This window comes from Tiliqua scincoides, chromosome 5, assembly GCF_035046505.1.
Source record: "Tiliqua scincoides isolate rTilSci1 chromosome 5, rTilSci1.hap2, whole genome shotgun sequence".
NCBI lineage: Eukaryota > Metazoa > Chordata > Lepidosauria > Squamata > Scincidae > Tiliqua > Tiliqua scincoides.
Genome location: NC_089825.1, coordinates 64173513 through 64228274, shown reverse-complemented (window position 1 = coordinate 64228274; position 54762 = coordinate 64173513). Strand labels below are relative to the sequence as shown.

Genomic DNA, 54762 nt, shown 5'->3' with positions numbered 1-54762 from the left:
TGAGCATTCTGTGAATTCAAACCCTGCACTTGCCGTAACAGAAGGACAGCAACAATTTTCAAATGCCATTTTGTTGCTATATGCAAACAATTTTAACAAACCAATAGTCATTTTTATATAGAAGATGGTCTTAGTACTTAAATCTAAAAAAAGATCCTTCATTATCTTTCCATATATACTTTCTAGCCCTAATTCTACCGTGTTTAGCCTGAGATCTGTATAAACCTAAGGAGAAAGCCTGCTGTAAAAGGACGTTGACTGGAGGTTCCAGAAAGCTAGTCAAACTTGAAACTTTATCTCAGAGAGTACTCAGAGCTGTAAGAACTGAGAGGGGTTCTGCAACCCTTTCTAGAGGCCACCCAGGTTATGCAGTCCAAGATGCAGGTGACCATTTCTGTGGTGGTGCCCTTGGTGGTGGGACTATGAATCACATCAAGGGCAGGGTGTTGTTTCTGGAAACTGAAGGCATGTCTGAGCCGCTCTACTGCGACACTGGCTCTCCCCTACCTCCAGTCCACACTATAGGACACCCGTCATTTCTGGAAGACCAGAGCATGACTCAGTGCACCACACTGTCAGGTAGTGGTGACACTTTGACTACTCCATTCCACACTGCAGGTCAGCCTATCATTTCTGGAAGACCAGAGGCATGTCTGAGCCACGCAACAAGGACATTAGCATCCCCATCTTTGTTCCTGACTACACAATGTTCAGGCAGCTCAGAGTCTCTCCCCACCATATGTATGAGTAGGTGTACTCTGGTACACCTCTCCTGTCTTCTGGAAACACCCAACACCCGCCCGATGGTCTCAGAGATGTTTTATATTCTAAGAATCCTTCACAGGCTTGCCATAACAGGTGGCCTCCCTTGGACCTGGTGCATCATCTTCCTACCCCCCAGGAGGGATTTCACACTTCCCATCTCTTTCTTCCAGAAATGCCTCTAAGTGTGGTACTGCATTGGTGAGAAGGAGGTGGTCTAGGGTGCCCACCTGTGGGCACTCTGCCTTAACATGAGTAGCAGTTTGTCCAATCTGGTGCATTGACAACTTTTTGAAAACCTTCTGCCCCCCATACAGAACAGAACACCCCTCCTTTCATCCAAAAACACCAAGCTTCCTATAACTGTTAGTCACTGTGTATCCAAGCAGCATGCTTTCCCAGCCTCCCTTAATTCATCTGCCTGTTGGGGTCCATGAAAGTCCTCCAGGTGCTGCCAGTCAGCCACCATCTCCTGCCAGTAGCAGCAGTGGCACTAGTGCCCTCTCCACCCCTGGAGTCTGGCCACACCAGTGTCAGGCAAGCAAGCAAGCGCCCTTCCTGCTGCTGATGCTGATTGTGGGGGTGGAGGAGAGGGCTGGGGTGGGTGCACCCACTGTGCATCGTTCTTCCCTGTTCCCTCTGTGCTCTCCTCCTCTCAAAGGGTTTGTGAGAGTCATTCTTCCAGCCAGCCCATCACCACTCTAGCAGCAGATGTGGGTGAAGGAGGGACTGACTGGGTCTGTCTCCCTTTGTTGCTGCTGCTACTCTTCCCAAATACATGCACTAAGTCAACTCGCTAGCCTCAGGACTCTTATGAGATCAGCAGTCCACCTGCCTGCATGTGTGCCTCTCTGTCCTATGCCCAAGTCAGCCTGTGTGCCATAAGTTAGGCATTTCTAAATGAATGGCATTGGGATCCAGATGGGTAAAAAATGGCTAGAGTACCACCTACTATTTCTTCCATTATTTAGCAGCCACAATCTCTAGGAAATACAAATTCCATTGATAGCCATGTTAAACACTATGGGCAAGATTAGTCTGTCCAAGTTTTAAAAAGGAAAGGAAGTTTTTTGTTGACAATACAGTGACTTTGCACCAACTAACTGGTCAAGATCAGCTGAGATTCTACAACATTGTTTTGCCAACTTCCTGTTCGAAGCTTCATACAGAGAACTTACACCCACTTTAGGCTAATTAGCCTCCATTCTTCCCTCAAAAATAGCCCTAGTTCTGCCGAAAGCACTGCTAGACCCCACCACCAGGGTACCTTCCTTGTTCAAACTGCAGAGGTCCTTCTTCCTCCCCTCTTCCATCAGCAGCTTCTCTGGCCACAGGAGCAACACCTGGGTTCTCAGCAGCTTCTGTGTAGGGCAGCCACACACCAGCCTCCAGTGTCTCCAGCAGTCTCACTGTCAGCCAGTTCTAGGAGGTCCTCTTTCCTCTAAGCTCCTTCTTTCTGCTCTGTCTCTCCAACTGCCTTACTTCTACACCCATACCCTCTGGCAATGATTCTCTCACTCTTATCCTCAAGGGCCTCATTATCCCTATTAGGTTGCAGCTGTGAGCCACATTCCTTGCAAACCTATAGTGTCCACACAAGGGGTCACTGCTGACACCATACCTAAGGGAAATCTTCTGCAATTCCAATACAAACATTTGTTGGAGACTAAATTTTGGTCAGCTGCATCATTAGCTTCTCTATTTTCTAAATTCTAAAAAATACTTACTGAGGGCCCAATCCTATCCAACTTTCCAGCTCCGGTGTAGCCACAATGCAGCCCCATGGTAAGGGAACACATGTTCCCATACCTTAAGAAGGCCCCAGTGACTGCCCCTCCACCACAGGCTGCAGCGCACACCCCACTGGCACTACTGCACCAGCCCTGGAAAATTGGATAGGATTGGGGACCCAATCCTGAAAAGTGCGCGCAATTCAACTTTCCAACACCGCCGCTACCACAATGCAGCCCTGAGGTAAGGGAACAAATGTTCCCATACCTTGAGGAGGTTTCTGTGAATGCCTCCCCACCACAGGATGCAGTGTACTCCCATTGGCACAGCTGCACCAGCACAGGAAAATTGGATAGGATTGGGGGCCCAATCCTGAAAAGTGTGCACTGGCTTACCGCCAGTGCACACTGTCGCAAACAGTGTGCACTGTAAGGCACATTTGCAGACCCTAGCGCTGGACAAGCGTTGGTAGGAGCCTGGCGCTGGGCAGCCACTGGAGCTCTGCCACTTGGCAGTCACACTGACCACCAAGCAGCAGAGAGATAAGTGGCGGTGTGGGGAAGAGGCAGAGGAAGGAGGCATTATGGGGAGGGGAGAGACAGAGAGGGTGGGGAGGAGGCATGCCAGGGGGAGGGAGGCAGGATTGGTGAAGCTTTGCTCCACCAGATCCAGAGCCTCCATGTTGGGCTCACCACCCAATAAGGAGGCTCTTGAATCACTGCTATACCTGGGGGAAGGGGACCTGTGGGGATATATCTCGGGAAGGGGACGAAAATCCCCTTCTCCCAAGGAGCTGGCAGTATTTGCCCAGAACGCACAGGATGCAGTGGCAGCCATTTCCAGATTGGGCTGTGGGCCCTCTATCAACTGAGAAAAAGCCTACAGTATTAAAAGTACATAATGTAGCTTAATAAATATAATATGATCTTAGACTTGACTCCTGGATGGAGGTTATTTGTCATAACCATGAATTATAGCAATCATTTTGTGGACACTTGTTCTTTTGAAATAGTGTATTTGCCTACCTTTGTGGAATTTATCTACAGGACAATGGAAATAGATTCTTTGCAATATAAACCTTTCAGCTACAGTAAGGGCCCAGTGTTGGAAAAAATAAATGCCTCCCTACTATTTCTCAGTGGACTGAGGATCTTTTAATCTAACTATGGCTTATAATAATTGCATACAGATTTTTTTAATATTTGGAACACCTAATTAAAAGTTAATGCATAGTCTATCAATTCTATAGATATGCCTATCTGTATTTTTATTAAACATACATCTATTACCATATCTCCTGCCTTTTCTCTTTTTTTCTGCATGTATTTTTATAGCATTATTTTCATACTTCGCTAAGGGGAAACAAATCTGTTTAAAGGAACAAACTGTCAGGACCATCACCAGTAAATTCTGCTACAAGTTTCCTTCTTGACTGCTAAGTTGAACCTAATGCAAAAATAAAAAAGCTTCATTATCAATTCACAGATGTGTTAGAGCCCAATCCTGGGCTCTGTGCGCCAGCTCAGCACCAGCACGCTCTGTCACAAACATGCCATAAGGCATGTTTGCGGGCCCTACTGCCTGGTGAGTGCCGGTGATAACACAGCACTGGCCAGAGTCAGGCTACTGCTGGGCGGGCATCTGACCTCTGCTACTCAGCGGTCTTGTGGACCTCAGAGCAGCAGAGAGATAAGCAGAGGTGTGGGGGGAGGCAGGGAGGAGGCATTCTAGGGAGGGGAGAGGCGAGCGGAGGCAGGAAGGAGGCATTACGGGTAGGCGGGAGAGGGAGGGGGAGGCGTGCCAGGGGGAGGAAGCAGGGAGGGAGGGAAGCGGGACTGGTGAAGCAATGCTCCACCGGATCCAAAGCCTCTGTGTCAGCCTCACCGCCTGACATGGAGGCACTTGATTCACTGCCGACCTTTTTTGTTAGTGGTGAATCAAGTAGCCCCATTGCAGGGCTACTCCGTTTACCCTGGGGAAGGGGAAAAAGTTCCCTTCTCCCAAGGAGCCACCGGCAGCTGCCCGAAGCATGCAGGATGCAGCGGCAGCCATTTTCAGTACCACGGCAGCCACACACCCCGGGCAGCTCAGGATTGGGCTACCTGTTAAGATTGCTGGAGAGAAGTAAGATTGCTTTACAAGCTAGTCATGTCATTAGGCAGCAAAAAAAATATATAGCGCCTTAGGAGAATGACCTTTTTCTGCTAAAAAAGAAGACTATTTACAATAACAATTGAAATATTCTTTTGGTGACTTGCTGTACCAGTAATTTTCTTCATCCTTGTCATGGATATGTACAGTTCAGGCCTAGTAGCATTGCAAAGCCTGAACCAAGCTAAAACAGTAACACAGACCTGACTTGCATTTCCTAGCTGCTAGGATTTACAACTCAATGGAAGGTGATTATGTAGCACCTAGGCAGCCAGAAATATGCCCATCAAGGATGGAATGCAGCTGCAGATCTCCAGGGGGGAGGGAAGAGCTGAGAGGGGAGCTTCCAGTCCCACTTCCAGAAGACAGGGTCTTTGTTCCTTGTCTCTTGGTGAGAGAGGTGGTGGGTGCACATCCTGCCCCGCCAGGACCATGTGGCCATAGGTAACTGGCCTGAGGATCTACAAAAGAAGCTGACCCAGGTGAGGGTTAGAGAATAATAGTTAACAAGTTAGCTTTGTTGTTTTATGCTGATATGTTTCCTAGAAGTTTTTAAGCCTCTAGCGTTTGCTGCCTTTTGTAACCTTTTGTAACCCTATGTATTTAATAAAGTAGAAAATCCTTTTACCATGTTGGTTCATTGTCTGTTGGGGACAAAGGTTCAGAATCCTGCCTAGCCGTTCAGCAAGCTACCAAAAATTCTCATTGTGGACTAGTAACTTGAGGACTGAGACTTTAAGAAAAGAAAGTGCTCAGTGCCTACAAGGGATACAGTTAAGCCTAGAGGGTCTCGGTTTCCCTGGGCTGAGGCACTGGCTCTTACAGGGTGGTGGCAGTACTACCGAACAGGGATCTTTGAGGGCTCTAGGGTTCAGAACCAACAACTATGAGCACCCAAAACCCTGGGAGTGAGACCCAAGTCTACGACAATCCTATTTCCTAATACAAGGTTGATTAATTTCAGTAAGCATGCAAAACTGTATAACTGTTCATCTGGAACATGCCCTAGTAGGACTGAATTTTCTTTCCTACAGTTATGAGAGTTAAGTAGCTAGATTTTCCTGTGGGTCCCCGACATCACAAAAAATGGTTGTGCCATTTTCTTACAGTGAATGAGCATATTTCAAGTTCAAAACTACTAACTGGCCTACGGTACAAAATACAAAACTGCTACAACAAGTGCACTTAATCATATAGACAATTTGGGCACCTTGCAGAAAATTGTGACAGACTAAGACAAGGGCTGATAAAGCTGAAACCAAAGTAAGCTGAGAAGTTTGGTCTATTCAAGACATGGTTGGAAAGAGCTAAACCAGAGGCATCAAACTCGTTTTATACAGTGGGCTGAATTCCATTCACAGTGCCTGCTGAGGGCCAGAAGAGATATCATTAAACAGAACCTGTGGTGCTAAAAGAGTCCAAACATCATGGGGGCTAATAAAGAGCTTCTGCGGGCCATATTCAGCCCACAGGCCTTATATTTTGACACCTCTGAGCTAAATTAATACACGGTACACAAACATTTGCCTCATTAAAGTGAAAGTAAAGGGCCAATGTGAAAAAGTGAAAGTAAAGGGTAAAGGGCCAATGTAGCTCTAAGCTATAAAAGAGTGGCAATCCCATAACATTTCAGTTAATTCCATCTTGCTGATATGGCCACAGAAAAGCACTGCAGCCAAGTGAATCTAAAAAGGCGTGAAGACTGGACTGAAGAGTACAGCTAACAATCCACAGATAATTAATGCAGTGGTTTCCAACCTTTTTTTGAACAAGGACCCCCTTATAGGTACGACAACTTGTCAAGACCCCTGGAATCGATGCCGTTAAGCAAGAAGTAAAGTTATGATTTTTAATAAACCACACTTTTTGAATAAATCACATCTTTAAAGTTAAATAGCCACACTAACAAACAGCTCCATTTGCAGAAATTGATAGATGGAAAATTAATGGATGTGTGTATGTGAGCAAGAGAGAGTAGAAATAACTAGTTTTCAGCTATTCACAAGTGTGTATTATTGTGTCTCCATAGTGCAGTTGCAAAGTGGAGGCACAGAGGGAGCAACTTGCCTGAGATTGCCTACAGCTGGGGTGTAGAGGCTCAAAACCCCAGCCTGACACTTCATTTGCCAATCAATACAATCAATGGCAAGCAAAACACTCCACTGCATGGAAGTGTGCCCACACATGCACATATACGGTCATGCAGAATAAGGCAGACAGAAGGACAGGGATAAGGAGGGGATGCAATGAAAAAGACACTGCAGTAATACACAGCACCAAATTAATTTCAGGATAGGAGTGGAAGGCTGCATGAACGGAATAAAAATTAGGTGGACGACCAGGGTGGACAACCACACAGGAAGGAGGAAAGCAGTTGGAATGGAGATCTAGCAGTAGACTGTGACCTGCAGATTGCTCCCAAAAGCCCTCTCTACTTGCCCTTTGCCACTCTTCCACCATCTTTCAATACAGATCTTGACTCTAAGCCCATTCCTGAGCTCAGCAGCCGGCTTACCGCTGGTGTGCACCATTGCAAACGTGCCATAAGGCACGTTTGTGGGCCATAACATGGGCGAGTGCCTGTGCTAGCCCAGTGCTGGCCGGTGCTGGGCTAGCACCAGATGGGCACCCGGCTGCCACTCAATGGTCGCATAGACCACTGAGTAGCAGAGAGGAAAGCGGGGTGGAGGGCAGAGAGGAGGCATGACAGGGAGGCGGGCAGGGGAGGAGGCATGTGATGGGGAGGGAGGGAGGTGGGACCGGTAGAACAGCACTCCACCAGATCCAGAGCCCCCACGTCAGGCCCGGCGCCTGACACGAAGGCTCTTACCTCACCGCCGACCTTTTGGTCGGCAGTGAATCGAATCGCCCCATTGCGGGGCTACTCCCTTTACCTGGGGGAAGGGGACAAAAGTCCCCTTCTCCTGAGGTGCCACCCGCAGCTGCCATGGGCTTGGAGGATGCAGTGGCAGCCGTTTTCTGCGCTGCCGCAGCCGCGCCCCAGGAGCTCAGGATTGGGCTCTCTCACTCCTATTCTTGCCTGTCCTGCAAATATTTCAACTTCAACAGCCAGACCTTCCAAACTACAGCTGCCGGTAACATTTATGCCTACAATTCCTCACTTCTTTGCGCCCCTCCCCCACCCCCTCTTCATCCCAATCCTTTCCTTTTCCCCACAGAGCGAGACTTAGCTAGGCATGCACAGGGAAAGCACAAATACCCCTCAGACAGATCTGGGATAGACTTGGATACACACTCACAGACCAAGATGAGCCCAAGGTAAGGGTAGTTCCCCTGCAGCAGGAAGCACTGAGGTAGTAGTAGTAGTTTAATAAAGAAGCCTCTTCCCTAGCCAGAACACCCAGACTCTCACTATGTTTTCTATCTCACCTCACATTCTCACCAACCATGTTCTTAAGCCTTGCCTTTCGGTGATCTGCCTAGCTCTCTGTATGCCCCTAAAAATCAGCTTGCAACACCCTTGGAGGTCCTGACCCTCAGGTTGGGAACCAATGTATTAGTGGGACTCCCTGCAGAATAGGAGGATATGGAGATACAGGTTGAGACTAATTATTTTGCATGGGTTCCATTCCAAGCACTCACTTGGATGGCAAAAAACCCACTATAGCAAATCAATTTGAAAAACAAAGTTTCTTTGCTCTGGTGATTTAAAAACAGCCTTGCTGACCTTTTGACTCTAAGATAAGAGTCATTAAGCAGACAATCCATCAACCAGTCCTCCACCAAGAGCTTAGAAAGCTTCACTTAACCCCTCCCTTCACCAATGCAAAGCGATCACCTTTCTTTCAGGGGGAAGGGAGGGGTCCGCTGGAGAGAGAGGATTGATGGATTGTCAGCGGGCTGCCCTCTCTCTCTCTCTCATTAAGGAGGCTATTGTTAAAAGACTGTTCAGTTTTCTAAACTGATTTTAAAGGGATGCATTTTTCCCCTTCTCCAGGGATTAGCACATTCCTTCTCACTTGCAGGGACCATTCCTGTTGAGTCAAATCTGTGTATAAAAAAATCAGTATATAAATAGGCTAAACCTGTATATCAAACTGGTTAAGCTACTGCCCTCCACGGAGGAGTATCTAAGAGGTGGGCAAAAGGTGGCGTCTGATGGTTGAGCTGCCACTACTACCTGAAGAATTAAGCAGGAGAATCTGTGGTAGCATTTCTGGATGGAAGACACAATGCCAGGCTGTGACAAGCTGCTGTACTTGTTGTGGCAGGACAGTCACTAATGTGCTGATTACCACTGTGAGAGAGCAGGGAAGTGTGCGAAGGCCAGCCGGCAAGAATAGAAACAACCTTGAGAAATGATTTTATGATCTACAATTCCTGCTGAAGCTCAATGGCACTCAGTAAAGGTCACCACACTATGAACGCAACATCTAGTGACAGAGGTGTCTGTAAATTTTCACAGAACATATTATAAAAACCCCACTGAAAAATGGTGGTTTAGACTAGCCTGCCCATGTAAACCACCTTGAATGTGTCTAACAAACAGAAAGGCGGTATATAAATACCTATGTATGTACGTTTGCAAGACCACAACTCCCAACATCTTGTAAAAAAAAACCTTTCAGTCTGACCTGTACTATAAAGTGCTGGAAGAGAAAGAGAACCGATCTTGCCAATTCTCCTATATGGACCAGAAACATGGTCAAATCAGATATGAACAAGCTTCGGGTTTTCCAAATGCGATGCTTGAGACAGATCCTGGGTGTCTCTCTTCGTGATCGCCATCTTAATGAGACAATTCAGATAAGGCGTGATCATCAACCATCAGTTGAAGAATAAATCCAAAAAAAGCAAACTGCAATGGTTTGGCCACATCTACAGAATGAACACTAGCCAGCTGCTACAAAAGCTCCTTTGGTGAACGCGACTTCCCTACTGGAGAGTTCAACAAGCAAGCAGCTCCAAAAAAAAAAAACATTGCTTGAACACACTGAAGAAGATCTAAGGAACCAGCAATTGACAAGGCTATAAATATTATTAACAGTAGAAATATGTCATATGTGACACATGGAACCCAGAATCAACTACAGCAACATGGTTGAGAGGACAACCTGTTCACCTAGCGCCAGCTAAGGACTAAAGACTACAACAACTGAATGAGTTTCTTCAGTTCTAAGGTATGTAGCAAACATGAGCCAAAACCCACCTGGAAAAGGAAGTGGGCACTTGCACAGCTATATGCATCTCTTTGCAGCCAGACTTCCATTAAAAAAAACAATTCCCTCTACTTTTCATGTTGCTTGTGATATTACAAAGATGTCCACCACAGAGAGCAGAGATCCCAGCAACTGATAGAAATCACATTGGTTGATAAGAAAAAACTAGTCTTGGAAACTAGCACACCACTAGTTTAACTTTTGCATTGCACATACTTACTTTGCATGTGGGTCATTAGGTTTTCACAGCTAAATCAAGGTCACTCATTGCAGCACCTAAGCACCCAAAATTAATTCAACAGGTGGCTACTAGAACCACTGTGTAAATCCCTTTTCAAGGAGCTCTCATTTAACAAGTTTGCTTCAAGCTTTCAGCAAAGCTATATGGTCACTCAAGAACCAAATGAGGACTTTTCTAGAGCTGGCTTATAGCCTCTTTCCCTTATGTCTGTTTTTACAGCATTAGTTTTAAACCTTATATCACATTTCAACATTAGCTCCCAACAGTCCTTTATAAAATTGGTTGAAAGACACTGTATAAGACAGGGATGTCAAACTCGTTTCATACAGAGGATCAAAATTAGCACTGATAGTGCTTGCTGAGGGCCAGAAGTGATATCATTAGGCAGGAAGTGACATCATTAAGCAGAAGATGGCCAGAAATAAGTACTTTGTTCTCACATAGAATCTCACTAGCTGTAAATGACAGAAGAGAAAATGTGCAAATTTTGTCCATTTTTTCAAGATATGAGAGTCCAATTAGCAAATTGGGAGAATCCAATTATAATGAGGGCCAGATCAATGACTTTTGGGGGGTCGCACAGCCTGCAGGCATTATGCTTGACACCCTTAGTATAAGACACACCCAGCCCCACTCTAAGTGTGGCAACAGCTCTCCTCAGAGGCTAAAGCACTGCAACCCCAGCCACATTTTCCTGGGAATAAGCCCCATTGAACACAATGGGACTTACTTCTGAGTAGACATGCACAGGATTGGGCTGCTAGCCTGCCCACGCTGAAGCAGAGAACTGAAGCATCCTCCACTAAGGCCTGCCTAAAGCTGCCCTCACCAGCATTCAAGCACCACCTGCCTCCCCACCAGCCCTACTGACGTGGAACAGCCTCAGCGGCTCCAGTTTAGCTGACAGCCCCGCCCCCAACTGCCTTTGTGAGCGCAACCGACCAATCACAACGCCAGAAGCAGCTTCGCGCGCGCGCACGAGCCACTCACAGCCAATCCTCGTTACCTTTTCTTTCCCCCGCCCTCCTCTCGGGGGTTTGTTTGCACTGCCCAACGAGTGGCAGCTCGTGATTGGTGGCTTCGGCGCGAGCCAATCAGAAAGAGGCACCTCAGAGCCAACGTGCCGTTTTTTAAAACTCCGCACGCGCCTCGCGCTCACACCCCTCTCTGTCGTGTGGTGGTAGAGTCTCTCCTGTGTCTGAGAGCTGACATCAAAGGACCGCCGTTAGGAAGTAGCGCGGGGGAGGGGGGCCTGCACTGTGCAAGAGTGCAAGCCAGCTAGGGGCCGAAGGCTGACCTCTTCTCCCAGCTGCGAGAAAGCCCCTCACGTGCCCTCAGCCCAGTGGCTGCTGATTGGCTGAGGAAGCCTGCGTGGCAGCCAATCAGAGGGGACTACATCTTGGAGGCTCTCCTACTTGGAGAGGAAAAGGAGCAGAGGCTGGTGGAGGGGTAGGTGGGAAGAGCTAGGGTCCCGACGCCGAGATGAACATCCACAGAGCGTGCCTCGTGACGCTGCTGCTGGCCCTGGCCCAGCTGGCTGTGCTGACGAGGTGCCAGGCTGAGGAACCAGCTGGAGGTGAGTGGCTGCTCTGAGGAAGGGGCTTCGAGGCAGGTGGCCTCAGTACTGAGTACCTCACACACCCTCGTGCGCCTAGGAAGGCCTTTGGCCAGGGGGAGGGACTGGTACGCTTGTGGCTGGACAGCACCAGCTGTGGGGGAGCAAAGTAGGTGGGACAGACCTTGGTAGTGGTGGCGTAGCTGGAGAGGGGCGAAGTACTCAGACTGGAAGGAAGGTGGGCGAGCGGCCCCTCCCTTCGGAGCCATTCCCGGCGGGGGGGGGCAAAACGGAGCCGTGCCCCTGCCGGGAATGGCTCTGAAGGGAGGGGCCGCTTGCCCACCTCCCTGCTAGCTTGAGTGCTTCGCCCCCCTCCAGCTACGCCACCGCTTGGGAAAGCAGCATGTGTGCAAATAGAAGTGATGACGCTGTTTTGGGTGCATCCATTAGGCCCCTTACAACACCTCCAGAGACTTTACTGTCTTGCTTTGCTGAGACCAAAGAATCAGGGCCCTTCTGTATAGTTGCACACCACTTCTGCTACTCCTTTTGGTGTTCCTGGTTGCTGGCAAAAATCCTTGCCAAGTAAGTAGGGTGTGGAGTGTGTCTTCAAGCCATTTCTGCCCAGCGTTGCATATACACAACAGGTATGGAATGTGTGCGCCTGTGGGCTGGGTAGCAAGGGGCTAACTATGTAAGGCGCACTTTGGAAAATGAATGACGGTGTTCCTAATGTCAAACTTGGTTATCGAACTGAGGCATAGCTGTGCCAATGGGGCTGTGCTGCATCCTGCAGTCGAGGGGCACTCAGAGAGGCCTCCTCCAGGTAAGGCAGTGTTTGTTCCCTTAAGAAGTTGCATTGCCTCATCTCAGTGCTGGAAAGTTGGTTAGGATTATGCCCTGAAAGACTCCAGTTCTTCAGAAGTGCCTAAAGAAGAGAAGGCCTGGTTAGATTTTGCAGCAATAGCTAAATGGAACTTAGCAAGTACACCTTCATGTATTAAATCATAGAGACAAGTTATCTGTAGTTATCCAGAGGCATCTGGCTGCTTTTGGAAACACTACTGGATTCTATAGGCCTTGAAATGTATTCCACTGAGACTCATGTTAGTGAATTTCATAGTGCAAGCCTAACTGTCTTAAATTCAATGGGACTTACTTCTGAGTAATATTCCCCAGGTAAACACATGTAGGATTGTAGCTTTTTGAGTGAAGCTGCTGTAAACTATTTGTTCTTGTTACAACTGATGTGAGATAAAATTGAATAACAATGTAGTGTCTCCTGACTGGAGTCTTAGCGTTGCAGACTTTTTTCTTGAATATATTTGCGAATTTGAGTCCTCCTTGGAGTAATGCAAAATGGCCTAAAATCCTGAGCTGTCTGATGTCCAGCATATGACTTAGAGCCCAATCCTATCCATGTTTACTCATATGTATGCCCCATTATAGCCAATACTCACTTGTGTGTAAGACCTATTGATTATAATGGGATTACAGCCTATAAGAAACTTTACAAAATTTTCATGGTAGTGCATGGAAAACAAGCATCAAAATTCCCAAATTATATGGGAAAATTTTTAAAATACGGAAGAGTACTGATTAGAAGATCTTACTTTCAGCCATTTTCATTATCTGTTTTTCACTTCAGAAACATACTCCTGCAGTGCTAGCAATCTGGATGAAGTATTAGAGGCAGATCTGGAAGTACTTTTGCTCAGTGGTGTCATGTTTGGGGTCCCAGCTAGTGATCTGGGTTTGTTTTAATTTGGTGTTTTACTTGTTCTATAGATAGGGTTTAGCTAAATTTTATAACTTTAGAAAGATTGTTAGGTCTGCCTAGTACTTGATTACTCTTAGTATCTTTGTATAATCTGGTTTATAGTCATTTCAGCCTCCTCTTATAGAAACAGAGCTATGTACTGCATAATTCCTATGCATGAGGTTTGTACAGTAGTGCTCATAGTTTTACTCTATTATACAAATTAGTTCTCTGGAGACAATATGTTTACACTTTTTAATGATGCTGGTTTAAACACATATAATTAAATCAGTCCATTCACTATAATCAGTTCAACTCCCAAGTGTAAGTTGAGATCAACACTAGAATTGAAAGTAAGGATTCTCACTTCATATGTGAACAAAAAAAAACTAGTCATTATCACCTGCTAACTGGGCAAGGGGCACTTGTGGTGTGCCCTGGGCAAGTGGTGTTCTTCTTATATTAAGGAGGGGGAAAGTAACTGTCCCTCTTCACTCCAGCACTGACTTCTCTAGTAGCTGTTTGCCTGGTGTTCTTCTGCATCTTTTTAGTTTGTGAGTCCTTTAGGGACAGGGAATTATTTAATTTGATTTTCTCTGTAAACCACTTTGAAACTTTTTTGTTGAAAAAATGGAATATAAATACTGCTATTACAACAATTTCCTTGAAAGAAATAATATGTTATTTCAGAAAGTTATGGGCATTAATCTGGGGGTCACCACTTGACTTGTGGATAGACTTGGATGTACATGTTGCCTTAGAACTGAAGAAGCTGCCTCTTCCAATATTTTAAAATGCAGGTCTAGTTGAAAGGTGTTCTTACAAGTCCTTGGGAGTTGGGGGAATTGCAACCAGGAAATATCCTTCATGGCTTATCTACTTTGTTTCCCACCCCACACCCTTATAGTAGTCATTGAAATCTCCAGGGGCTAAGTTACAAAGAGCTGAATATAGGCAATACTAGCACACTGGAGATAATTGAATAATGAGTTATACATGCATTTGTTTCTAGTCAAATATTTTAGTAGCACATTTGGTTTTGGCCTACGCTTTCAACTGAATCTTTGGGTGTACTGCATGATTGAGTAGTCTTGTTTGTGCACCCCTTGTCTCCCTAGTACACAAACCACCAAGTTGAACTTTAAGGCCTTTGTTTATCACAAATATCTGTCACAGGTTTCTTACTAGATTTTCAATGCAATCCTTTGCATGATTACTAAGAAATTAGGCTAAGTTCTATCAACACTCACTTAAAAGTAAGCCCCATTGAACTTGGTGGGTCTTACTTCCAGGTAATCATGCATAGAATTGCTCTGAAAGTCTGTGCCACTTGTGGTTCACCAAGCAAAACTTGGACCACTAACCCAGCTATTGTGGCCCAACAGATGCTTGACAATGCTTTTCTTTTGGGGGGATACTACATTGGGAATAAAAGAGCAACTTTAGTGAACTCTTTGATGGGCAGTGTTCGAGGTGCCACAAGGAGAAAAGTTCTAGGAGCACCACTAATAAAACTGAAGGCTTGGGGGGGGGGGGGTTGTGTGTCCGGAAGGCCAACTAAATGCTAGGTGGAAGTAGTCAGTTTCATATTTGGATTGTAGCTAAATAGTTGGGTATCTGCCTGCAAAGCTTTAGATCTACTTGCCTATACAGCAACTAGTGCAGATTTTTAGTGTTCTGGCAGCCAATATGTATAATCCTATTGTTCTTGTGAGCCATCTCAAGAGGTGTTTGAAAATGGTGTTGTTTGCAAATTTGTAGAATTAAAATGCAAAATGTGGTGGTTTATATTTTTATTCATAGGTGTGAATTTTTAAGCATCAACATCAGATCTAATATTATGTTGCAGTCTTCAATGCAAAAAATTACTCACTTACAAATACAACAAAAACAAACATCTTTAGTCATTATTTTCATGTGTATTACAATGTGAAACACTTTTCCCTCTTTACTCAGAATCTGTTGTCAATGAAGAAGAAGATGATGATGATAGTGATGATGATATTGATGATGATGACTCAGAAGTAAAAGAGGAAAATGGTGTATTGGTACTGAATGATTCCAACTTTGATTCCTTTGTTGAAGGCAAAGATACTGTACTTCTTGAGTTCTATGCTCCATGGTAAGCTTGGTACTTCCACTGTTTCCATCCTTTCCCTAAAGGCCTGTTCAGACTTCTAGAATATCTGGCAGATATTCTGTTTTCTTTGTCATAGCCATTATTGAGATTAAATTTAGCACTAAAATTTTTACCATGTGTAAATTCTAACCATTGTCTTGCATTCATATTTTGCTGACCAACTTTGTACCTTGGGGAGGTGACCAGGAAGTGACCATGGTGACTATTTAAAGACAGCTTTAAAGACAGCTTTTTAGCTAGGATGATGCACTGGTTTGGGATTTTGACTTATACCTGGAAGATCCAGGTTCATATCCCTATTCAGCCATGAAGCTTCCTGGATGACTGTGGGCTAGTCACTATCTCTCAGCCTCACCTGCCGCACAGGGTTGTTGTGAGGCCAGAAAGAGGGAAGGAACCACATTTACCACGCTGTACTCCTTGGAGGAAGGGTGGTATAAAAATGTGAAAAATAAAATACTGTTTGTTACAGGTTGATAAAGATTAAAATTGGCATAGCAGCTTTGGGAGACTGTTGTAAATGTGAAAATCTTGTAGTATTTAAGATTGTAGTAATGTGAAATTTGCTCTGAACATTTTTATGTGTCGTTCTGCAGAACTTCAGCTTGCCTAACATAAAACCAGCTGAGTTGTCCATTAAGCAGAGTTCTGTAACATGATCTAAAATTAGTAAAATTCAAGTTAATTTGTATTTTTAGGTATAATTTCCTGAATAGTGTATATCACTATATATGTGTGTGTGTGTGTGTGTGTGTATGTGCGTGTATATATATGTGTGTGTGTGTGTATATATATAATCACTGTAGTGATATAGTGTATATCATGTATATCAACTTAACATGATTTTAATGGTCAAGTTTGTGCCACTGTTAGAGAATATATGGCAATCAATGGGCAATTTGATTTAAAAATTGGTCATTTAAATTACTGATGTAAATCAGTCCACGCTAATATAGTGCTGGTTTCCACTTGGTAGATTCTTGAACTTTGTGAGCTCCAGATATTAGTGCAGTTGAGCTAATCAGAGCATTCAGTGACCCAGGAAGTTTCTCCCTTCTAGCAAAAACATGAGCACTGCTAGTGAATATGCCACTTTGTCAAGAACTTTGGTGAAATAACATCAGCTCTAATTGTATTTGGAAAACTGCCCGTTCCTGTTGTAAAAAATGAGTAGAAATATTCAAATCTTACTGGGTTATGGTGTGTGTGTGTGTGTGTTTCCTTCAGGTGTGGGCACTGTAAGCAGTTTGCTCCAGAATATGAGAAAATAGCCAAAACGCTGAAAGAAAATGATCCTCCAATCCCAGTTGCCAAAATAGATGCTACATCAGCCTCTACTGTGTCAGGTCGCTTTGATGTTAGTGGCTACCCTACCATCAAAATTTTGAAGAAGGGACAGGCTGTGGATTATGAAGGCTCACGAACAGAAGCAGGTAAGCAGTGCCACTACTTAGTTCTGCATGAGAAGATGGAATCTTCTTGCTTTAGGTGCAAGTTGCTATCAGTTTCTTCTAGTCTACTCCATGTATGCCAGAACTCCTTTGCTGGTAGTTTCTATAATAAAAAGAAGGCTAAGAACTGCTTACATGTTATGAGGATGTGTTGCCTGAAGATCCACAAGTGACTTGCCTATCCTCTTAGCATTCTGCTGGGCATCTGCAAAGGGGAAATTTGTATACCTCCCTGTGAAACAACTGTATGTGTTATATTTACAATAGAGTAATTCATATTCCCTTGGAGCAAAGACCTGGTAAGGGGATGTATAGACCACTTGTGTCATTGTAATGCTAAAGAAAAATGTTTTAAGTAAAAGTAGACCATCTAGCAATCTTGGAGATGTATCTTATCAGTTGAATGGGTGGCAACAAATTTGTTTGTCATAAAATTCTGTCACTGAAATCTGGAATTCCAGAAAAACATAATTTAATGATAATTGATCAGATAAGAATTTGGGGAGAGGCTGTAATGTAGTGGTAGAGCATATATTTTGCATGCAGAAGGTTCTGGGTTCAGTAATTCTTTCAAATTTTTCAGAAATTGTGGCTAAAGTGAAAGAGGTTTCACAGCCTGACTGGACTCCTCCACCTGAAGCTACATTAGTGTTGACCCAAGATAACTTTGATGAAACAGTGAATGAGGCTGACATCATTCTGGTTGAATTCTATGCTCCATGGTAAGATGGAACACTACAAGCAGCTTTTTAAATTGGGAGTTGCCTGGACAGGAGCTGTCACCATAATCTCCAGTACTAATGTATATCTGACATGTAGTATTCACTAGAGCATGTCCTTTGATCTCATGCAAAAGAGTAGTAATGAGTACAGCCATGTATAGTACAGCCACGCATTTTTGACGTAGCCCACTTCTAACATACAGGTTCAAGGCAACACTTCATTTCTAGGTTTTACTGTAAGACAGCAAAACCCTACAGTTCTTAAGTTTGTGACATGCACTCTGATATTCTTTGTTAGGAAAGGTTTTGCACATCTCTTTTGTTTCCACCATCCTATATCTTGGGATATTATTAAGAATACAGTATTTATACAGGTGTGTCCCCCATATCTGCAGATTCACTTATCTGCAGCCCCCATGTGCCCATTCCAACTGTTTTCCTTTATTGTGGTGCCAAGCACTCTTGTCTCTTTGCAGCCTGTTTTAGAATGCTAGAAGAGTAACTCAAGAAGTCAGCTGGAACACTGCAGGAAAGAGACAACCAGAACTCTAACAGTAAACTTCCTGTTAGCATTTCAGCTGACTGCTTCTTGAGTTCCTCTTCTAGCATTCTATAACAGGCTAAAAGAGACATGGATACTTGGTGCCACATTAAATATAGGGTTTCCTTTTATCCCTTATTATAGAATTGTATTGAAACTGCACTGTAACTCCCATTAGAAAGAACTTCTCTGGATATGAGAATGGTGAGGCTGTCTATTGGTGACAGGTGTTCATTCTTGCATATGAATTTGTGCACTAGTTGACAACATTGTCAGGCTTGTATCTGAGTCACTTATATGCAAAAATGAATATGAGGCATTTTCACTTGCATCTGGAACTAGAACCTGTGAAATATGTACACACAATAGCTTGTTGCATCCAGTCCAAAATATCAACTATTATTAAAAACACATCCCTAGCACTGACATATGCTAAAACTTAAGTATGGGGAGAGAAGGATCATCTTCCTCCTCCAGCTGTAGAAAAGCTAAACAACCACTTTTGCCTGTGAAATTACCCCTCTCTCTCATTCTCTCCCCTCCCCTTAGGTGTGGGCATTGCAAGAGATTGGCTCCAGAATATGAAAAAGCAGCAAAAGAGCTTAGCAAGCGTACCCCCCCTATTCCCCTAGCTAAAGTTGATGCTACTGCAGAAACGGAGCTTGCAAAGAGATTTGATGTCTCTGGATATCCATCTCTAAAGATCTTCCGCAAGGGCAAAGCTTTTGACTACAATGGCCCAAGAGAGAAATATGGTATGATAGTAACATTTCTGATTTTTATTTGCAAAATGTTTGAGAGTTGCCTTCTTTGTTCTTTAAACAAAACCATGAGTTTGGGGTCTGCCCACGTTTTAAGAGGCTGGTAACTAAATCCGAGAGCGCATGAGCTGAGATATCAGCATGGGTTGAAGTTAAACGCATTAAAAATTTAGCTCTTGTCCTGGAACTGATGCATGAAAATGTCAAAATTGCATTCTGGAATGCCTGTGTGCATTTTGGAACTGCTATATCTGCAGTGTTGCAGCGTTTCTTATTTCCTTGGAAACTACACCAGTATATTACACCAATTTGTTACAATTGGTCTATAATTGTATGTGGTTTGATTTGTAATTTCATGTACAGGCGGCAAACTGTTATGGGGATGGTAGAATGTTACTACTTTTGAAGTCTGTCAACATCCTAGTTCTATGGAGCCTTTTTCATTCTGACTTGCATGTTGAGGAACTCCTGCAGGTCTGCTGCAGAATGCAGTACGTTAACAAAGAATGTGGGGGTAAGAATTACCAAGAATGTGGTCTCATTGGACATCATAGTTTATGTGAACTGAAAGTACTTATCCTTTTTTTTTATGCCTACACATTACACGGTTGGGGGCAGGTAACTTACTACTTCAGAGAAGTTTATTGTCTTATTGATCTCACTGAAGAATCCAGTAATTCTTCAGAATAGAATTTGAGACCCATTGACAAAATACAGGTTTCAGGCCCACAGCTACAGACCTGACTTTCCAGTCACATACTTGCATGGGCACATGTAATACCTGGACAATGATACTCTTGGGAATGATCGATACATGCACTGGCAAAATGCTCTAAATAAAATCCCATTGAGATCAGAGTAACATAATTTGCTTGGGCCTACAAGAGAAGGGTTAAATAATAATTATTATTATTATTAATAACTGTTGTTATTATTAAATATAATCATTAATCTGGTGTTGGGCCTTGTTTTAGTAGTATCTTTGCAGTGTAGTTGCTGCTCCCCCCTTGCATCAGTAGTGTTACAGGTTCCACACTCTTTGTGGGTCCTTTCCACATCATCTCTTGCACTCTACTCACACTGGAGGCATTGCATAGATCAGGGGTGTCCAAACTTCTTGGCAGTAGGGCCACATCTCTCGCACTGTATTGGGGGCCGGGGAAAAAATTAATTTACCTTAAAAATTTGAATAAATTTACATAAGTGAATATATTAGAGATGGAACTTACATGAATGAATGAAGGTCTCACAATAGCTCAAGGCCTATAAAAGACCTTGTGCAAAGCAAGGCTGAGCTTTCTTTTGCTGTAACTGCTGTTTCATAGATGTGAAACAGCAAGCAGCGGAGGGAGCCCTCAGCCTGCAGCTTCTGTGAGAGGTCAGACAGCTGGCCCTCGTGCTGACAGTAGTCACACTGGGCCAGCATGGGCTCCAGCAAATCGCCAGAGGCTCATTGGAAACTAGGGGCTCCCTGTGGGCCAGATTTGGGGACCCCGTGGGCCGCAGATGGCCCCCAGGTTTGGGCACCCTGGCATAGATTTGTATGATTCTGAAAATGCTGTTAGCAATGCACCATGGGAACCAACCACAGACAAGAGCTGTGAACCATATTACAAAGGTTCTCTTTTAAACTGAACCTGGTTATTGGGTGTAAATGATACTACGTACATACAATGGAGAATATAAAATTTTATATAATGATAAAGCCTTTAAAAAATATTCACATTCTCCTAAATTGTGGCATATGGCAATAAGGAAATGGGAACATTTCCTTAATTTTCTGATTTACATGTAACCAGTGATGCTTCTTTTAGATGAAAAACATACAAAATATGACCATCCCAGAAAAGACTGATAATCTGTTATTTTGAAATATTAGACTGTGTCCTTTATTTAAAATATACATATGTGTATAAAAGTGTAATTACAGCTGTAGGCTTCCGTTAGTGGGAAATTCAATCCTATCTTATAGTAGCAAAAATCAAAGCCCTGTCTCCAATGCTCATAACAGTATGTCCATAACATCTTCACGTTTAATTGTAAAGCACTAAAATTGTGCTTTGCTACTAGTTTGGTTTGTTTTTTGGTCAAGCAATAATGCCAGTCCCTGTTCTTTTAATAGGAATTGTTGATTACATGATCGAACAGTCTGGCCCTCCATCCAAACAGATACAAGCTGTCAAACAGGTACAAGAATTTTTGAAAGATAGAGATGATGTTATCCTCATTGGGATGTTTAAAGGAGACAAGGACCCAATCTACCAATTGTATCAAGATGCTGGTAAGTATTTATTTGTATATGTTATCAGCATTTACTTACACATTGGAAGCTGTAGGTATTATAAGACTTTCGTGAGACTGCAAATGAGTAGAAGAGGTTTTTTAAAATTGGTATATACTAAATTTTTTAATATAACTAGCATATCCCCTCCCTGGTGGCTGTAGCACCTTGTCATCTTCAAAACGTAGCTTGCCTTCACTTAACCTAATGATCTTTCCTCATTGCAAAGAGCATGGAGACACGTATGCACATGGGACTGAAGTTACGGCACACTGCAGTGGAAAAGAAAATGCATCCCTTACCCAAAGGGGTTCTCTTTCTTAAAAAGACAAAAGGAGGCAACAAAGAAAAGGAGTGGTGCCATGGCAAATGGGGAAGAATTTCTGTTATAGTATTTTACGCTCTTAGGCTTAGTCGTAGTAGGACAAAGGGATTGGAGTAGCACTGAAGGCTTTGCAGAAAAGATGGCTTCTAAAGAGGAGGAATCCTGCCAGTGAACTGGGAGGGAATTCTAGGCTGAAGGGACAGGGTCTTATCCTGAATGACAAGGATATGTGAGGGTTGTGGAATGGAAAGAGTGAAGGTCTTGGATACTAGCTGTACATGAAACTAGGGAGGTAAGTAGGGAAAGCTATGGAGAGCTTAGAAGGTCAGAATGAGAACTTGTGCTGGAGCCAGGAGCAAGCAGGAAACAAGCACATGGGATATTGTGAGGTGATTTGAGCAACTAAAAAGGTAATTTAAATGAGCTGCTGTCTACAGGCCAGTTACAAGGCAATAGGATAGACTCCATGTTGATGAAAGAGTGTGTGTAGAGCTGGGGAGGTCCCCAAGTTTTTTTCTTTTTTTGCGTATTTCACTTAGGCAGGTATCAAAACTGGAGACATGAAGATTTCAGTCCTCTGTCCTCTCTTCCTTAACCTATTTCCAAATTTTTCTCAGAATTAGGAACTACAGAAAAAACTGATTAACAGTTCAAGTAATTTGAGCACATTTCCTATTGACAGAGGGTAAAGCAGTTGACACTTCACTTCAGAAATCGGACTAAAGAGGGATTTATAAAATTCAATGGTGTGGAGAAAGTGGCAAGAGTCCTTTTCTCTTTTAGTCATCCAGTGAAATCAACTGATTTAGCAGTAAGTTCATGAAAGGAAGTAACACTGCATACAATGTATGACTTACAGAATTAATTACTGAGGATATGTGGTTATTACTAGGAACAATGCCTTTAAAAAAACCAAAAGACCTTTCATGAAAGATGGATCTGACTGATACATGGTGTAACCAGTGCTGGGAACAAACCCAAGAAGTCTAGTAGCTTATAGGATTTCAGAGCCCCATGGAGTGGGCTTACCTTATTCTTCGTTATGGGTGTGCAACTTGAGAAGCTTTGTATTATATGCTTCAGGATAAAATATTTACACAGTACAACTGTTTGCATTTCTGATCCAGAAATTTAACTGATTCTTTTCCCCAGCTAACAATCTGAGAGAACAGTACAAATTTCATCATACCTTCAGCAATGAAATTTCAAGCTTCTTAAAAGTGGGTCCTGGGAAACTGGTGGTGATGCAGCCTGAAAAGTTTCAGTCAGACTATGAACCCAAAATGCGTATTCTGGATCTTAAAGTAAGTAGCTTTAAGGGTACGGTACAAATAAAGTTGAAATGTTGTATCTATAATCTATTCATGTCTTAATGCTCAGACATGAAATGAAAGGCAAGCAGTCTTGTTCTGTTGTGTGCAGAAGTTGCTAGATGCTGGGCTTTTGATTGAGGACTTGAACAGTAACCCTAATCCACAGTGGCACTTGCTCTTTTACACTGGATTTTATCTTCTGTCCCTTATTTGTGTGTGTGTGTGTGAGTGTGTGTGTAAGAGAGAGAGAGAGAGAGTGAGAGAGTCAAATGTTGGATCAAAATTTCCCTGCAATTCTGCAGGTGGTGAAAGGTTTTCCTCTTAAAGGCAAATCAAAGCTAGAGCTCTCATAGCTGAAGTGAGTAAATCCCAAGTTTGTCCAATTGAAACAACTAGGGTAGAGTATTACAGGATGAGGGAGGTACAAGAGCTGAGTTGTTGAGGAAGCAAACAGGATGGGAACTGGCTTATATCTGGACTTTCAGAAGGCGTTTGACACGGTCCCTCACCAAAGGCTACTGAAAAACTCCACAGTCAGGGAATTAGAGGACAGGTCCTCTCGTGGATTGAGAACTGGTTGGAGGCCAGGAAGCAGAGAGTGGGTGTCAATGGGCAATTTTCACAATGGAGAGAGGTGAAAAGCGGTGTGCCCCAAGGATCTGTCCTGGGACCGGTGCTTTTCAACCTCTTCATAAATGACCTGGAGACAGGGTTGAGCAGTGAAGTGGCTAAGTTTGCAGACGACACCAAACTTTTCCGAGTGGTAAAGACCAGAAGTGATTGTGAGGAGCTCCAGAAGGATCTCTCCAGACTGGCAGAATGGGCAGCAAAATGGCAGATGCGTTTCAATGTCAGTAAGTGTAAAGTCATGCACATTGGGGCAAAAAATCAAAACTTTAGATATAGGCTGATGGGTTCTGAGCTGTCTGTGACAGATCAGGAGAGAGATCTTGGGGTGGTGGTGGACAGGTCGATGAAAGTGTTGACCCAATGTGCGGTGGCAGTGAAGAAGGCCAATTCTATGCTTGGGATCATTAGGAAGGGTATTGAGAACAAAACGGTTAGTATTATAATGCTGTTGTACAAATCGATGGTAAGGCCACACCTGGAGTATTGTGTCCAGTTCTGGTCGCCGCATCTCAAAAAAGACATAGTGGAAATGGAAAAGGTGCAAAAGAGAGCGACTAAGATGATTACGGGGCTGGGGCACCTTCCTTATGAGGAAAGGCTACGGCGTTTGGGCCTCTTCAGCCTAGAAAAGAGACGCTTGAGGGGGGACATGATTGAGACATACAAAATTATGCAGGGGATGGACAGAGTGGATAGGGAGATGCTCTTTACACTCTCACATAATACCAGAACCAGGGGACATCCACTAAAATTGAGTGTTGGGCGGGTTAGGACAGACAAAAGAAAATATTTCTTTACTCAGCGCGTGGTCGGTCTGTGGAACTCCTTGCCACAGGATGTGGTGCTAGCGTCTAGCCTAGACGCCTTTAAAGGGGATTGGACGAGTTTCTGGAGGAAAAATCCATTATGGGGTACAAGCCATGATGTGTATGCGCAACCTCCTGATTATAGGAATGGGTTAAGTCAGAATGCCAGATGTAGGGGAGGGCACCAGGATGAGGTCTCTTGTTATCTGGTGTGCTCCCTGGGGCATTTGGTGGGCCGCTGTGAGATACAGGAAGCTGGACTAGATGGGCCTATGGCCTGATCCAGTGGGGCTGTTCTTATGTTCTTATAACAAGGATTCAGTGAGGATAAATACCAGTGTGGGTAGGGGGGAGAAGAAGCATAAGAATATGAATTATATAGTCAATGTGTTATAGGTCTTTTCAGCCTCTGCCTCCAGAGTGGACTTATGTTAGAATCAGAATCTGCCAGCTAAGCTGCCCATTGACAGGTGGTTATAAGTGGGCAAGCTGGAATTTTCTGTAAGGCTATCTGTAATGCAGCATGCAGTCTGGGTTCTGTGGCAAATTATTGATGTTGAGCTGAGCAGTGTAGAATATCTTCAGTAAAAGTATAGAGTCTATACCTTAGAACAGCCATTTTCAATCTTTCTCAGCTCACGGCACACTGACAAGGCACTAAAATTGTTAGGGCACACTACCAGTTTTTTAGTTACATTAAATTATTTTTACAGTTTTTAATTAATACAATTAATACAATTAAATCATTGCATGACAAAGGGCACAGTCTTAACCAGGTCTGCTCAGAAGATTATGAGATTTGGGGAGGTGGAATGTGCCTCTGGGAGGGGGTGGGGAGGGGAGAAGTGCCAATTGCCTGCTCCTGTATTTAAGAAAACAGAGTGCAACCAAAAGCCTAATCTTAGGCAGTATGTCTACTCAGAAGTAAGCCCCACTATAGTCATTGGGCCTTACTCTCAGGTAAGTGTGGCTAGGATTGTGGCCCAATGCCCTTCCCCTAAAAGGCAAAAGACAAGGCAGGGAGGGTTGCTTTGGGGAGTTGCAGGCAAACTGTGGCACCAGAACCCTTTCAGCCAACCAGTTCTTGGTTTGGTGGCCTCAGCAGACTTGCTAGCTTCCTGCCTGCTCCTGCCTCCCTAGTTCTCACTTCGGACCTCTCTGCCTGGACTTAATACCCAATCCTAGGCGTGTCTACTCAGAAGTAAGTCCCATAATATTCAATGGGGCTTACTCCCAGGTAACTGTAAATAGGATTGTGGGCCAAAGTCCTTCCTCCAAAAGGCAAAAGCCAAGACAGGGAGGGTCACTTTGGGCAGTTGCAGGCAAGTGTGGCAGGAAAAGGGGCTTTCATGGATCCTTTGCCAGGCCAGCCAGTTCTTGGGCTGGTGGCCTCAGCAGACTAGTTCCCTTCCAACCTGCTTGCCAGCTCCTGCCTCCCTCGTTCTCACTCACTCTCCTCCGGGCGTCTCTGGCTGCCCAATCAGCTCGCGGGGCAGACTTGATACCCAGTTCTAGGTGTGTCTATTCAGAAGTAAACACCATAATAGTCAATAGGGCTTACTCCCAGGTAAATGAGGATTGGGTTGCAGCTCAGCAGCAGGAGATGCAAAGCAGCTGTGGCTGCTGCTCCTTTTTTGCTGGCTGCCACCTGAGGGTCAAAGCAGCAGCAGCTGCCTGTCTCCTCTGGCCCTGTGGCACACCTGAGACAGGCTCACGGCACACGTTGGAAACCGCTGCCTTAGAGTATAGACTGTAACAGGCTCCATTTTTTTAAAGAGGTTGCTCCTGTGTGAAATTCTTCCAAATGTTGCCTCTGTTTGTTACCAGTTTTAACTTACCTTTTTTGTTCTCCCTCCCCCCCCCAAAAAAAAAGGAATCCACTGATGCTGCTGAAGTGAAAGAGTTTGTGTTGAAACATGCCTTGCCTCTCGTTGGCCATCGCACAACTTCCAATGATGCTAAGAGATATACTAAAAAACCTCTGGTAGTCATATATTTCACCGTAGACTTTAGTTTTGATTATCGTGTTGGTAAGTAGAACTTAAAAGATAACATCTTCTTAAAAACCTGGCACAGGACAAACCTAGAATTCTGTAACTTACTGTGTGTTGGATGTTTTCAGCTACTCAGTACTGGCGGAACAAAGTGTTGGTGGTGGCTAAGGACTTCCCAGAATATACTTTTGCAATTGCTGATGAAGATGACTTTTCTTCTGAGATTAAGGACCTTGGACTGCTTGATAGTGGGGAAGATGTTAATGCTGCCATCTTTGATGAAGAAGGCAAGAAGTACGCCATGGAACCAGAAGAGTTTGATTCTGATGTACTGAAGGAATTTGTTTTGTCATTCAAAAAAGGTAAGCAGTCCACATCCCAGCTGCATTCTTCCGTTCCTCAGTGGGACAACTAGCCCATATCTAAACAGTCACTGAGGCTAGTAGACTCTCTTTGAGAGCTTGGACAGAACCAGATGTAATGCCAGGCATAGGGAAAAACTCTCGAAGTCTCCACACTTTCAGATAGAGTTAGATTTTGTACAGTTCTTGGAATGTTCAGTTGTGTACTTTGCGTGCCCAGTGTCATCATTTGTTGTAAGCAAATGTCTCAATAGGCACTTCCCACAAGTCTGAAAATCCAGATTAAACAGTTTTTTTCATAAACACCTGTGGCAAGTAAGCATAATCTGCAGGTGACTAGGAAGAAAAGCTTTATAAAAGTTGGCATTTTCTTTTCTGCACAGATAAAGTGATTGGAATAGGTATAGATGAGCAAGTAAACCTTGCAGGCTGGTTCACAAGGATGATTGTAGCTGACATGTTTGTTTGAAAGTTTTTATGAGAGTTGTTTGTTTTTTTCCTTCCCTAGGTAAACTGAAACCTATTTTGAAATCCCAGCCAATACCAAAAAACAACAAGGGCCCTGTGAAAGTTGTAGTTGGTAAAACATTTGAGTCTATAGTGATGGATCCAAACTCTGATGTCCTCATAGAGTTCTATGCTCCCTGGTGTGGACACTGCAAGAAGCTGGAGCCCATCTATACTGAGCTGGGGAAAAAGTACAAGAACCAGAAAAATCTGGTTATTGCCAAAATGGATGCTACTGCCAATGATATCAGCGACAACCATTACAAAGCAGATGGATTCCCCACTATCTATTTTGCTCCCAGCAACAATAAAAAGAGTCCTATTAAATATGAAAGTGGGGAGAGAGATTTGGAGCATTTGAGCAAATTTGTGGAAGAACATGCCACCAAGCTAAGCAGGACAAAAGAGGAACTTTAGAGGGAGTAAGAATCACGCAAGACAAAACACAGACAAATTCAAAGTTACTGAAAGTTTGTTTAGGTGGAACAACTCGGCATTTGGAGCATTGGGGATTTTGGGGTTGCAAAATAATGCAGTATGTGATTTTTTTTGTATTGCAAGAGATATCTGAACACTGAACTTGATATGAATGTTGGGTTTTTTTAATTAGTTAACAGTTTGGTCTCTTAAAAGAAATACATTATTTTTTTGTGACTGATTTGAGCTTGATTCTCTATTTTTCTTTTTACACCTGAGCAAAGTCTTGTTAATACTGTAAAAGTGTTCAAACAAATTTTTTCCCAAACAAAGTTGGTTTTGTCTTTGTTGCACATCTCTATTTCTGGATGAATTTATTCAAAATGAGAAGCAGCATTTGTTGGCTATTGCAGTGCCAACATTTTGTCCCTGGTAAACAGGCATCTATTCAAAGATCAAATTTTTGGTATGTTTTGTTTAAAAAAACTCAAAGTGGTGAGTTAGAGTTATATTACGCTGCAGAGAGATGCTGTGACTTGATGCTGTTACTTGATTAGTTAACCCAGTGAATATACTGTTGGCATCTTAGTTCTTGTTTATCTTTCTCATACTTTATTTACAAATTTATATCCAACTTTATGTCCCTGATGGACATTCAAAGCAGCTGTATTTTCTGGCTACAGCCAAAGGAAATCTTGGCAGACGGAAACATGGAGCATTTAACCTGCCTTTCAGTAGCCAATGTTAGCCAACAGCCCTCTCTGGTCTGGTTTCTTTTCAGTAACTTACATTTTAGAAATTATTCAGCCATAATGCCACAGCAAGGCATTACAAGCACAGGTTTTGAGCTCACATGCTCTTCCCCTTTGCATGCGGACATTAGAAACTCCCAGTCCTGTTTGTGGCAATCTGTACCACCAAACAGGGACCAGAAATTTCTGCTTTGTTTGTGGGAAGTGGGTGTGAGTTCAAGATGTTTTAGTTAGACCTAAAACATGGTTTAGCCTTGCATCTGAATAGCTTCTTAATGCTGACACTAAGAAACCAGTCTGTATGCTGACTCTGTTCCACACTGCTATTTTAAAAGTAGCGTCGTGAAATAATTCGTATTCATAAGCTTTCTATGCTACCATCTTTTTAAAATATTTATAAGTTTTTTTTAAACCAATTCAAAGCAACATAAGTAGGAGCTTCTGGAAAACTCCAGAATTAGAAAAAATAGAATTTGTAACAGCAGAAGTCTGGTCACAATTTTTAACCAATTATATAAACGGTATCCATAGTGAATGTTACAAAAATATTGATTGCTTTTGTGTGATGGATATGACATGGATGAACTAAACAGCATCACTATAGTGAGTAGCTAAAGTGGGTGGTTCTGCAGATAAGTTGGAAAGAGTAGTACCCTTCTAGAATGTACATGTCACTGATCCATTGAGCACAGCTCCCTGGGCTTCCAGGTTGGTATTTTTCAACAGAAAATATGACAGGCAGTACCAAGAAAGGGGAAAAAAGGGGTGGATAAAAGAAATGATAGCACTCCTGCTGAAAATTTTCTTGTGACTATAGCAAAAAGCTACAAAGAAGCAAAAAAAATCTGTCTTAAAGCATAGGTCTTATAATCTTCAAGTGAGGCTTTTATACCCTAAAGTGTTCTTTAGAAGAAAGCTGTTTCAAATGTCTTTGAACCAGAAGCCTACATAGCCACTTGCTTTAACAATATTGTCCATTTCTAAAAGCTTAGTCCACCAGCTTATTCCATATCAGACATTGCAATAGTGCTTATTTCCAGTATACAGTAGTTGATTGATTTGGTCAAGCACTACCTGTAAATGCTTTTTATTCTACCGATGTCATTATGTAATTATTCCTTCCTCTGCTGTTCTGGACAACCACACAGCACGTGAGAATGTCAAAATATGCACTAGCTCATTAACTGCAACAACTAAGTGACAGCATTTGCTAAAAACCTGTGCAGCATGAAATCTTTTTTCCTGAGGAAAAATATGTAGATAACTTCTGAAAATCTACTTTCTTGAAACCAAATGTGTTAGCTTTTAATGGTTTCTTCCTAGATGGAGGAATGGAAGCTGATATATACTTGGGAGAGAAAGCAGCATATGCTTGATTGTTCCCAATAGTCTCATTTTTATTAGACATACCGTTTTTGTTTGCATTTCTATAGCTTTCCAACAGTTATACTGTTGGGTTCATCTGAAATCTTTTTCTGCCTCCTTTTTCAAAAAATTTTTTTAATACTGTAGTGAACCTCATAGCAATGTTAAATTAACTCTGTAATGTGATATTCTTTTCCCCATGTCCATTCTGTTTGCATCTCTTAGAACAAAAATCACACACACACAAAACCCTGATATATTCCAATTCAAAAATGATAGTGCTTCAACAGTTCAAGATTTTACATTTTTTTAAAATTAACTATGCTAGTCAGTAAGCATTTGGTACCCACAGGGGCTCTGTTCTAGGACAACCCTATGAATGCCAAAATTTGTAGATACTGGAATCCATGGAAGGTGAGGGTGGTGCAGCACTGCAGTTACCTGGAGGCTGCACTGACCCCCCAGATGCAACCAGCAGCCATTTCTGTTTTCTGTTGGAGACCTCTGGTCTCATCCAGGAGGTGTTCTAAGGTGTGGTGAGACCTTCTGAGTGGTTTCTGGTCTGGGAGGCCTTCTGAAGCAGAGATTCAGCCTTTGTATCCTCAGATGCTAAGCCCATGGACAAGGAGGGCCCAATAGATGCAAAACTCATGTAATAATCACTCTGTGTTTGGAAGTCGCAACTCTTTTTTTGAGGATTTTGACTGCTGAACATCACAATATAGTTTGACAAATAACAGATTCAGTTCAGCATCCACAAATTCTTTGGCAAAAGTGATTTGCCCAATTTTCCTTGCATGGACTATTTTTCTACTGACCATTTTTTCTCAGCTTGTGGGGGCATATACAGGTCCAGCCTTGTTATACACGGATTTGACTCAGCACAAATGGCCACTGCAAATGAGAAGGAATATGCTGATCCCTAGAGAAAAGGGAAAATGCATCCCTTTAAAATCAGTTTAAAAACAGTCCTTTAACTAGCCTCCTTAATGAGAGAGGGCAGCTGGCTGACAATCCATCAATCCTCTCTCCAGGCAACCCCTTCCTCCTGAACACATCACCTTGCATTGGTGAAAGGGGCTGAGTGAAGTGCTTGGAGGATGACTGATGGATTGTCTTCTTAATGACTTTTACCTTACATCATAAAGGTCAGCAAGGCTGTTTTTAAATCAAAGAAACTTTGTTTTTTTAATTGATTTGCTCTTTGCCATCCACTTGAGTGCTTGGAACAGAACCCATGCGAATAAGGCTCAACCTGGAATTGTGACAAGGTAAGCAAGTGACAATTCACAAGACTAGGCCTTTTTCATTTCCTGCCTCCTGGTCCTGGGAGGTTGGCAACTCTAATTTGGGTCCCAAATGGTTAGAGGCTTTAAAAGTCAGAAGTAGCATGAACTGGACATAGAAATAACTTGAATCCAATGGAGATGTTATGTTGATTTAACATAGTTTGAGAAACAAGTTTGTCAAAATCCAGGCTTGTGTCAACATGAAGGCTTCTGTATTCTGTGCCAACTGTAGTTTCAGAAGGTATTGCTTTTATCAGGTGTCCCATGAATACAGTATGCAATAAATATGTAAGCTGTGAGGCAGCTTTCAGATTACAGGTGGCACATGGAGAAAACTCCAAATCATTGGTACTGATGTGGCTTTTACAAGCATTTCATATGGCAAAGCAAGTCTTTGCTTTAAGACCCTCCTCCAGAATGAATGACTGTCTCAATTGCAGAATAAATGAAAACCTATCAATTGTATAAACCATAGAACAAAATACATAATGACTCCTAAGCATAATAGCTGTTATATCCAAAATGAACTCATACTATTAACTAAGGCTGCAATCCTAACTACACTTTCCTGAGAGTAAACCCCTTTGAACAAAATAGGACTTACTTCTGAGTAGATCTGGTTAGGATTGTGCCCTAAATCAGAAATCTGGTCTGACAGAAATGATGTAATCTTTGAACAAGAACAAAACAGGTTGCGGCGTAGCTGACCCATGACTGACAATTACTTTGTACTGTAATGGGGAAAACAGCTTCTATTGAAATTAGCGCGGTGAGGCTGGCTGGCAAGGATGCAACAACAACCTCTAGGTCAGTGGTTCTCACATTTAGCACTGGCACCCACTTTTTAGAATGAATCTGTCAGGACCCACTGGAAGTGATGTCATGACCAGAAGTGACATCATCAAGCTGGAAAATTTAACAATCCTAGACTGCAATCCTACCCATAATTACCCAGGAGTAAGTCCATTGACTATCACTGTTAAAAGAATATACATAGTTGCTTATTAAAAGTACAAGTCTGTAACATTTCCCCAGATGCAGTCATATCCCATGATAGCGTCAAGTCTAATACTTTAAAAATAAAATATTGAAATGAATGGGGAACCACCTGAAATTGGCTCGCAACCCACCTAGTGGGTCCTGACCCACAGTTTGAGAAACACTGCTCTAGGCTTTTCACCCTGTGGCAAGCAGTGCAATTCAGCTGCCTTGACCCCTTTGGGGTTGGCTGTGATAAGCTCGCTCTGTTTTTGAGTCAGGTTGCTTCCCCTTGATTGCTGTGGAAAGTAGATCACCACTGTTTCAGCTTTAGTGGCCCACATGCTTGGGGGGTTGGAGTTAGGTTCACTGCTGCAGGTGTTTTGTTATAGTTTCAATAAAATGGCCCAGTTCATCCAAACCTCTGTCTTGTGTGTTTATTGGTGGGTGCACATATAATTGACAAAGAAATAGTAAAAACAAATGCATGCTTTGAGTGAATAAATAAATGAATGACTTTGCTGCCTGTCCACTACCAATTTTCTGATAGGCATCCAAAATGTTTGAAAAGGAGAACTGTGTCTGTGACCATGAGTTGCTAACACACCAGAGAGCTGGGAGAAACCACAGTTTTTAGGTTTTTACAATGTCCTCAGGAGATTTTCTATTCCAAGCATGCATTTTCCTTTCAAACATTATGATGGTTACTGGGAGATACATGGTGAAAAACCAGCTGACGCACCTAGGGTTCAAAATAACTGCTTCCAAAAATCACAAAATTTGAGGAACTTTATTGGAGCCAGAGTCAAAAATATACATTCAATATGCATTAGTCACTTACAGCCCCATCCTATGCATGTCTACTCAGAAGTAAGTCCCATCAGAGTCAATGGGGCTTACTCCCAGGAAAGTAGATTGGAATGGGCTGCCAAATAGTGACTAATAATGGATGTATAATTCAGGTTGAGATCCTATCCACACTTAGCTGGGAGTAAGTGCCATTGATTATAATGGGATTTACTTCTGAGTAGACATGCATAGGATTGGCCTCAAAATGTAATAATGGAATGTTTGCCATTCAATACTTACAACCTATTGTATTTTTTTTCCTAATTTTTTTTCCTAATTCCTGGCTCTAGCCCACTTTAGCTGACAGAGGGCTGGCCAAAGATCTCCTGACACGAGTCGACTTGCCAAATGCTTTTTCCACCCCCTTGCCAGATGATTTGCCAGCCTCTGCACCCCCCAATCGCTAATAAGCAAGCTCAGCACTGTCCTCCCCTCCACATTTCCTCTTCCTCTCTGTCCCCCACTTCCCTTTCCAAGCCTTTCCAAGCCAGGGAGTGAAGGAGAGTAAGAAGCAGTGGGGGCAAGTGGCGTTTCCCCCCACCAGTCTGCTACCTAAGGCAACTGTGTCAGTTGGTCTCATGAATGAGCTGACCCTGAATTGACAATTATCAAATTCCTTTAAATTTATTGTTATAAATACATGTGTGTTTTTTTTCTTTACAGCTACCCCAAGTGCCTTTCTAAGGCACACATTCATGTTGCCAAGACAAAGTTTCAGATCCAGAGAAAACTTAGGGGTATAGTATTTGCTTGTGGGTTTTTCACAGACCCATCATGTTCTGAATGCAAGGGCTCCTGTGACTTCCTCAACACCTATGTTACTACTGAATAATATGACCCCTGAATAATGGATAATCATCTTAACATAATTGTATAGCTGGTGATGAGACAATCACAAAGAGAACTGAAGTACTGCACATGTATGAACACAAAAGAAAGTATCTCATGGTCAAGGGATCATTCCTCTTAAAACATAACAAATCATTTGTGCACACATAAAGCTGCAGGGTGAAGTAAACCATTCCATAGCTGCCCATACATTAATTTTATTATTAAATATTTTAATAATATTTAAATGCACCCTGCAGCATTAAATATTTTAATATTTAATAATATTATCATTACTATTTAATTAATATTAAAGTATTAATTTATGCAATATAACTAAAGGGCATTTCATGGTATGATCAAGGTTTTTGCAAAACCTATTCTTGAGAATAGAGAGTTGAGAGAATTGCACATTTTACAGCAATGTTTCTGGTGTGACTTTAGCAGCACTGCAATAAGAAAAGGAGATAAAGCAAAAGACTAGTCAAGTGCAGTAGTGGGAAGGGGGGGAAAGAGAGAACGAGGAGATCAATCTGTAACTGACTGTGAACAATCAATTGAAATAACCCACTACCTTCGGACCAGCCAGAAACCCAACCTGGCTTGTTCTCTATTTAAAGGTTTCTTCTACTATTATTTTACAGATGCAGTGAGGAACTTCTGCTACAGATTTCTTTTAAGCAACAAGAACAAAAATACACACACAAAATATGGTCGTGTAGCACACTTTAAAAATTTGCCTTGGCAACCAAACCACTAAACAAAACGTACCAGCCAAAAATAAGATCTGAAAGGAAACCTTCGCATGCCCTGATGCATGCTGGGAAGTCAATATGCAAATTAGGAACTGGAGAGCGTATCTCCGGCGCCTGCGGAGGAGAGACTATGAGTGATGTTTCGCGGGCTTGTTTGGGATGTTGCCTGTTTATAGCACGCGGCTGGTGCTAGAAATGTGTGAAGACTTTCCACCCAGCACGCGACTGTGCTGATACATGCACTGGCTGCAGCCAATCAGGAGCGTCGAAGCTGCCCCAGTAGAACGTTCGCACACTTCATCAAGCGCGCGCTTTCCGTGGTCTGGAACGGAGTCTGCAGCAGGAAACGTGCTGATCCAGCGCCCTGCAGACCCTCTCCTTCCCCACTGGCACCTGGCGAGGTTTGGAGAAGGAAGGAGTAGCGGAGCGTCAGCCTGGCCTTTTACTTGGCCAGATGGGGGGCAGCTGTTCAGGGCAGGTACATGGGCATGAGGTTTTGCATCACAGCTCACTATAGCCTGACCATATGGCACTGGCCTGGCTGCAGGCTGCTGAGATGCTCCTGGGACCGATCCAAAGTGCTGGCATTGGCTTCTAAAGCTCTAAACAGCCTAGGACCAGAGTGCCTGCTCCTATGCAGCTGAGTAGCTAGAGGGGGTACAAAGCATTACGTTTTGCACGGCATCTCACTGTGGTGTGCAAGTGGCCTCTCCAGGGAGGAGGAGGAGATGCCTCTGTTTTGCTCTAGCACAGGGTTTCTCAACCAGTGGTATGGGTACCACGGGTGGCACTTGAGGTGGTGCATGGTGGTACTCGTTGGACACCTGGACACTTGCCACCCTGCAGCAAGACCAGTGATGCAATAGAACGAACAGCAGTAGGAGGTTTGGCTTGGCAGGCAGAGCTCCAAAGAATGCTTTTCACCTGCTTGAATAAGCCCTTCAGTTCACCCTGAGATTCTTACTAGTGTTTGTCATGTCATATCTGGCCTCCCAACCCAGAAGTAACTGGCGATGACGTCGTCACTAGTTACTTGTTCTTCCAATAGGTTCTTCCAATAGGTGGACCTTGTGAAGTTGTATGGGAGGAGACAAATGTTGAGAAATGCTGCTCTAGCTGCCCAGAACAGCTAAGGGGGCCACTTGGGCACCTCAGTGTTGTTCCCGAATGAACACACACCCGGTTCTTTGGATCTTTGGAGAGGCAAACAAACAGGTGACAGGAGAATTCAAAGGACTTCTAACGTTTTACTCGTTTGCAAACGGGGCCTTCCACAAACACACACACGTGGAGAGACCGTGAACAATTACAATGATGCTGGTTTTATAGGATGGTCTAGGTACGGAAGGGGGTACAAGAGCACACAAAGAGAGCAAAACACATCCATGGCAAGCATGGGAAAAATAACAGACCAACAGTCCCACAAACATTTGGCTTGGTTATCAGATCAACATCTTGATCCTCAGGATGTTCAGGAGGGCAATTCGATACGCATCGGCAATTTGTTTACAGATATATCCATTACAAAGGATCTGGTACTCTATGCATCCCTTTTATTTGTTTATGGCTCTTATTTATGACTTTCTGTTTACCCTTGTGAACATATACCACAGTTAGCCTGTTCCCTAAGAGGGATTTTAGATGCTGGCTTTTGGTCAGAGAAGAGCCTTATGGGTGAACTGGGCATCTTGGGATATTTCCATATTGTGAGCTGGGCATATTGGTATCAGTGTGATGCCATGCAAAGCTTAGTGTTTTGCACCTCCTTTAGCTATCCTATTGCTCCTGTATGGACTTGCCCAGTTCTTTAGGTTGGCCACAGAAGCCCTGCTCTTTTGCCCATCACTTTCAGATGTGAGGTCAGTGGCTGCCATGAGCAGGACCTTTTTGGTGGTGGCACTGAAATGTTGGAACTTCTTCCCCAAGGAGATGAGACTGACTTCCTCGCTTCCTACTTTTGAGTATGGTGTAGTGGTAAATCTCAAAGTGCAGAAGTTTGTCACAGCGTTGCTCAATCATGTCCCAAAGGCCATGCCCCATTAAGGCTATTTTTAAAAAAGTAAAAGAAAGGGGGGAAGCAAACTTTAAATATGTTCCTTAAAGTGTTTTCTTCTCTTGCCATTTATTTCCACTTTGAAACTTACTATATTTCCTTTAAAGCTCTAGCTTATTTCATCCTAAACTCTAGGAGTGGATTGCAATAACAAATCTATAAAAACTGAGAAACTGAATTTTAAAAAATACCCCTGATAAATATAAAAGGTATATTAGAGTGCTTACTCCTGTATGTTTGTTCTGAAGTAAGTCCCATGATGTTCAGCTGGATTTATTTACTCCCAGGTAACATTACATAGGATTATAGCCTTAATGTTACATAAGCTACATATTGTCTCTCAGGGAGTCCTTGGGATAGAAGCTGGTCTAAACATTAACTGATGCCTAGGGAAATGTCTTAGTTTGCCTTCTATTGAGCCTGATGCATCACAGCTCCAGTTGTAGAAGTCCCAGAGCAAAATTTCACCTTGACTTCTACATCCCTGCTATCAATAAACCACTCCCCAAAAATCCATTCTGTGCTCCCAACATTATACCAAAACGATACAGGTAGGAGCAGTTGGTTCAGCGGAGTGAAAGAGCAGGTTAAGCACTCCATCCCAGAAGTGTTCTTGAATGACCCCTTTACTTTCTCACAGGTAAGAAAACATCAGCCCTTCATAACTCTGGAGAAATAAGGGGCTGGACTGGGGGACACTGTCCTAGTAAGAGCAAAACCAGCCTTCCACTCTTCCCACTGGGATCTTTGCAATAGACAAGCCCTCTGTCTTTATCTCATAATGAGGTGGAGTTTGTGAATATGTAAGAAAAAACTTCAGCAAAAAAGTCAGCCAAAGAATGAAAATGTTACACGAGCAAATATAGTTAGGAAGAAACATGATGCTAAGAGAGCCTTGTTTCAGGTTTGCTAATTTATTTCTTCTTTTTTTCCCCAATACCAATCGAAAAATTAGCAAGGATATTCCCATGGCAGAATGAGCATATAATGTTTATCTTGAGTAGGAAAAGAAGACTGAGGAAAGTGAGTGGGACAAGGAAAATGCAGATTGATTTCCAAACATAGGAAGCTAAGACAGGAGGGAAACAGGATAACAAATAGTATCATACTGGAGCTGTGAAATACTGTAATTTCTGATCTGGACAAAGGATAACACAGTTAGTAAAATCATAGTTTGAAAAATATGCTTACAAGTCCAGGCCCCAGAGATCTAACAATCTCAATGGGGATTTCCCATGGGGTGGGAAAGAAGTAACAGAAGCAAGGAGAATGTAAAATGCAATTACAGGCTCCCCCAAGGGATGGTCTCCCCCCCCCCCATCTTTTTCCCCTCTCCTGTCCATGTTTGTGTTTTCCACTAAAATGTGAATCGACCACAAAATTAAAGCAAAAGACTAGTCAAGTGAAGCAGTGGGAGTGGAGAAAGAACAAAGAAACCTGTAACTGACTGTGATCAATTAATTATAAGTACCACTGCAATCGGACCAGCCAATGTTAAAGTGTGTCTCAGTAGGTATATAAGGCTGTTCTTACTTGGTATATTTAAGTCATGGTGACTTTTCTTTACTGCAAGTGATATACCAACATATTTATTATCATCTCTTTCAAATGATATCACATAGTAATTCATCTTAAAAATCTGATTTTATGTCAGCTCCTTCATTACAAGCATTGAAAACAGAGCATTGCATTATGGGCACAGGCTATGCAAATATAAGGCAGCTCTCTGCAAATCAAAATACTAGCTCGCTCACACTGCGAAGGACAGATTTCTAGTGGGTGTTTACAAAAGGATGTAGTTGAACGCCCAGGAAATAAAATCAGCAGAGCGTGTGCATGTAACACAGCCAGAAGACAAACATCTGTTAATGTTTGGTAAGAAATTGACTGTGTTGGTGAGAAATCAACTGAGGAATCAGAGATGCACACCTCGTCCTCCCTTTATTTACTATGAATCTACAAAGGAGTTGCAGAAATAGCAGCTTTCTTTGAACCGAAAGAACTTTGGTTTACCCCTGCTAATTTGGTAAGAGGCACTTTTTCAAGTGGGTGCTCCTTTTTTTAGCAGGGGGAGAGTAACTGGCCCACCACACCCCAGCAGTGTCTGTTCTAGTGGCTGTCTGCTGGTATTCTTTTGCATCTTTTTAGATTGTGAGCCCTTTTGGGACAGGGAGCCATTTAGTTATTTGATTTTTCTCTGTAAACCGCTTTGTGAACTTTAGTTGAAAAGCGATATATAAATACTGTTAATAATAATAATTAATAACCGAACCAAAACATTTTACACATTTCCTTCTTTATATATGCCTAATCTGTTCCTGATAACAGCTCTTATACTGAAAAACTGGAATGCGTACAATCTATTAATTTCAATGGGAAAAATTCTAACTCATTCCAAAGCCATCCCAAGTTCACCCCAACATCACACTAAATATCGATACAGTGATACAGGGATTAGAAACCTGTGGCAATTCATACCTACATTTCAAGTATCAAGAAACAATGTGGCTCCCACCAACATGGCTTGCTGGTCGTGAAAGAAAAGCAGGATATGATACCAAATTACTCATGAATATCAAGAAGTGTGATACGTACACTGTAGTCCTTTACAACAATTTCTGAAATGTTTGACATTGTTTTAATCCAGAGTGTAATTTAGGGGGGGGGGGTCCCTTGATTTATTAAGGGGAATAAACCCTGCAAGACATAAGGGGTTTTAAGTAGGGGTTATTAGGGATTAGCAGCATAATACTATCTGTGCAGCAAATCCAAATGTCCTGGGAGGGCAAGAAACAAAGGCTGCAACCCTATACACACTGGGGAGTACATTCTATTGAATGAAATGGGGCTTACTTTTGATATGCATAGACTTACACTGAATGACACTCTCCCTGTTACTCCAGTTAATGGTGACAAACAATGCTGAAGCACAAAAAAAATGCCCAAACTTACAATACAGTACTATAATATTGATTACCTTTTAAGAGCTCAAAGAATGGAGGAGAAGAAAGAAGAGCACACAGGCCCTGTGATGGGAAAATGTAAATATCCAGGCTGGAGGTGAAAAGAGCCTTCAGGCCCAGCAAGAGCAAAATCCAGGGCAGTCCTCTTGAAACCACTTCAGAGAGAGCCTGCAAGAGGTAAAGGATATAAGTGGGGGAATTTAAATGGTCAGGTCCTAAAAAGTGGAGGACTTGACAGTAAACACAGGGAAATAAGAACATAACATAAGAACATAAGAACAGCCCCACTGGATCAGGCCATAGGCCCACCTAGTCCAGCTTCCTGCATCTCACAGCGGCCCACCAAATGCCCCAGGGAGCACACCAGGTAACAAGAGACCTCATCCTGGTGCCCTCCCTTGCATCTGGCACTCTGACATAGCCCATTTCTAAAATCAGGAGGTTGCACATACACATCATGGCTTGTAACCCGTAATGGACTTCTCCTCCAGAAACTTGTCCAATCCCCTTTTAAAGGCGTCCAGGCCAAATGCCATCACCACTTCCTTTGGCAAGGAGTTCCACAGTCCAACCACATGCTGAGTAAAGAAATATTTTCTTTTGTCTGTTCTAACTCTCCCAACACTCAATTTTAGTGGACGTCCCCTGGTTCTGGTGTTATGTGAGAGTGTAAAGAGCATCTCTTTATCCACTCTGTCCTTCCCATGCATAATTTTGTATGTCTCAATCATGTCCCCCCTCAGGCGCCTCTTTTCTAGGCTGAAGAGGCCCAAACGCCTTAGCCTTTCCTCATAAGGAAGGTGCCCCAGCCCAGTAATCATCTTAGTCACTCTCTTTTGCACCTTTTCCATTTCCACTATGTCTTTTTTTGAGATGCGGCGACCAGAACTGGACACAATATTCCAGGTGTGGCCTTACCATCGATTTGTACAACGGCATTATAATATTAGCCGTTTTGTTCTCAATACCTTTCCTAATGATCCCAAGCATAGAATTGGCCTTCTTCACTGCTGCCGCACATTGGGTCGACACTTTCATCGACCTGTCCACCACCACCCCAAGATCTCTCTCCTGATCTGTCACAGACAGCTCAGAAATGTATAATGGGGATACTTATAACGGAATCCCTGTAGTACCTTATCAAATTAAGCTTTATGAAGTCAATTATGAGGTCAGCACAATTACAAATCGGAGAAACTGTCCAGAATATCACTACCGCAAGGACTCCCTTCAGACTGTCTCATATGTTGGAACAATACATGAAGAAACTGAAGAAGAGGGACAGTGGGAATTGGGAAGAGTTTCAAGTGAGCAGAACCCCAAAAGAATGATTATGTGGGTACATTCCCAAAGGGGATAACTAACCTTATTTGTGATTTTTCAAATATTATGACTCTCCCTTCCCCATCAGTGCTGCTGTGCATGTCTGCTTCCTTGAAGGCCACACTGGAACCATTAAGGATATGCTTCATAATATCCACTCCACCGATAAAGTAAGTTGTCAATAAACATAACGGCTTTTCCATGGTGTACTGCCCTACCGAGCATTTTTAAGTAGGACTCATATGGTATCTGCAGCATTTGAGATAAGCTAGTGCTGAAGGTAGTTCTCAGGTATGGGTCTTTGCCTGAGATGCTAGGATGAATTTCCTGTGGCTCTGATAAAAATGGTTTTTGCCATCTCTCTTGTTAAAAAGAAAATAAGTGTATTCATTTGTACAGAGCAGAAATGGTGGAGTTGCCTACAGTACACTAGTATTGCTTCTTGCAGCAGTAGAACACAAAGTCTTCAAAATAAAAATAAAAAAGGACATCCAGAACTTTATTGGTGGATTTTTCTTGGAACCATTAGCGTTTTCCAACTGACACTTGGTTGTTGTGGTAACACATTTGAATTTTCCATTCCATAGAAAGAATTCTGTCATATGGCAGTTTGGAAGTGTTTTCTGAGTACTGATTTATTCTGGACGTCAAGGTAAGAAGTGGCTTTTATTATTATGTCAAAAGAACACCCTAGGAAAGGTCATATGCAGACAATTTAAGAAAGGAACTATATAACCTGTTTCTACTGTAATGCTACTTAGGATCAGATCACGGTGAATATAGTACCACATATAGGGCATCTCAAAAAAAATGTACATGTGTTTTAATGAACTCTATTTCATACATACTCCATTGTAGAAAACCTGTAACACTCAAACATCTAAAGGAAGCAATTGAAGAGATGTGCAGAAATGTGTGCAGAAAATTGAAGAGATGTGCAGGGATGTCTGCAGATTCCTGAGTCAATGATGCTAGTGGTATAGAGACACCAATGGGGAATAGTTTGAACACTTGTAGCTTGTGGGCCCTGGCCACTTTCACCTTAAGGGGCGGGGGCAGCCTGGAGGCAGGGAGGCTGCAGGAACAGGCTGCAGGGGGGCTGCAGGAGCTTGGGTCCACTTCCTGAGCCTCCTGCAGCCTCCCAGGGGTGCGGGGAGCCCTACACGGCCTTCTGCAGGGCTCCCCGCAGCTTTGAAAGCAAAAGTGGAGCATCGCGCCCCGCCTCCGCTAAAGCACTATCACTCCACTTCCACTTCTGAAGCTGCGGGGAGCTCTGCAGAAGGTCGCGCACGTCTCCCTGCACCCCCAGGAGGCTGCAGGAGGCTCAGGTACGTGCAGCCAAGCCCCTGCTTGGGGATTGTGCCGCTGCCTTGCCCCCACCCCTGCTGCCTCCCTCCCACCCCCACAAGAACGTAGAGCGGCTCAAACTCTCCAAGAGAGTTTGAAAACTGCTGGTGTACACTATATACAGTATATGTGTGAATCATAGAATAATAAATTTGCCTTTGTTAAGTATGTGTACATTTTCTTGAGATACCTTGGACATTTAATAACTGCCTCACTATATCATCCGGTTTATTCCACTAGCAGCCTGGTACTACCTATGCTGATGCACTGCATCCTTTGATGGGGGTGGGGAGGGTCAATTGGAGAGGCCTCAGCGTAAGTGAACCTTTTGCCCTAGGGAAAGCTTGTATAGTCCCTATGGGACTTCTGGGTCCTCCACCAGCTATTTTGCTGGTACAGGACCAAGGTGTGTGAAGGCAGAGGAAAGGAAAAGGAATATGATGCAGCCTCACACTTGTGCAGCTGAACCTGCTGTCTCCTTCTTTCATTCCACTTTCTTCTCCACCCAGAAACTCACCCATTCCTCCCACCACCTGCCCCACACCTCCTTATCTCTTACTGGTGGCCTTGCTGTGCTGGCTGGTGGCGCTGGAGTGTGCAACTCCAGTTGTTGCACAACTTCCAGCAGGATCTAAGCACATCTGTGGATCCTGCCAGCTCTGCTGGCAGAGCATATATTCTGCCAACTGATAATTTAGGTAGGATTGGGCTGCCCATGTGATAAGCCTGCCACATGTGATGTAGTGGTAAATTTAAAAGTGCAGGTGCTCATCATGACACCTCCCCCCACTCCACATCCTCATATCTATGCCCTGTTAGCACTGCTTAAAAAAAAAAAAATCAACGTTCCATTTATATGTTAGAGTGTTTTATTCTCCTGCATCTTATTTCTGTTTTGAAATGCATTATATTTCATTTATATAAGGATATTTGTTTACTCTGTTGTGTTTAGTAGGACTTACTGCCAAGAAATGTGCATAGGATTGTTGCCTGAATATGAGCTATGGGTAAGACCATATGGTGAATATATTAATATAAGCACCTAAGCAAATTGCTCTCTTTGCCTCCTACTGAGCCTTGTTTACTTTTCTCTGCTAAGATTGTCTGAAACATGTTTCAAAGGCAGCACCTGAGCATGTCTGCTGAGCACGTCTCCTGCTGTAGGAGAAGGCCCTGAGATCTACTTCCCCCTCCCCCATTGCCCTTCAACTACATCTCTGGTTATTACTATTTCAAGAGGACTCTTAAGGCTGCTTTAGAAAACAGCAATGTAGGAATAGACATGTATTTGTGGAGCGGGCGACAACATGACTTGTGATGCCGGTGTATATGCTTATACAACTCCCACAATCCTTCCAAAACTGTTTTGAGACTGAAGAATCATGGGAATTTGGAAGTGAGCATATCCCTGCATCACATTGCCATGTGAACATTCCCTTCCCTTGAGGAGGCCTCATTGACTGCTCCCCCACCACAGAATGAAGTGCATACCCCATTGTCATGGCTGCATTAGCACTGGAAAGTTGGTTAGGATTGGGCTGTAAGCCCCATAAACTAGAGAGAATAAATGGGCTTTCAGTTACTGTTGCAATGCTGGCAAAGAAGGAACCATCTTGATCTCCAAAGGCAATGAGTTCAACATACAGGGTGCCACCAAAGAGAATGCTCCTCTCTGTCACCTCCAGCTGAACCTCTGCTGGCAGCAGAATGTGCTAGAGAATCCATTAGCTGACCTCAGGAACAGACCATCTCATACAGGGGAAGGTGGACCTTAAGACACTTCAGCTTTAAAGATAACAATCAACATCTTAAATTGCACTTGGAAATAGATTAGCACCCAGTGTAGATGGCATAGCAGCAGAGTGGCATTGTCAACTGCCTGTCAGAACACATACAGCAGCATTCTGCACTAATTGAAGATGCTGAATGGCCTCCAAGGGCAGCCCCATATAAAGCATGTTACAGCAATTCAGTCTAACTAGTGTAAGAGTGATCATAGCCAGGTCTGCTTGATCCAGGAAATGATGCAATTGGTGCACCAGTCTAAGCTGGGCAAATGTTAACTTAGAGCAATCCCACCACATTCTGCATTTCCTGTTAAAGAGACCAGATGAGGAACAAATGAGGTAATGGAGTAGGGAAGTGGGTCGCTTCCTCCCATACCCACTTGGAGAATAATAATCCATTTTCTTTCCTAGCACATCCCACACTTCCTATTTTATTCAAAGGGGCCCCATAACAAAGGTGATAGGGATGCGGATTGCCACCATGTGTGTGTGTGGATGAGGCAACTGTGGTGGTGGGGAAGTTCTGTGCCTTGGTCATGATCTGCCTCCAGCCCTGGAATGTGCAGAATATGTCCCCATATGATCATACTGGTGATTCAGAGGGCTTGCTCGGTGTTTGCAGACTTCAACAGTTCAGTCACACAGCTGTATAAATGGCACATAAATGTACTCTGTCACATGCATTTCTGATCTCAAGGTCAAACTACAAGCTAGAATTGCAGGTACACCCTGTGAATATGGGGGAAGGGGGGTTTAAGAAGAAAGACCAGTCAAAGTTTGCAGTGAGAGCATGCATTGTTAAATTCGCATTGGCTAGTGAAACTAACCATTGTTCAGTGTGATAACTCACTACTTTCAGACCAGTCTTAAAATGGGATTGCTTCTATATATACCTCTCAAGAAATGCTTTTCTTCACTTAGGGTGATTAATTTTTAACAAGCAAAAGAAAAACTGGCTGATGTGGGTTACATTTTGAATCAGAAACTACTCAGTTCCTGGATTACTGTGCATTGCCTTGTAAAATCAAGAAATAAAAAGATATTTGTACAGTACTGCAGAAACTTGCATGATGGGGAATGTAAGCAAATGACTGACCCACAGTTTTTTTTTCTTACTCTGCTGCAAGTTATGCGACACAGATTGCTGCTTGCCAAATGAAATAAGCAGAACATTAGGGCAATGTAAGCATGTGTTCTTGAGAGGACTCCCCCCCCCAAAAAATAGATGCAACTAAGGGAGGTTCTCTGTTATTACCGATCATAATGCTAAAACATTTGTGTTACCAGTGCAGCAGATGGCAGTGATGTACAAGGAATATTTCATCTATGGCTATTCGCATTGGGTTGCACAGTTAGTCCTAAAGTTTCCATTGCTTTATCTGACAAATTAACCTTGCCACAATGCATAGAGTTCAACAAGCATAAAAACAGATAGTGAACATAAGAACATAAGAACAGCCCACTGGATCAGGCCATAGGCCCATCTAGTCCAGCTTCCTGTATCTCACAGCGGCCCACCAAATGCCCCAGGGAGCACACCAGATAACAAGAGACCTCATCCTGGTGCTCTCCCCTACATCTGGCATTCTGACTTAACCCATTCCTAAAATCAGGAGGTTGCGCATACACATCATGGCTTGTACCCCATAATGGATTTTTCCTCCAGAAACTCATCCAATCCCCTTTTAAAGGCGTGATCTAAGGGTTGCCTCATGATTATCACAGTTTTGAGATTTTAGATTTCTTCATACAAATTCACCTTACTGAAGTTCCTGTTAATTTTCACTGTCAAGATGCATGTGCAAAATATGGCAGTATCCTCATGGACTTTATTGTAGGTAAAGATGGACTTTATTGTAGCCTTTCAACATTAGGGCTTCAGTATTTCTAGAAGTTGTTTCCATGAAGAATCTTGACAGATGCCCAGTACTGACAATATTTCATAAGCTGCACCCACCCACCCACATTTTCTCATTGGCTCAACAGAGGCAGAAACCATAATGTTGAAAGATTGGTTGCTATCACAGCTTCAAGTATTTTAAAGAGAAATTTATCCAGCAAAGAGTTTAGTTTCTGTAGCTTAAAGCAGTGATCTAGAAAACCCTGTTTTCTAAGAAGCTTAGATGTTTCTCAGTGAGATCATTAATGATAAACAAGTTTTTCTGATATACAGCTTGGCCATTGCTATTAATCTTCCCTTTCAGGAAGCAGCCATGGAGAGTCTCTTTCACTGGTAAAGGCGAACAGATCTGGCTAGCAACCCACATCAGACTGCAGCAAGAATGTTCACCAGAATTCTCTAATATGTGCAAGGGTTCCTCAACTATGGACGCAATCCTAACCCCTTATGTCAGTGCTTTCCAGCACTGGCATAAGGGCAGTGCAGCTCTGAGGTAAGGAAACAAACATTCTCTTACTTTGAGGAGGCCTCCGTGAGTGACACCCAACTGCAAGATGCGGCACACGTCCCATTTGCACCACTATGGTGGTTGGCAACCTTCAGTCTCGAAAGACTATGGTATAAGCCTACAGCACCCGGTATTCCCAGGCGGTCTCCCATCCAAGTACTAACCAGGCCTGACCCTGCTTAGCTTCCGAGATCAGACGAGATCAGGCATGTGCAGGGTAACAGTTGCTGCACCACTGACATAAGGGGTTAGGATTGCGCCCTATGGTTGCCTCAAGTATGGTCGTGTCCAGGAGGTGTTCTGAGGCCTGGGGAGGCCACACATGGCCTCCCTGGGACTCAGAAGGCCTCTTGGAGGCCTGTGAAAGTGAAAACTGGAAGTGCCTTTTGAAGGCCTTCTGGAGTCTCCTGGATGCAACTGGAAGAACTTCCAGTCATGTCTGGGAGGTGGTGAGGCCCCCCAGGATGGGTTGGCACCTGCGCAGAGTCAAATTCATGGGTGCCAAACCCACGGATAAGGAGGGCCCACTGTAAAATTTTGATGAGATTTAAAAGCTCTGGAAGCAACAAACGTTTTCTTCTTTATTAAAGTCTAATCATATGTTTTGTGCATGCACATCTCCATTGTTTTAAATACATTTGGATTTAAAGGACTTTCAGCCTTAGCAGACACCCTTTCTCCATTAGTCACAGTTAATGGAGAATGTGGCAGCCCACGTTGTCTTGGGGGCTAAACAATTTGACTCAGCCTCCTGTGGATGCAGTGGCTGTTTCCAGTCCAATTAAAGGTGCTGGTTTTGATCTTTAAATTCCTATATGGCTTGGGACCAGGATATTTGAGAAACTGTCATCTCCCATACAAACTGACCCATTCCCTAAAGTCTGCAGAGAAGGCCCTACTGTGCCTGCTTCCTCTGACGGAGGCCAGATTGATGGCAACGAGGAGGCGTCTTTATTGCAGAACTCCTTCCCAGTGGAATTCAGAACAGATCCTGCCCTGTTAGCTTTCTAGCAAAAGCTAAAGCCTTTCCTTTTCCACCCTGATTTGCCTTCTTAATTAGTTGCTTTGGGTTTTGTGGTTGTATTTTTGTTTTAATGGTACTGTTCTTAATTATTATTGGATGGGGAGGAAGTGTTCCAGGGCAGACGGAGGGCAGGGAGTATGTGTGGTGGGAGGAGGGAGTGGGATGGGAGGAGGCAGGATGGGCAAAAAGCTGAGCTCTGCTGGATCCGGAGCCCTGTGTCTGGCTGCGCAGTCCAACACAGAACTCCTTGATTCTAAAGTATTGAAGTAAGGGGCTTCTTCCCTTACTCGGGGGAAGGGGAAGAATGTCCCTTTCTCCTGAGGAGCCACCGGCAGCTGACCAGTATGCTCAGGTTGCCGCTGTAGCCATTTTGGCGCCGCAGCAGCCCCTTGTGCTGGGCAGCTCAGGATTGGGTTGCAAGGCTGCAGTCCTTTCCATGCTTACCTGGGAGTAAGCTTCATAGATTATAATGGGACTTACTTTTGAATAGACATGCATAGTATTGGGCTTGGAATGTTCCTTACAAACAAATGTTCTTCTAATAAAGTGTTTCCCAACCTGGGGGTTGCAGCCCCCCCCCCCGGGCAGCAGGAAACACCATGTTCCCCCTTAAGGGGCATGGTGACCTGGCAGCAATGGCACTTCTGGGAGTGCACCACTGCTGCAACTGACTAAGTTTAAAAAAGGGGTTTTCAAACTTACTCGTCTGCAGCGATGACTGGAGACGCCACAAAACACAGGTTCTCACCGCTGCTGCAATGGGTAAGTCCGAAAACCTCCTTTTTTTACTTAGGCAGTGGCGCGAACCTGGAAGTGCCATTGCTACCATCACCACCAGGTTGCCACCACAGTTGATGGGCCCTGAGACAACTTAGTGGTTCCCTTTAGGTAAAGGTTGGGAACCACTGTTCTAATAGAAAACTAGCTATGAGGGCAAAAGGGTGCTATGGCCTTTTCCTTGCCCTGCTACTTTCATCTTTGCAGTCACTTGTTTTTCAGTAGCGGCAGCAGTTATACAAATGCACACCTGCAGTCTGAAACAGTACAGCCCCCACATAGCTTTACCACCTCAGTGAGAACTAGGTCATAGTGTAACCAAAGTAACCAATGTTGCATTTGCAGTTTCACTTGTATGAGTTTGTAAGATACTTAACTAAAAAAAATTGGCTGTTGGGCTATGTGGTTGTCTGGCAAGAAAAGTACGGTACATGTTTGAGAGTGTCTCTTCAAGACTGAATTTGGGAACTACATTATGAAATGCAAAGTATAAGAACCGTATTAGTGGATGTTCCTTCCTGCAACTCAGTTTCATTCTTTTCCAGCTGTGGTTAGTGTCAAAGCACATATTTTCATACTATTTCATACCAATAAATCTAAAGTTAACTAAAAAAAAGAATGCAACTACTATATTAAACTAAAGGGACCCCAAACAAAATATCCCTAAAGCTTAAAATCTGGATCCATATTTTGCAAGCTGAACACTGCAGCTAGTTCACTAACCTTTATTTGGGCTTATTGAAAACCTGACTGGTATTTTTTTCTTTTGTTAGCCACTTGTAATGACTACCCATATGCAGAACTGGGATATTTGCAACTTGGACAATTGTTTCCCAGTCAAGTGCATCCCAGCCATTGGAGTACCTGGACATTCACATCTGGGGGGTTTGTTTGCGTGTTGTTGTTTTGCGTTGTTTTTTTTTGCATCCTGGCCATTTGCATCCCACTGTAATGTCCTGAGGAGACCTCCATCCTGCTCCTAAGCTGCATTTGATACAGTGAAGGCCATGTGACCCTGCTCTGCCAGCACATGTTAGGATTGGGCTGCCCGTCAGTAATTGCCCCTTTAACACCATTAATTCTGCCCGTAGCATGCGCAGAGGAAAAAGACCACTGACCGAAAGAACAAGGCAGTGTATATGCAAATTCCAGTCTAAGGCTGCAATCCTAACCACACTTTCCTGAGAGTAAGCCCCACTGAACAAAATAGGACTTACTTCTGAGTAGTCCTGGTTAGGCTTGTGCCCTACGTGTCTAAACTGCACTGAGCATGGCCACCCTAAGTTGCATTCTTCTGTATGATTGCAAAAGGTTCAACTAACAATATAATTAAGCAATCAATACTGTTTGTAATCGAAGGAAAGCTTTCATGGTATTAATACTTGTCTCTGGGCAGCGCAATCCTGAGTTGCACTGGAACAGGCAGGGCGGCAGGCCTGCACAGTATCCATCGCAAGTTGTGGAGGTGGCTGAGGCTCAGCTCGAGGCAAGGGGAAACTTTTCCCCTTACCCCAGGAGAGTCGCAGCAGTCCCAATGGGTCTACTTGGATCTGCGCCACCTGACAAGGTGGTGCAGATCCGAGCAGAACGGAGCAGCCAGGAACTGCTCCACGTCGCCTAGGAGCAGGGGCTAGGATCTGGCATAACTGCTGGATCCAGGCTACTTTACACACGTTTGCCACCTTCTTGGGCCAGCACAAGGGACTTGTGCCAGCCCAGGGTACAGTTAGGATTTTGCCCTGAGACTCATTCTGGAGCATTGATGGGCAGCCCAATCCTATGGTTCCTGGCGCCTTGGCACCAGCGGCACCAAAATGGTGACTGCCGGATCCTGTTGACGCCAGGATTCCGCTGGAGGTCTCCTTGGGAGAAGAGCATTTGCTCCCTTACCCCAGATAGATAGCAGCCGGCCACAGTCTCCTTGGCTCTACGCCCACATTTGAGCTGTCACAGAGCCAAGAAAACCCATGTTGGGCTTCCTGGGCCAGGCGGGAGGATGGTATATGGCAGCAGAGCATGCTGCCATCTCTGCCGCCTTCCCAGGACCAATCCTCCCCTCCCTTCATCCTCCCTCTGCCCTGTTCCACCCACTCCCCACTTCCCCTGCTCTGAAAATACTCACCACTGTCTTATGCTGGAAGAGCACTGGCTGGCCATCCACACAGCATCAACTGGCATTGGCCCAGTGCCAACACTCCCTACACCCCTAATGCTGTAAGTACACCTTATAGTACATTTATGAAACCTAGTACCAGTGCTGGAGCTCAGCGCCGGTGCTTAAGGTCCCCCTCAGGGAACATCCCTGGGTTGCTCTAGACCAGGGGTGTCAAACATAAGGCCCAGGGGCCGGATGTGGCCCGCGGAAGCTTTTTATCTGGCCCTCAGGCTCTCAGCTGCTGAGCAGTGCTGAGGTGTTACTGCTAAAAGGGCAGCCCCACAAAAATTGGGCTCTCCCATATCTTGAAATATGATAAAGATTTGCATGTTTTCTCTTCTGTCATTTGTAATTAATGAATTCCTAAGTGAGAAAAAGTGCTTATTTTTTGTTATGAATTGTTTAATGACATCACTTCCTGCCTAACGACATAACTTCTGGCCCTCAGTAGGCATCATGAATGCTATTAGGCCTTCGGTATGAAACGAGTTTGACACCCCTGGTCTAGACTCTAGAGCAGCAGATCCCAAAGACCTATTCAGGGGCAGTGTGCGGTGTGGGGGTTGTCCCAAAGGTGCCATTGGGAACCATCGGGGTTTTTCCTCTTACCCAGGGGGTACTGCTGGCCTTGGAGAGGGTCTGGGATGGCTGCAGCCTTCTCCATGGACCTCCCCAATGCTAAAACCACTCTGTTTAGAGATTGGAACACACTTCCAATTTTTGCGCAATAACTGGAAGTGTGTGCCAATCCCCAAACAAAGCTGTTTTTAGGCAGGCTCTGCAGGGACTGTCAGCCTCCCAGACCCTCCCCAAGGCCAGCTGAACCCTATCCCCCCCAGGTATGGGGAAAAATCCCTGCGTTCCATAGCACCACGATCACTTTAAGGGGGAATTGCCCAGTTTTGGTTCCCAATGGTGGGTCGTGACCCAACACTTTGGGAACCACTGGTCTAGAGTTTGATCACCCCAGCACTAGTTATAGCAGTTCTACTCTGACACTACCCTCTTTGAAGGCCCAGAACCACAACAAAACCGTGTCCCCCTAGGCCCATTGCAGTCAAGTAATCAAGAAGGATACCATGGTCAATGCTATCAAAAACCACTGAGAGGACCACCAGGGATTCTGTTTGTCTGGTGTAGGTAGTCCATCAGGGCAACCAGTCAATTTCGTTAGCAAGCGCAATTGATTAGAATCTTAGGATCAACCAGGAATACCTGGAGTTGAGTCTCCACCTAGTTGAAAAAGAGGATAATTGGAACAGGCAAGTAGCTATTAAGAACACTGAAATCATTATTAGCTTGGCCATTAGTCATTGCATTTCAGCATGATACCTGATTTTCAAAATTCATGCAAGATTTGAGTTATCTTAGTAACTTTAGATATAAGGCAAAACCAAACGCTGAAAGTCTTGAAGACAAATATTGGCTAAAAAGGACATGCTTTGGTCTAAAGTGATTTTGATGAGAGTCCATTGACATCTACTGCCTTGTCTCCAAACCATACAATTTCTAAATGATTTCTTTGCAAGTTTTTATTTATCTGTGGGTTTCAAGTTCACAATGAAGCATTTTACAAAATCATGTTATTTATTAGGATCTTATAACAAAGAAAGAAACTGTTGGCTTTCACCAATTTCAGGTGCTGGTAACCAAATGGTTGCTGCATTTAGATGTGCTGACTCACCAATGAATCACTTGAACTGTAGCAGTCAGGGCTTCATATTACAGAAAACAACTATATTTGGTGTCTCCTTGGGAGACATAATAACACTGATACCAAAGAATAAATGTACCTGAGAAACAGCATTTACACTGGAAGTTGAGAGAATCTGAAATATGTTTATTTTTAATTTCGTAATTATGCTAAAATGTACCGAAAAAGAAGCAGGACATTCTATATATTCAACATTAATATCATATAAACACCATAACCCTATAAAACAAAATTATCTGAAACCAGGAAAAAAAGAAACCTGCACATCAAAAAGGTCCTTCATAGAAAGCTAATATAGCACTGAAAGAGGTGAACTGCAGATCAGGACTTCCCTATTTCAAATCTCACCTTTGCTATGAACTGCTTGGGTGGCCTTGGGCCAATCACTCTTATTCATCCTCTCAAGCAATATGGAAAAATTACCTACCTTATACAGTTGATGTTAAGATGACCTCAAATATAGGGGGCCCTGTATCTGTGGATCCCATATCTGCATATGTGGATATCCCATATACACTTATCCACAGACAGGTCTGCGGGGCCCCCTGTGCATGCCCACTTCAGAGGTGAGGGGAGCAGAGCAGAGTTCCCCTCACCTCCAGAGGGTTCTCTGAGCCCAGCAGAGGCCATGGACATCCATCCGTGGCCTACGCCAGGCTCACACTGAGTCTGATAGTTTCAAGAACATATAAGAACATAAGAACAGCCCCACTGGATCAGGCCATAGGCCCATCTAGTCCAGCTTCCTGTATCTCACAGCGGCCCACCAAATGCCCCAGGGAGCACACCAGATAACAAGAGACCTGCATCCTGGTGCCCTCCCTTGCATCTGGCATTCTGACATAGTCCATTTCTAAAATCAGGAGGTTGCACATACACATCATGGCTTGTAACCTGTAATGGATTTTTCTTCCAGAAACTTGTCCAATCCCCTTTTAAAGCCAGATGCCGTCACCACATCCTGCGGCAAGGAGTTCCACAAACTGACCACACGCTGAGTAAAGAAATATTTCCTTTTGTCTGTCCTAACCCGCCCAACACTCAATTTTAGTGGATGTCCCCTGGTTCTGGTGTTATGTGAGAGTGTAAAGAGCATCTCTCTATCCACTTTATTCTTCCCATGCATAATTTTGTATGTCTCAATCATGTCCCCCTTCAGGCATCTCTTTTCTAGGCTAAAGAGGCCCAAATGCCATAGCCTTTCCTCATAAGGAAGGGCCCCAGCCCTAATCATCTTAGTCGCTCTCTTTTGCACCTTTTCCATTTCCACTATGTCCTTTTTGAGATGTGGCAACCAGAACTGGACACAATACTCCAGGTGTGGCCTTACCATCAATTTGCACAATGGCATTATAATATTAGCTGTTTTGTTCTCAATACCTTTTCTAATGATCCCAAGCATAGGATTGGCCTTCTTTACTGCCGCCACACATTGGGTCGACACTTTCATTGACCTGTCCACCACCACCCCAAGATCTCTCACAGACAGCTCAAAACCCATTAGCCTATATGTGAAGTTTTGATTTTTTGCCCCAGTGTGCATGACTTTACACTTACTTACATTGAAAAGCATCTGTCATTTTGCTGCCCATTCTGCCAGTTTGGAGAGATCCTTCTGGAGCTCCTCACAATCACTTCTGGTCTTCACCACTCGGAAAACGCAACTTCTGGTTTCTCCGTGAAACAGGAAGTAACACCTTATAAGACATTAGGAGGCCGCGGGGAAGCTTGGAGGATTAAAAAGTCACTTCCAGTTTCACAGAGAAACCAGAAGTTGTGGTTTTTTTAACTGTCAGGCTCAGAGGACCCTCTAGAAGCAAGGGGAGTTCTGCTCCCCTCAACTCCAGAGGCTGGGGGGGGGAGGTGTTCGCCCATAGCCATGGTTTCACATAACTGCAGGGGGTTCCGGAACAGAACCTCTGCTAATAAGGGGGCACACCTGCCATACATATGAAGCACTTGGCACACTCATAAGAATGTAAAACAAGGGCTCACCTAGCCCAGGATCCTGTTGCTGTGGCTAGGATAGAAAGGCATACCTCTCCCCTGCCATTCCTTGAAATGAGTATTGAGAGGCATATTGCTGCTGGATGTGAAGTTAGTGCATAACTATTGATAGGCATGTCTTTCACAAATTTTTCTAATTCTCTTTTAAAGTCATCCAAGGTACTGTCCATCACAACATCTTGTGACAATGAATTGCACAGACTAATTGTACACCGTGTCCTTTTGTCCAGTTTCCTGCCAATCTGTTTCATTGGATGATCCCTGGTACTGGTATTGTGAGAGAGAGAGAGAGCAAAATTGGTGTGGTCTCTCCACACCAATCAGAATTGCAATATATATCTTTCAGTCATGTCCCCCTTTAATCATCTTTCTTTCATGTTGGGGTGAACACTCCTGATTTCCCACCCCACCTTTAAAAACCTTTTTTTCACCTTTGGACCTTTTTTTTTTTTTACCTCAGAGACTTCTGTGAAGTCACACTAGAATGGATCAAAATGAACTTCTGCAGCAGCTGTAGCCCCACAGCTGGGTCCCTTCTATACACTCCTTCATGATCATGGGATTCACAAGCCAAAGAGCTACTGTAGCAGGCCACTTGCTTCCCAGATTTGACACTGTATTAAGGAGGGTCATGAATACTTTCCTGGGCCTGGTGTATATGGCTTGCAGCAGCAGTTGCCACTGCATGCACGTGGTTGTGCCCCAGCATTATGCACTGGCAGTGAGTTCAGGTGAGATAGGAAAATGTCAGGTCTCAGG

General features: G+C 43.7%; 1 protein-coding gene and 1 pseudogene across 1 annotated transcript; one reads left to right on the top strand and one right to left on the bottom strand.

Moving 5' to 3' along the window:
- Positions 1–11382: 11382 nt before the first annotated feature.
- On the top strand, positions 11383–32434 carry PDIA4 (protein disulfide isomerase family A member 4). The gene is made up of 10 exons (XM_066629092.1): positions 11383–11641; positions 15336–15501; positions 16747–16952; positions 17554–17692; positions 18783–18988; positions 21117–21275; positions 22753–22904; positions 26223–26379; positions 26472–26705; positions 27214–32434. The coding sequence occupies exons 1-10, from the start codon at positions 11548–11550 to the stop codon at positions 27627–27629; spliced, it is 1929 nt and encodes a 642-aa protein (XP_066485189.1). The 5' UTR covers positions 11383–11547; the 3' UTR covers positions 27630–32434.
- A 14007-nt stretch (positions 32435–46441) lies between these two features.
- Positions 46442–46561, bottom strand: LOC136654825 (5S ribosomal RNA; annotated as a pseudogene).
- Between the last annotated feature and the right edge of the window lie 8201 nt (positions 46562–54762).

Coding starts and splice junctions, on each gene's coding strand:
- PDIA4 (XM_066629092.1), top strand. CDS start 11,548: ATGAACATCCACAGAGCGTGCCTCGTGACGCTGCTGCTGGCCCTGGCC. Junction 15,502..16,746: donor CTTGAGTTCTATGCTCCATG/GTAAGCTTGGTA, acceptor TGTTTCCTTCAG/GTGTGGGCACTGTAAGCAGT. Junction 18,989..21,116: donor TGGCCCAAGAGAGAAATATG/GTATGATAGTAA, acceptor TTCTTTTAATAG/GAATTGTTGATTACATGATC.